General features: G+C 25.8%; 6 protein-coding genes across 6 annotated transcripts; 2 read left to right on the forward strand and 4 right to left on the reverse strand.

Moving 5' to 3' along the window:
• Positions 1-22,385: 22,385 nt before the first annotated feature.
• On the forward strand, positions 22,386-23,288 carry GO595_006617 (uncharacterized protein; the record flags this gene model as incomplete). The annotated part of the gene is made up of 1 exon (XM_067919990.1): positions 22,386-23,288. The coding sequence occupies one exon, from the start codon at positions 22,386-22,388 to the stop codon at positions 23,286-23,288; it is 903 nt and encodes a 300-aa protein (XP_067773180.1).
• A 4,879-nt stretch (positions 23,289-28,167) lies between these two features.
• GO595_006618 (Adenylate and Guanylate cyclase catalytic domain containing protein) lies at positions 28,168-28,644 on the forward strand (the record flags this gene model as incomplete). Its single annotated transcript, XM_067919991.1, has 1 exon — positions 28,168-28,644. One exon carries the CDS (start codon positions 28,168-28,170, stop codon positions 28,642-28,644), a length of 477 nt encoding a protein of 158 aa, XP_067773181.1.
• A 5,894-nt stretch (positions 28,645-34,538) lies between these two features.
• GO595_006619 (uncharacterized protein) lies at positions 34,539-35,033 on the reverse strand (the record flags this gene model as incomplete). The annotated part of the gene is made up of 1 exon (XM_067919992.1): positions 34,539-35,033. The coding sequence occupies one exon, from the start codon at positions 35,031-35,033 to the stop codon at positions 34,539-34,541; it is 495 nt and encodes a 164-aa protein (XP_067773182.1).
• Positions 35,034-36,112: 1,079 nt separating this feature from the next.
• GO595_006620 (regulator of G-protein signaling 1-like) lies at positions 36,113-37,093 on the reverse strand (the record flags this gene model as incomplete). The annotated part of the gene is made up of 1 exon (XM_067919993.1): positions 36,113-37,093. The coding sequence occupies one exon, from the start codon at positions 37,091-37,093 to the stop codon at positions 36,113-36,115; it is 981 nt and encodes a 326-aa protein (XP_067773183.1).
• A 5,251-nt stretch (positions 37,094-42,344) lies between these two features.
• Positions 42,345-43,848, reverse strand: GO595_006621 (uncharacterized protein; the record flags this gene model as incomplete). The annotated part of the gene is made up of 2 exons (XM_067919994.1): positions 42,345-42,353; positions 42,454-43,848. 2 exons carry the CDS (start codon positions 43,846-43,848, stop codon positions 42,345-42,347), a joined length of 1,404 nt encoding a protein of 467 aa, XP_067773184.1.
• A 5,271-nt stretch (positions 43,849-49,119) lies between these two features.
• GO595_006622 (deSI-like protein) lies at positions 49,120-49,746 on the reverse strand (the record flags this gene model as incomplete). Its single annotated transcript, XM_067919995.1, has 1 exon — positions 49,120-49,746. The coding sequence occupies one exon, from the start codon at positions 49,744-49,746 to the stop codon at positions 49,120-49,122; it is 627 nt and encodes a 208-aa protein (XP_067773185.1).
• Positions 49,747-52,279: the final 2,533 nt, after the last annotated feature.

Consider the following 52,279-nt stretch of genomic DNA (forward strand, 5'->3'; position numbering starts at 1 on the left):
AATAAACAGTATGATTATTGGAAAAATAACTTCAATAATTGATAATAATACAGTATCTGTTTTTAAAGGATAAACAAAAATAATATATTTGAAATCTCTTATTTTTAATCATCATTTTCGTCAATATGTTCTGTTTGATGATATATATTTTTATACTCATCCTTTAGAAAGTAACAATAACATAATTCGCTTTCTCTACGGACTCTTTTTCTATAACACTTATCTTTTAATTGAAGTTGAAAAGACCTTTCTTTAATATCATATGGTTTATTATATAATGCATCACTACAAAGCCAACCCTCACATAATTTATTATAATTATCACAAATAAATTGTTCTACAGTATTTCTTGATGCTTCTATTAAATCTTGTTTAGCTTCTGTTACAGGTATAATTCTGGGATTATAATTATTAATATCTCTTTTTATAAAATATGTTAATAAATGATTATAAAACTCAGGAGTAAAACTGTTATATATTTTTGTCCAAAAATCATGATTATTTTTATATTTTCCATTACATAATAATACAACATATCTTCTGTCATCTGATTCAATTTTAATTGGATAACTGTTATTAGTAACAAATATACAATTAGAAACGTTCTCGCTAGTTCTTCTAGGTTGATTTTTTTCATTAATTCTAATAGTTTTATCAGTAATAATTGATTTTAAAGCATCAAAATTAGCAAGTCTGTCTTCACCAACATTTTTTAATTCATTTAATACTAATAACATCTTACTTTCAACAACACTGTTAAAATTACCTGTTAATTCACCTATTTGATTAATATTTTTTTCACTATATCCGCTTAATAATTCACAAATAACGTCAGTAAATGTATTCTTACCAATACCTTGCAATCCTTTTAAAACAATTGCAGTTTCAGTTTTTTTACCGGGATTTTGTATTATATAAGATATCCAATTTAACAAATAGTTATATACATCATTATTATTATCAGCAATTACTTCTTTAATCATATTTAAGAAATCACTTATTAAAGAAATATCAATATTTTCAACAACATTATATTTATAACCTTGAAATATTGAGAACACATCTTTTTCATTATTACTATAGAATTTAACACCTTTAATTGTTAATTTAGATTTATAAGCTAAAAATGCATCATATGCAGTGATAATTCTTTTACCATCTTTCCAAAGTTTAATCATTTTAAGCATTTCTTTCATATTAGTATTTGTCATATAACCAATTACATATTTATTATTGTGTATATCATATGTTTTAATAATAAACATTAAATTATTGCTTTCTACAAATCTAATTACTTTTGATAAATCCTCGATAACTTCATTATAACATTTATATATATGTTTTTCAGCTTTAGAACTGATATTTGTCATAGTAAATTTATCATTAAGATCAATTTTATGTATTATATTTTCATCAGCATTATTTTTAATGAATTTTTTGTAGTAATCTTCATTATAAAGTTTAATTATTTTAATTAATATTCCATAATGAGTTTGTAAATTCATATATCTGGTTTTAGCTTTATCATAATTTGATTTAGCACTTGGAGTTAAATTACAATTATTATATACATAATCATAAGCTTCATCAATAACTTCATCAGGTAAACTGTTAATAGCTTGAAATAGCACATATAACGTAATTTCTTGTGATAAAGGTCTGTTATCTGCATCATTATGTATTTCAAAACCTTCTAATCCATGAATTAATGTTCTAGCAAATTCAACAGTAATATTATCAGAATTATTATACATTTTAACAATATCTTTAATTTCTTGAGGTTGTTCAACAGTAATTTTAACATCTAAATCTTTCAATACATCATTAACAGATCTTATAATTTCATTATCATAATTACCCCTAATAAATTCATATGTAGATATAGGTGATTTATGATCTTTTCTAACTTTAGATCCTGGTAAAACTACTAATGAACGTTTTGTCTCATCAACTTTTGAAAATATAAAATAATCATGATTTTTGGACAAAAATATATAACACAATTTATTTGTGATAATTATAATAAATTATGTGAGGGTTGGCTTTGTAGTGAAGCATTATTTAATAAACCTTATGAGATTAAAATGAGGACTTTTCAACTTCAATTAAAAGATAAGTGTTATAGAAAAAGAGTCCGTAGAGAAAGCGAATTATGTTATTGTTACTTTCTAAAGGATGAGTATAAAAATATATATCATCAAACAGAACATATTGACGAAAATGATGATTAAAAATAAGAGATTTCAAATATATTATTTTTGTTTATCCTTTAAAAACAGATACTGTATTATTATCAATTATTGAAGTTATTTTTCCAATAATCATACTGTTTATTTTTACTGTTATTACGGTATCATCATCAGATAACTTAGACAAAATATTATTACGTATTTTATCTTTAGTATCATTATCTAATTCTTTATTTATATCAATATCTATAACAGATAAATTATTTACTTTATTATTTAATAAAGCAGTACCTGTTTTTCTACCAGATTTTTGTTGATCATGTTTATTATAATTAGTTAAATTAATAGTATTATCACCAATACGTTGTTTTAAAGTTAAGCCACAACCATATTCTTCTGCAATATATTCATCTAAAGCTTTTTCATCAATTTTTAGGATATTTTCATTATTTTCGACATATACTTCTTGTGCCACTTGTTGCTCCATATTATTTATATAATAAAAAAAAAATAAAACAATATTTTAAAAACACTGTCTTTTTCTTGGAAAAAAAGTCATATTATTTTTCAACATCTATTTTTTCAAACAATAATAATAAGCAGTATTATTTTTCAACATCTATTTTTTCAAACAATAATAATAAGCAGTATTATTTTCAAGCAATTTATTTTTTAAACAACTATTTTCAAGCAATTTATTTTTTCAACAACTATTTTCAAGCAATTTATTTTTCAACAACTATTTTTCAAAGCAATTTATTTTTCTAACAATAATTTCTAACAATAATTTCTAACAATAATTTCTAACAATAATAATTTCAAACATATAATTACAAAATCAAATATCTTAAATAACCTCATTTCAAAAAGAAATTATTTTTAAAATCAATGTTCCCTTGTTCTCCCTTGTTCTTAAATGTTCCCGGTTCTACAACTCCAGTTGAGTTTTTAGAGGCACAAAGGCATAAGGGCACAATTCAAAGATTTATTTTTAAAAATCAACTTATAAAGCCTCATTTTTGACGTATATAGCCTTAAAAAAGCCTTATTTTTGTGCCCAGACCGTAAATAATGCTGTTTTTTGAGTTCTTATATTAAGAAATTATTATTTTTAATTAATATTTATGGTCAAAAAGTATGGTAAATCACCTTGAATTTCATAGTATTTTGGATGTTCCCCTTGTTCTTGTTTGTACTCGGGTTCATGATATTACCTTAAAAGTTAGGGGCACAGGGCAATTGGGCACACAATTTTGGCAAATTGGCAACGATAACAGCTTATTTTCGACGTATATTTACAAACATCCCCCTAATAATTCAATATATTATGGTATTGTTCTTTCCTAGTTCTTACATGAGAATATATAATTATAGAAAATTATTTACTAAGCATAAAGCATTTTGCCGTTTGTCTTTGTGCCTTTTTGCCTTGTGCCCTCAACTTTTATAATAATGTTGTTCCCCTCAGAACAAATAGGAACAAGAGAACATCAAAAAAATATAATTTTTCATATAAATTGAATTATCATTATCATGTTAGGAATATATATGTTAAAAATTCAACTTTTAAATACTTATATTTTCAAAACCTTATATTTTCAAAGTATATATTTTCAACATCTATATTTTCAAAAACCTCTATTTTCAACATCTATATTTTCAACATCTATATTTTCAAAGTAATTGAATTATCATTATCATGTTAGGAATATATATGTAAAAATTCAACTTTTAAATACTTATATTTTCAAAACCTTATATTTTCAACAGTTAATTATATATGTTATTTTTTTTTCTCGAAGCGAACGCTAGTGAGCTGAGAGCACACACCGAGCGAAAGCGAAGTGCACACCGAAACGAAGTGGAAGTGTACTGTGTGTGTGTTTATCTGTATTAAGTTCAGTTCCTTATGGAATTATTTTTGATGTTTTCTCATTAACTTCAGGATAATGTGCTCAGATATCATTGAAAACAACCCATTTATAGATAATAAATATATAATTGCTGATGATAATAAGTTAATCAAATTAATACAACTATTGACAGATACTTCATAAGTAGAGCTGTTAAGAGCTATTCATGAGACATATTGCTGCATGAGTGATACTTATGTAAGTAAAATCTATGTTAAAAAAAACGATGACAAATATAACTTATGGTATATTTTTCCAAAAGTTTTGCAATTCCTAGACATCATATGATGAATGATTAATAAGAATGTGAGTTTATCAGTTGATCAATAGCAATATAAAATAAAGCAAGCGGTATATTTAGTAATAATAATATCGATATAATAAGGTCTTTTATAAATACTTGAACGGTTTATTCTGCACGATTCGAAAAAATATCATAATTGATCCACAATTTAGAGATAAGATGAATCATATTAAAAGCTAAATATCTAAAGTATATCATTCAAAAGTTGATTCATTATTGCAGATGATAATATCAAATTGAGAGACATAGTTAGTTTAATAATATTTTCATCAAGTTCATTTTTATGATCACTATCTGATGTGATATTAAAAGTTTTACGATAATTATTGATAGAATTTATATATTATTAAGCTAGTCTGGTGATATGTTCTTTAATTTCTTCGCACGAACAGGAGCCAACTTAACATTGTCAAACTTAATGTAAACAGCACTTAATAATTTGAGGTTTTGATCATAGAACTTCATATTTACTAATATAGTGTGTCTAATATATGGTTCTTTAGTTTTCTTATCAATACCAAGTTTCTCAGAATGCTTAAATTTAATATCTATAGCCTTATAATTAAGACTGTCAAAGTCACTTAACAAATAACCATTGAATGATTCCATATTAATATGATAAAAAATATTAAAACAATCGTTTATTTATAATTATAAATACTATGTTTTTATTTCGAAATAAATAATGCGTAAGTATGAGTCTATATATAGAAAGTTAAAGAAAATAGATAACAACTTCAATAGAATCAGTAATAAGAATGAGGTGTTATTAAATAATGCTTTAATCGTATCTATACATAAGAAGTACTCATTAGCTCAGAATGGTATTCGCGTTCAGTTAAATCGATATCAAAAGATTCGAAAAGAACTATATCTGATATAGGATTGTTCCCAGATATCTTTAAAAAAAATATTTATAGTTTGATTAAATTATCACATGCAAGTTGTTTTGACGTAGATGAGGTATAGAGTGAGTATTTTAAAATTCGAATTCGCACATCCCTTTTTTTAACAGTATGATGATTTTTAATGAAAAATAATATTAGATATTTTGTGACTTTGTAGGAAACTTTTTATTGACATATGTATCATATGTTGTAAGTAATGTAGGTAAAAGTAGCTACAGAAATTTGAATGATAACATCAATATATCAAAAATAATACTTAGAATCGATAACTCTTGTAATAATAATTATCCGATTATTGTTAATAATGCTGACTTTGAAGTATTAAGTAATTATAGTGATTTATCACACTTAGAATCAAAATTAGTAGATGCTAATATGCAAGGATTTCATTTATTATCATCTATGTATATTACAATATTTATATAACCAATACCTGATGAAAAGATTGATGTCGATATTAAAAATGATAATTCATATATAACAGCGCATGATGAGAATGCAGACAAACAATTATAAATATATATATTTTTAACGTAATAAGGTAATAACTTGTTCTACTAATGAATTAGTTATTTCAATTTGTGACCTATAGATTATAATCTGGTTTAATAGAACACAACTTAAAAATAGCATTCTAATAATATACCTAATGGCGAAGCATTAGCACTTGTAGCTAAATTATTATCAGTATTCACACGATTTCCATGCAGTTATATCTATATAGTATATGTTGAAATGCCGCCTAATAAATTATCAGATTTTGCAAATGGTAATCCTATGAAGAAGTTATCTTGATCTTTACCTTGTTATACTTTTAATTGAGTATTAACACCATTAGCGTTATAAGTATTCTTATAATATGGCTGTACAGATGTTTTCAAACCTTTGTTAAGACTACTTAACAAGCTACCATTTAAATTAACACTACTCAGTTACATATTAATATTTTTATCATTATCTACTGTGATATAATTCTTCCCACACATTTTACCATCAATATTAAATCTATAACTTATAGTGGATTCAGAAAACATGTTCTGCTATATTGATTCACAAGGAACACTGCAAATAATGTATCACATTGCCTAACACCAATTGTAGCAGCAGTATCAATCGACTTCTTATCACCATTAAACTTTTGTGTAAAGTCTCTTACTTGACGAATATGTATAGGGAATAATAATAGCACTTGATATATATGAATTATTGTAGACGACCTTCATCACAGGCCTAAATTTGCAAACACATGACAAGGCCAAAAACAAATATACTGTATTGTTTATAGTCCCTGGCGAAAAATTTTATAAAGACATCATTCCAGCAAGCTATTCACGTGGAAATACTACTCAAATAATGAGTGATATTGATAAGCAATATTTTAAAAGCAAATAAGCAGCATGCCGTTAAAATAGAGATTTTTAACAGCTATTATCGACAGTTCAAAAGTACGTTGGAAACTGTCGGAATCTCTTGTTGTCCTCGATGAACTCGTTTGTTTTAGGTCCTAAACCGTGAAGTCATTTATCAAAGACAAAGACGGACAATAAATATATATGCAAATCTGTTAGGAGATATTAATAAGAAATATATTTCAACAGCTATACGTTGACAGCTATGTTTCTAACGATAAATATATATTATTACGTCTACGTCCTTTATGAACAGGTATAATTACAGAAATTGTAAGCAAAAAGCATATGGCAATCATTCTGTTTGGAGATATATTTCAACAGTTACGTCTGTCTACGTAGACAAACGTAATATAAATATATAAATTATAGGGTACGTACCCTATAAATAGGTATAGGTATAATTTCTGGGGTAAGCACACATCATTCAATATGTCAAGAAAACATACGAAAAATGTGCTTTATGACCTTTTTCCCCTGTGCCCCCTACTTCCTAAGCGATGTCTTCGTCCGAGGACATCCAAGGACACGAGGACGAACATAACGCCAAGAGATTTCACTAAAATCATCGTGATTCTAAATCCTTCTAAAAACGCCATATTTCGACAGATATCTGTTTTATCTTTTTAAAAGCTTGATATATCCATTATCACGTTAGGATATATGCTTATAAAAGTTAACCTTTTTTCATTTTCACGAACGCGAGTGAGTGAAAATCACACACCGAGCGAAGCGAGTGCAGGGTGAAAGAGCGAAGCTCTGGAATCCCTGATGTGTGTATGTCAATATCTTCTGGTGACGCATATAATATTTCAATTTCCATTAGTTTCCCTCAAATTGGTTTCACCATTTGGTCTTTGCGTATAATTGTTCCAAGTGTGTTAGAGGATATGGTAATGTTGTACGTCTCATATAACCATTCTGCTAGGGATGAGTTAGTACAAAGAATGTGGTTTTCATAATCCACACCACTCTGCAAAAAATCTGAATCATGAAGAGAACGTTCATCATATTTAATAACTTTACTTAATTGAATTTTCAATTATTATTTAGTCGGAACCACTGTGGGCTTAAACCCAAATTAATCTAACAGAAACTAACTCGAATATGCCACTTTTTACTTATTTTTAGACATATTCAATTGTTTATTTTTATCGTCCGAAAAAATGGATGAAAGGGTACTATTAGATCTAGACCAAGAAATTCAACAATACTATGGTGAAGGAAGAATGGACAACGCATCAACAATTTTTGCTGCATGGCACCATGATCGTAATTATTTTCCTATTGCACAAAAAGTCATTGAATCGCCAATTTTCAGCCCAAACTTCACTCATTTTGCACTTGTTTCATTAGAGTCTCTTATGGAACTGGTTTTTCCAGTTTGGAGTATTGAAAATTTTTTAAATTTTTCAGAATGGTGTTTAAGATTATTATTTGAACAAGTAGATCGGTTCTTTTCTTCACCTCATGTTATCACAGCATATTGTTCTATGTACGCCAATTTAGTTAAATTAGGTTGGCATTTTTCATCACAATTTCAAACTTTTTTCAAATCATTTCAAAACTTTTTTAACGGAACTGTCAAACAGTGGTGCGTTGGAATTATCCTTTGTGAGTCAATTTTTGAAAAAATGATCAAAATTCATAATATTGAAACTGTTCAAATGGATACATTCAAAGAAACCACCATGTTAGACTGCCTTAATTTTGCCATTGAAACTCTCCAGAGGATTTCCAGTATGGATAGAATTCCAATTGGAAGTGCTCCGATGGAAATTGATCGTTTATTAATATCAAGCTTACAACTTATTATTTCATGTTTATCTCTTGATTATTTTGATTTCCAAGATGTTGAGAAATCCGTTTTAGAAGTTGAGAAAGTATCATTACTTCTTCCTGAATCTTGGAAAGCCGTAAATTTCACGAATATTGCTTGTCTGGTTTTTAGCTTTTATGAACAAAAGGCATCACCTGAGATCCAAAGGCTTTGCTTAGAACTTGCGTTCCTTATTTCTGCTATTTCAACCAAATCAAGAATTCAAACCATTCAAAATCAAATTCAATTTTTCAATACACTTTTAACGTCCGTCTCAAAGATCATCACACTTCAAATTAATCTTTCAAGTACTGATAACATACATTTTTTATTAAATATTGTTGTTCGCTTAGTGTCATCAATCCGTGAATGTGATATTGCACCACAATTAGAGACATTTCCACAATTTGTACAATATGTATTTGAATTAACGAAACAACTATTTAACATTGAATTTTTATATAACAATCCAGAATCGATTATAAATCTACTTAAAACATTAGAACAAATATGTAATATTCTTAATCCTATTCGTAATCATGAATATTTTATACAAGTTTTTCCTAATTTTCCACAAACAATTTCGGAGATATTACAAAATTATTTAGGCTTATTAATGAAGTTTATCGATGATAACTTTGAGAATGCTGTTGATTTATTATTTTCTGATTTTTCATCAATTAATCCATTGATTCAATACATCTCAAGGATTGGTAAAGTTAATGGATCCGATTTTTATGAAGCGATATTAGCTGAATATCAACAACATTTAAAGAATTTTCAACAAGATCCGACATCACAAAAACTTGAAATATTTTCATGTTTATATTCGATGATTATTATCTCAGCGATATGTTGTAAAGCACAAATTGATGATAAATCGATTTCTTTATTTGTTCCTTCATTATTATATTTAATTGGATTAACAAGTGAAATAATTAATTCGGGAATAAATTCCACAATTTTCATTGAACGAGTTGTAATATTCATTATATATCAACTTGAGAAATCAAGTTTTCTTCAAATTAATAATCCATCACCACTTTTTAGTGATAATGAAGAACAAATATCAGCGATCACAAAAATTTATATTAATTTTTATCAAAGATTATTTCTAACATTAAAAGTATATTATAATAATACTGATTTAGTTAAATCTTCAATAATAGCGTTTTCATATGGCGTTGATTATAACATCACAAATAAATTAACTATAATCGATCAATTTATGGAATCTTTAGAATTTAATGATGAACAATTTGCTTTTTTAAATTGTTTTAATAATAAAAACAGTCGAATCGAATTTTTAAAGATAATTTCTACTTTAATAATTTCTGGAAAAGGTAATAAAATCACTGAAATAATGTTAAATAGTATTCGCGAAAAACTTCAAAAACTTGAAGAAGAACCTGACGAACCAACATTTTTAGGTGTTAATCTTGATTTACAAGGATTATTTGAAGGTATAACAACTTCTGCAGCATATCAACATTTCTTTGAACTCATTTGTCCATTAATAAATACACCAATGAAATGTGTAAATGCATTTCCACATCTTCATTGTCGTTATCTTAAATTCCTTGTCGAATTTGTTTATAATCGGAATTCGAGGATAATGTTTGAACCACATTCAGCTAATGGTTTACGTCTATTTAAAGTCGTAGCGAATTCATTGTTAATGATATTACCGAATTTACCACGTAATATTAATGAAAGTCGGAAATCAATAACTTATTCAATGCGAATAATGGAAAGTGTTATGAAGAATGATTATATGAATTTAGGAGCATTAGAAGAATATAAAGATCCGACTTTACGACAATTAATTTCCGCTTTTTTACAGTATACTAAAGAAGTGCCATTTCCGAATTTATTAAATTATGGAAAAACTGCAAAGGTAATGATGGAATTTATGGGTTGCTTATTCGAACGATTTATGAATATAATTGTCGAAATTGATGTTGGCTTCCTTGGATTAGCATTAGATATTTGTGCACAAATTAATGCAACTTTAGGACCAACTGATTTGGATAATATGTTTAAAGTGATTTTATTTATAACAAAATATTTGGTGAAACATTTTGATGACCCAAATAGTCAAATGTTATTAGAAAGTACACATGAATTATATAGTCAGATATTACTTATGTTGGAGAAAATGTTATTTAGTTCGAAAAATGAATCAAATATTCGAGTTCTCGAATTAATGAAAGTGGTGTTAAGAATGAAGCCAAGAGTTTGGCCTGAAGTACATCAAAGATTAACATTGTTCTTAAATAGTTGTAAACAAAAAGAATTCAATGATCAAATTGGTATATTATTATCAATAACTTCCTAAAATGATGTATAAATAAAATGTAATTTGTATGTTTTACATTTTGTAAAAGGACAAAGTAAACTTTTTCAAACAAAAACGATGAGATTTCGTTCATACCATACAAATTTGAGTATACTCAATCAGCCTGATGTGTTTTATCAAGCCTTGCTGCATCTTTCACCGGGGCCTATAAGAAAGAATACGTATTGCGTTGGAATGATGTAATGAATAACAAGCTGTTTCAAAAAAACCGTTCGTTACAAATTAAAATGTTTTTAAAACCACTAAATGTTTATTAACCATTTTCATGGATATTTTTCAATTTTAAGGTAGAAATTTTTTAAAATTTATTATGATTTTTTACTGTGGAAAACTATTATAAGCATATTTAACATATTTTTTTGTTATTTAAGGATTAGAAATTAAGAAAAATTATTTCCAACCATGAATAAATTGAAGTTGATGTGGGAATATTTTTGCGTTTGATTTGTTTACCAACAACGACAAGTACTGTTTTAAATAATTTCCAAATATTATTTTGAAATATTAAATTTTTAAAACAAAATTCAAATAAAACAAATAAATATCTTTAGCATTAATATCGATTCCTTTTTGTTTTAAAACGTATTCAACAAGTTCAATATTTCCTGACCCAGATGAAAATACCAATATATCATGAGGATTTGAATGCTCTTTAAGAAAATATTCAACTAAAAAAATATTTACAATATTTGATGCTTCATTAATAATATCATCATTGATTTTCATTCCTTCTTTAAGTAAAAATGAAAATATTTCATAATTATGATATAAAATACAAAGTTTTCCTAATTCTTCTAAATTATTAATTTCTTCAATATTACTTTCATAAATATATTTAAAGATATCATTTCGATGAAATTCAATTGCTGTTTTATATGCACCTTCAAATGATGAACCATTTTGTTCACACAAATGTATGATCTCTGGGTTTCCACCTACAACTGCATATTTACCTGTTTTTTCTACTTTTGCACCATTCAAAAGCAAATATTTAAAACATTTAACTGAAGAAAAAAATGCTGCATAATCAATTAATGAAACATTATCTTGATTAATAAATGAACATCTTTCATAAAGTGATGGTTTAATTGTTTGATTAAAATCGAAATTTGTTTGTGATGATATTTCTTGAAGTTTTTCTATATCATCATTTCTAATTTTTTTCGCAGTTTCATTTGGATTATTTCCTTCTTTAATTAATTTCTTATGAAGCTCCCAATCATTCTTTGATAATTCTTCATAATTTGGTAAGGCATATAAAAATGAATGTTCCCTTAAATAGATTATTAATTTATCTTTAGACATATGATGTACAAAATAATCATTCTGGTTGTTTTTTACGGTGTTTGGTTCAAAAAAATTATGTTCAATCATAGCTTCAAGAAGATAAGATGATTCATCTGTTCGAATATTATTAAGAAATAGCCCAAATATATCAAATATATTTGATTTTATTAATCTCTTCAAATTTTCTTAATTCTTTTATAATATTTAAAAATAAATCTACATTAATATTTTTAATCACAAAGGAATAATATATCATTTGAATAATAATTAAATAATATGATAAAGGATGAATTTCATAAAATTTGTTGACAATTAAACCTAAAGATCTAGAGAAATTTTCTTCATTCATCATCAAATGATCATTTGATTTATTGATAGAAGCGTTTCCAGTCGGAATGTTATCTAAAATTGTACGTTAAGAGACCGTTTATTAGATCCACGGCTGGAAAGTGCCAATATTCAAAGGAGCAGATTTTATATGACAAATCACATGCCTAATGACGGTACCACCCCAAACACAGGAGATAAAAATATGAATAATATGTCAACATGCCTGAAATCCTTAATTGAGCTTGAGAAAACTATATTCAGTTTAAGTGAAGAAAACTCCCAGGTGTCAGCTAAAAAAGCATTGGAATTATTCGATGGAAATTTCCCAAATACTTTTAATACTATTATAAGTAACATAATTTATAATGCATTTTCATCACGAAAGCATGAGTTTGATATTTACATAAATTTTTTAGAAGCATTTGAAATGAAAGAAGAAGAAATTAATCAAAATATCGTTAAACTAATTTCAATTTTTATCAAACGTATATCTACAAATAACACACAAGAATCATATTATTTAATCGAGAAACTAATTGAACAAAATTTAATTGATAAAAATATCACTAAAAATATTCATTCAAAATATTTTGCACATTATAAAACAGAAAAAGAAAACCAAAAACAAACCCGTATGAAATTTAGATCGAATGAAAATGATCCAATAGAAAAATACTTTTTAGATAATTATGAAGAATTATCAAAGAATGATTGGGAGCTTCATAAGAAATTAATTAAAGAAGGAAATAATCCAAATGAAACTGCGAAAAAAATTAGAAATGATGATATAGAAAAACTTCAAGAAATATCATCACAAACAAATTTCGATTTTAATCAAACAATTAAACCATCACTTTATGAAAGATGTTCATTTATTAATCAAGATAATGTTTCATTAATTGATTATGCAGCATTTTTTTCTTCAGTTAAATGTTTTAAATATTTGCTTTTGAATGGTGCAAAAGTAGAAAAAACAGGTAAATATGCAGTTGCAGGTGGAAATGAAGAAATCATTCATTTGTGTGAACAAAATGGTTCATCATTTGAAGGTGCATATAAAACAGCAATTGAATTTCATCGAAATGATATCTTTAAATATATTTATGAAAATAAATTAGAAAAAATACAATCAATACCAAAAATGTCTGAAGATAAAACTAATGATTTGATAAGTTTTTGTATTAAAAAAGATAATTATGAAATTTTAGCATTTTTTGTTGAAAAAGGAATTAATGTTAATGCTTATGATATAAACGAATCAACAAGAAATGGTAATTTATTTCTCTTGAAATATTTCCTTCAAAATAATCAAATTCCAAAAGATATTTTACCATTTGCTTCAGAATCAGGAAATGTTGAACTTGTGAAATTTGTTTTAGATAAAGAAGGAATTGATGTTAATGCAAAAAATATTCATTTCAATAATTTGAAATATGTTTTAATAATTTGGAATATGTTTTGATAATTTGAAACAGCACTTCATACATCAGTCGAAAATAATAATATAGAAATAGTAAAATTACTTTTAGATAAAGAAGGAATTGATGTTAATGCAATAAATATTCATTTTAATAATTTTGGATATATTTTAATAATTTGAAATATATTTTAATAATTTTGGATATAATTTAATAATTTGAAACAGCACTTCATATATCAGTTAGAAATAATAATATAGAAATAGTAAAATTACTTTTAGATAAAGAAGGAATTGATGTTAATGCAATAAATATTCATTTGAATAATTTAATATATGTTTTAATAATTTGAAATATGTTTTAATAATTTAGAATATGCTTTGATAATTTATAATATGTTTTAATAATTTAGAATATGTTTTAATAATTTGAAATATGTTTTAATAATTTATAATATGTTTTAATAATTTGGAATATGTTTTAATAATTTGTAATATGTTTTAATAATTTGAAACAGAACTTCATATATCAGTTAGAAATAATAATATAGAAATAGTAAAATTACTTTTAGATAAAGGAATTGATGTTAATGCAAAATATATTCATTTGAATAATTTGGAATATGTTTTAATAATTTAGAATATGTTTTAATAATTTGAAACAGCACTTCATATAGCAGTTAGAAATAATAATATCGAAATAGTAAAATTACTTTTAGATAAAGGAATTGATGTTAATGCAAAAGATATTCATTTTAATAATTTTATATATGTTTTAATAATTTAATATATGTTTTAATAATTATTTCTATGTTTTAATTATTTGGAATATGTTTCAATAATTTGAAACAGCACTTCATACATCAGTCAGAAATAATAATATAGAAATAGTAAAATTACTTTTAGATAAAGAAGGAATTGATGTTAATGCAATAAATATTCATTTTAATAATTTGGAATGAGTTTTAATAATTTGTAATATGTTTTAATCATTTGAAACATCACTTCATATAGCAGTTAAAAATAATAATATAAAAATAGTAAAATTACTTTTAGATAAAGAAGGAATTGATGTTAATGCAAAATATATTCATTTGAATAATTTAGAATATGTTTTAATAATTTAGAATATGTTTTAATCATTTGAAACATCACTTCATATAGCAGTTAAAAATAATAATATAAAAATAGTAAAATTACTTTTAGATAAAGGAGTTGATGTTAATGAAAAAAATATTCATTTGAATAATTTGGAATATGTTTTAATAATTTAGAATATGTTTTAATCATTTGAAACATCACTTCATATAGCAGTTAAAAATAATAATATAAAAATAGTAAAATTACTTTTAGATAAAGGAGTTGATGTTAATGAAAAAAATATTCATTTGAATAATTTGGAATATGTTTTAATAGTTTGGAATATGTTTTAATCATTTGAAACATCACTTCATATAGCAGTTAAAAATAATAATATAAAAATAGTAAAATTACTTTTAGATAAAGGAGTTGATGTTAATGAAAAAAATATTCATTTGAATAATTTGAAATATGTTTTAATAATTTGAAATATGTTTTAATAATTTGAAATATGTTTTAATAATTTGGAATATGCTTTTATAATTTGGAATATGTTTTAATAATATATGAAAGCACTTCAAATTGCACAACAAAAAGGATACACAGAAATATTAAATTTACTTCGTGAAAAAAGTACTAACGAAAATTCTAATTAAAAAACTTTTTTTATAAACATCAGATCCTCATTTTCAATAAGAAAAGGAAATGAAGCATATATTGCTAATAATTAAAATCAATCCGAAGATCAAGTGTTCGCAGAAAACAATAGAAAGAAAAACTCCAACAAAAGAAGTGTTAGTAACAACATAATAAACGTGAGACAATTTAGTAAGTAATATAAAAAAATTGAAATCAATAAAATTAACATGAAAATATTGAAATAAAAATATTTCTTATTCAGATTTAATGTTTTTGAGGTCTTTTAATAATTTTATAATTTCTACATTGTCATCTTTATTTGCTAATTTAAGTCGTGCTTTAAATTATTAAAACAAATTAAGGATGATTAAAATATAATATTTTGCACTAACAATAATATCTTTACTTTCTAAAAGTAATTTAACGATTTCTGCATTATTCATTCTAACTGCTAAATGAAGAGGTGCTCCAAATAATCGAAATATATGTTAAATTATTGAAATATATTCAAAATTAATAAAACAAATGATAAATGATTAAAACAAATTATAAAAAAACAAAATAAATAAAAAATGATTCAAAAAAAATATTAAATTATTTAATTTTTATATTTTTGATGTTAACATCCTTTTTGTTCTAAAAGTAATTTAACTACTTCCACGTTATTATTTTAACATTTAGCAAAATGAAGTGGTGTTTCATATTATTTAAACAAATTTCGAATTCTTAATAAAAACACCAAATTATTAAAATAAACTAAAAGCTAATGGAATATGTAGTTTATCAACATTAATCTTTTCTATTAAAAATGAATTTCCATTTGATACAATATTTTCGATAATTTTCATACCTTGTTGTATTAAAAATGATAAAATTTCATAATAGGCGTGTTTTAAACATTTTCCACCTAAATAAATAAGATTTTCTTCTGTTAATTCATTTTTATCTTGAATTTCTATTTGATTTCATTTTCTTCTAAAAAACGGATTTGGAAATCGATTTTGTTTAGGTTTATTGGTAACTTTTCCAACATTATTTTCATAAAAATAATGAAAAATATCATTCTTATGAAATCAAATTGCTATTTTATAGGAATCATCAAATAATTAATCATTTTGTTCACACAAATAAATAATTTCAAAATTTCCTCACACATAGATAGAACGTTAAGTTAAAAATTTATTTATATAACTTGAAATTAAATAGATATATTAAAGAATAAACAGGTCTTACTCGTAGGTACTTCGAATGGTAAATATAATTCTAGTATATATTATTGAATGAGAGTTCATCTATTAAATTTCCAAGAAATTTTTAGATAACATTATCGTAAAAGTGTCGAGGAAATTGAATTTTTTGTAAAAAATGTTTTTGATTCCCAAGTTTTTTGAAATAATGTTGAGGGTTTTCTCAATGACAACATTTCAAATGATAAATGGTGAATATTTTTATTCGGTAACATGCAGTTTTCCACAAAAAATGAAAGAAAATATTCAAATTTCTAACATTAACTATCATGAGTTCGAGTGATTTCACAAATTATTATCAAAACGATGCTATACATGTTATCATTTCAAATGAGATAACTTCAATTCCAACCCGTATTATTTATCAATGGATGTCAATGATTACAATTGTGATTGGTGACTCAGTATCTTCAATTGAATCATATGCATTTGGATATTGTAAGAATTTAGAAAATATTTCATTTGGCAAAGGTATTACATATATTCAGCAAGATGCATTTACAAATTGTATTTCATTAAAAAATGTAACAATCAAAAGTCCTCTCACTACAGTTGAACAAAATGCCTTTTATAGTGTTATAGTCTTGAAAGTGTATTTTTATGTGAAGGCGTTAAAACAATGGGATCTCTTATGTTTCAAAATTGCAAGAATCTTAAATATGTTTCAATTCCAACTACACTTTCTTTAATATCATTAAATCCATTTCTTTACTGTAATAGTCTTCCGTTTATAAAAATACCCGAAGAAAATACAAATTTCTCTAATTATGAAAATGATGGAGTTGTATATAATAAAGAAATTTCAAAACTTATTCTTTATCCGTGTGGAAATATTGCTGAAATATTTCAAATTCCAAATTCGATTACTTCAATTGAATCATATGCATTTGATTCATGCTCTAATCTCTTATCAATTTTAATTGGAGCTAATGTAAATTCATTGGGAATATGTGTATTTCGATATTGTACATCACTGAAGTGTATTTATTTTTATAGTGAAACATCACCTACTTTTGGAAGAGATTGTTTTACTGATGTTTTAGTAAAATCAATTATGGTAGGTGTAACATATCAAAATGATACATTTTGTGATTTAAGTGTGACAAAAGGATCAATAATTGATGGGTGCATTCCTCCAACATCAATGTTCACTCCAAGTAATTCATTTACTAAGTCTAATACATTTACTAAATCAAATACATTTACTAAATTAAATTCATTTACACAAAGTAATTCATTTACTAAATCAAATCCATTTACAAAAACATATTCATCATATATAACGTTAACACATTCGTATTAATTGACATATATTTTATCATTCACACAAACATTAAGTATTTATAGTTCTTATCTCAATTCAATTGTTCTCACAAATATTAATTCAACATTTACATATCTTCCAACACAAATTATATTTTATGATTATACAATTGTTCTTTATTCTAAACATTTTACATATTATTCTGATTTTTATATTTTTTTTGACCAGAATGAACCAAATGATATTGATAAAACATATATTTATATTATTATTGGGCTTTTGATTGGAGTCATTGTTATTGTTTCATTACTTGTTATAGTATTAATTCAACTGAGAAGAAAACAATTAAAAAGTGATAAAGAATTTAATTTTAGTGAAGTACAAGAAAACGAAAATGAAGCGAACATTTTATCAGTTAATTTTCCGAAAAATAATATTGAAGAAGATCCATTTGCAAAAGATTTTAAAGAAGATAATCATGTTGTTCACATATGAGATAGTTCATATTTAGTTAATAAAACATTAAAATTATATCGTTTCTATTATTATAGTTTTAAAAATATTGAAGAATTTGCAAATTAGATCTACTTCATTAAAAATATTTTTAAAAATTAATCTCACTACATTTGAACAAAATATTTTCGTTGTCTGTACTCGGCTTGAAAGTTTTAATCAATATCGGAATATTTCAATATTTTATGTATATATATATATATATATATATATATAAAACTGCAGTTGTTATTTGCTTTTGTATATCATTTGGTGCATTTTTTATTCTAGTTGAAACAATTGTTATCATGCCAAATTATCTGTTTTTTTAATTATTAACTCACCCGATGTTAACGTCTTTAAGTGAATAATTTTACTTTCACGATTCAAGTTTATTTTAGAAAAACCATTAAAAGCCAATGGAAATGTGATTATTGATATTAATGGTGAAACCCAATTCAATGATATTGTATTTCTATCAAATGAATCTCAATTTAAAATTAAATCAATGAATCTAAATAAATAGAACAATAGAATTAACGCAAATGATATAATTATTAAAATTATAACTATAATTAAAGATAAAATTAATACAAATAATATTTATAATTATAATTAATAATTTTTTTTCTTTTTCATTCAAAGCAAGTGAGTAAAAAAATAAATTTATACCAATAATAAGAAAATTAGTCAATCAAAAAAACATTTTATTCTATATATTTAATAAAGACGCATTAATTTCAGGGGAAGATGCTGCGTTCATAGAAAAAGAGAATTCAGTTTTACGTTTAAACATATTATATTTTAATAAATATGTTCGTTTCGATTCAGCATCTGAACCTGAAATTTCATTTTTTGAAATTCATTACTTATTTGATTCAATAATTGAAAACAGTTATTTTCATCAAATTGTTTTGATATAAGCGAAGAAAATGTTTGATTTAGAAGAACTATAAATTGTTGTTTAATTGTTTGTATTTCATTTTGTGATTCCTGTAATTTTGATTTATATGTTGTTTCCAATGATAAAATTTTTGCATTCATTTGTGTTTCAAATGACTTTTTATTTTGATTTTCTTCAGCGATAATTACATTAATTTGTGTCTTAAGTTTTTGACATCTAAGGTTTAACTCAATAATAGTTGATTCAAGTTTCTCTATTTCTTCTTTTTGTGATGAAATGATTTGATTTCTTTGCTGCATTGCTTCACAATATTCTGAATTTTTAGTTTTCATTTCATTTAATATTTTATTATAATGAGTTTTGTTTTCATTTCGTTCATTATTAATTTTAGCTTTATAATGTTTTCTTATTTCATCAATTTCTTTTTGGCTTTGTTTTAATTGCATTTGAAGTGAATCATTTTGTTCATATAATATTTCCAATTTTTGCTTTAAATTTTGATTATTTTGTTTTTCATCAGAAATATCTTTCATGTGTTTTTCCAAATCAATTTTTAATTGTTTAAGTTGTTTTTGAAGTTCATTTATTTGGTTCATATTATTCTTAACGAAAACAATTAATTTTTTATTATCTTGTGATAGATCATTGTTTTTTCTTTGTAATTCACCATATTTTTCTTCATTTTCTTTAGAATTATTAATAAGATTTCGATTTTGAATTTGCATTTTTTGGTATTTTTTTGTTAAAACTTGTATCGTATGATTCATATCCACAATTGCATTTTTTACTTCTGGAAAAGAATTAACTTTTAATATTGAAATGAGATCCAATATTTTTTCATCAATATCGTTTTTGACATCAACATTATTTTTTATTTCATTGAATAATTTTTTTATATATTCATAAAATTTGATTCGAATATTTTCTTCTTCAAGGATTGAATCAAAATCTATTTTTACTTCTGGGAAAGATTGCTTAAGTAAATTAATCAATGATTTAATTTTAGTATTTAAAATTAGTATTTGTTCATTTTTCGCATTAACTTCTTTCTCATATTGATCTAATTTAGCTTTAAACCATTTATATATTGATGTTATTACATTTTGAATTTTTGATGGAAGTTGAATAGTTTTATTTGTAACAATATTTTCAATTATTTTAGATAATTCCAATGGTAATTCTGATATTAACCATGATGAAGTAGGAATAAATTTTGATAAATCAATTGGCTTTGAAGCAATTTCAAATTTATTTTTTACATCTTTAAGTTCAGTTTCTAATAACTTAATTCTTTCGTTTTTTTGTTGAACATCAATTTTTTGTTTATTTATATAATTTGTTAATTTTTGTATATCTTCATTTAGTTCTTCATTTTCTTGTTTAATCAATAAATTTTCATCTTTTACTGAGTTAAACAAGTTTTGTTGAATCATTATTTCTTGTATTTTTGTTTCAAGTTCATTACATTTTTGATTTAATTCAGTTATTATTGATTCTTTTTGATCTATTTCATTATTCATTTCGCTTTTTAAACTTTCATTAGTTTGAATTTGATTATTTAAATTTGTTTGGATTATTTTAAACTTTGCTAGGAGTTTTGTAATTGTATTTTTGTATTTTGAATTTTTTTCTTGTGCTTCTTTAAGTAGTGAGGAAATTTTATTGATTTGGGCTGTGAGTTTAATTGTTTCTTCTGCTTTTGATTCATTTGTTTGTATTTGTTTCAGCTTTAAATTTGTTTTAAGCTGAATATTTTCATTTTCAACTCGTTCGCATTTCTCAGCAAATACATTCTTTTCATGTTTATGATTTAAAAGTTGTCTGTTTAATGTGTTGTTTTGATTTTGTAATTCAGTAATTTTTTGTTTGCCTTCGCTAATTTGTTGGTAATAATCAGAATTAAGATCTTTTTCTTTTGATAAAGATGATTTGAGTTTACGAATTTGTTTGGTTAGTTTTGATATATATTTTTGATTTTTTTGTTCATTAATTTCATATTTGAAATCCGAAAAAGCATTAACAAATTGAGAAATATTATGGATTTCCTGGTTGAGGTATTGAGATGAAATTTTAAAAACTTGTTCTAAATCTGTTTCCATTTGTGTTTTTTCTAATAAAAGATTTTTGTAAGAATTTTGAGTTTTAGTTATTTGTGATTGTAGTTTCTGTATTAAAGTTGAATTTTCTTTTTTATTATTTGGTGAATTTTTATTATTTAATTCATCAATTGTTTGAAGACTTATTTTAAGGCGCTTTTCGAGTTCGTCTTTTTCAGATTGAAGAAGTTTATTTTTTTGAAGCATCAAATTATTTTCATTGTAAACATTTTCAATATTTGTTGAGACTTCAAGAGCTTGTAAAAATTGTGATTTCAAATTTTCATTCTGACTTTGAAGTTCTTGGATTCTTAATTCGAGAGATGAATTTTGTTTCTTTAGAACAAGTATTTGGTCTCTTTCATTCATATGTTAACGTACAGATGATGGAGAACGTTAATCTCAGAATGTCAGAAATCATAGCAACAGAATCCAACGCAAATCCATTCGTTTCAATTGGTATTGCATCATTTGATATGACAAGTGGAATTAAAATATGTTACTGTTGGCTTTTCACAAAAAATGATATTTCAAGAAAAATTGAAGATTGTTTTAAAATAACATTTAGTAATGTCCATCGTCAAAACGAAAGTTCATTTACAGATTGTGCTGTTTCATGTGCTGAAATACAAAGCGCAAAATGGCTAAATTTGAATTCAACATTTATCTACCAAAAAACACCTCATAATATCTACTATAACATTGGGTTTATTTTTAACTCTGATAAAATGAAAGTAAACTTGCAACTTCTCAATTTTTTCAAATTCTGGATAAAAATATTTACATATGCCACCAAAACTATCATACAAAAAAATGAATCTTTCTCAACACTCAAGCCCCTCATTCTCAAAATCAGTAACGAATTTACACGTATTGTTTCTTCGTTAATTCCTAAAATTCCAGATTTTGAATCATTTGCATTTGATCAACAACTTTTATCAGTACTTCTTACATCTCACTTCAAGACACAGATGACAACTGTTATAGAATCAACGACAAAACAAGAGTCGATCCGTTATGCGCAATTTTTATCACATTTTATTCTTCCATACCAACTTGAACTTTCGTCACTTGATTATTCTCCAAACGTTACAACAGGTCTATACTTACAATGTGTTAAAAGACAAAATGGTCATCCAGCTGATTATATGATGCAATTTCCCAGACCTGTTACATGGCTACGTCTTCCAGAGCGTCAAATTTTTTGTACCAATTCCGAGAGCGGGACATTTGATGTAAAATCAAAAGCCGATTTTATACTTGCAAATATTTTAGAAAACAAAGATCCTGAAGTAAAAAAGACAATTTCGAGATTCAAAGCTATTCACAGAGTTGAAGAAGTAACAATACCAGCCCCTTGGGTTGTTGCTGTTGTTGCAACGATTATTCAAACACCAAAAATTTCACGTAACTTAGTTTGTGAACAATTCTTGGGAAATTTGATAAGAATGGCTGTTGTTCTTGTGGCTTATGTCAAAGAAAAAATGATTACAAATAATACATTGTCAAAAGAACACACAAATGAAATCCAGAAAATGTTGAAACTTGTCGGAAGTGAAGACTTTTCGTTAGTAATCGCTGTGGCAAATTTGTTTGATGAGGATATTTTCAAGAAATTTAAGCGCAATTAAAAAAAATTCTTGAACTTATGGGAAATGCAATAAATGTTAGTTACAATGAGAATATTTGTTTTAGAATCATGTTTTAAAAATGGATATTTTTGATATGACGCTAATTGTAGAGAATACTCTCCTCAGAAAAAATTATCGTTTTGTTTCGAAAGTCCTGAATTAATTCAAATTTTCTTAGCATAATTTATACTTTTTCAATTGTTTATATTTTTCTAAAAAACACGAATATATCATTTTCTATTGATTTGAAAAATATACAAAAAAGGAAAAAATATTTACATTAAATGCTTAAAAATTCTTCATTAAATAACATTAATGTATTAAAGGAGATATTGCAATTAGATTGGAAATTTTACCGAACGTTTTCATTCAAATTTTGAAACAGAAACTTTTTCAGAGAGTTTATTGCGGTGTTGTCAAAAAAATATTGAATACATATCCAAATTTTTGTTTACAACATTGGAAGTTATATTCGGTGAATTCATTGAATTTTGAGCCTAAATTAAAACGTGTATTTTATCTCATGAGTGGAAATACCTTTAATGTCCAAGGAAATTCAAGTTCATTCATCTCTCGGCAAAGGAAATACAAAGGACTACTCGTGAGGCCTTTCCGTAAGAATTTTCGCGATGATTTATTTCGATTTGTTGATCATGTTAATACAATGTCACCCATTTTCACGTTTCCAATGAAAGTTTTACAAGCAATAATATCAATGCAAATCATATCTATATCACTTATGCCATATTTAACTTCATTTTGGCCCAAAGATTCATTTTTATCTCATCTCGTTATAAATATCGGTGGTATTATTTCATCAATTGTGCCAGGTGGAGTCAGCGATTTTGCGTTTAATATTGTTGAACTTGTTATCGAAGTGTTAATATTAATTATACTTATTATTTTCATTGTTGAGTATTATCGTTTTAAGCATGGTCTTAAATCATCCAGCGCAACCACTTCGTTTACATCTTTTGTTATTAATGGCCTTTTAAAGTATTTTACCATTTTACTTGGAGTTTATTTTGGGAAATCCATAACATGTATTATCTTTCGATCAGAAATAGTACTTGCTAGTATTGTTTTAGTATTTTCTGTTCTATATTTTATAATTTTTTTCCTCATACAATTATACTTAATATCACCAAATTTATCATTTAGACCACAACCATTTCTTTCAACGTTTACATTTACTACATGTATTCATTACATTTTATCTTTTTTTGCAAGCGCCTTTCAAGTCATAGGTTCAACTATTCCAGGCGTCACAGGCAAAATCCTATGTTTGGTCAGTTCACTTTTCTTACTTCCTATCGGCCTTATCTTTTTTTTCCTTCCATATGTATCAGCTAATGCAATTATTCATCGTTCCTTTGTTACTATGTATTTTTCAGCTTTTCTTAATTCTTTAATTGTATCCATTCTCTATTTAGCGGGTATAGAAGGTCGAGAATTTATGGTTTTTGTATTTATTGGATGTGATATTTTAATATATATATTTGTACATTTTTATTGTAAACGAGTATTAAATGATATTCATAAAATAATGGAAGAAATTGAACATAATGAAAATTATTTTGAAACGTTATCATTTGTTAAAGCAGCATTAGTCTGTAAAACTTCATTTGAAGAAGGACATCCAATCGCACATCGATGGGTATTATTCCATAAAGCATTAGATTTATTTCCGAAGAGTAAAGAAATCCGAATTCTTTATGCGCGTTATGCAGTTATATATCCAGATGAAGTTGGGGAATTAGAAATTGCTTGTCAAGAATTAGCAAAACATAAAAAACATTCGATTGTTATCAAACATTGTCTATTCCAAATACATTCTATTCTTCAACAACGTGAAGTAGCATTATCAGTCTCAATTAAAAAATCATTATCAAAGTTATCTAAAAAAGTTGATAAATGTCGAGGTCAAAATCGTTATATATGGGAATGTATTATTCGAGGGAATTTAGAAGAATTAGAAACATTAGGTGCACGACTTAAATTATTACAAGAAAATATCGAACGAGATTATGAACAACTTCGTTTAATATATCCGAATAATTCATATATCGCACAAGGTTATTTTGCTTATTTAAAAGAATTCGTTCGAGATCAAACACGTGTAGCAGAAATGGGTTATGTATATCAACGACTTAGACAAGGCTCACGGATTATGATTGAAAAGAGATATGTATTTGCATCGAAATATTTCCCAAATATACCTAATGAAGAACAACATATTACATTAAAGAACTTATTACAAAAGAAAGAATCAAAACATAAATTACTTGAAGAGAAAACACATGAAAGTTCAGTTAAATCTTCAACAAGTTCATCAGCTTTAGGTTCATCTGATTCATCTAATTCGAATGAAATTACTTCAAGTTTTATGAATGAAAGTGAAGAATTTTTACAATATCGTTATATTGAATCGATGGTAAATAGTGTACAAATACCATCAATGAAATATGGTCCTTTAATTATAGCGTTATTTATTATCATTATATGTGGTTGTATTATAGGAATTTTTGTATTTATATTTTCAGAAATTGGTAATATAACTGAAGTTATTACTATAATTAATAAAATTTCAGAATTAACTTTTACCATATCAGAATTACCAATCTTTACTTATCATGCAATATATTTTAATACAAATAAAACAACAATGATATCACTTAAAGATAGATGGGATATAATTTATGGTACTAATAAACAAATTCCAGATTATTGGTCTACAGATACTAATGCAGCATTACAAAAAGTGAAAGAAATTTCTTCTTTGTTAAGTGATATTAATACAAGAATTCAAAGTTTTTCAACAAATGAACATTTCCAAGATGCAATTGATTTACTTTATTCGAATATATTAGAAATGAATATTTATACAAGTCATGAAGATTATACAATAGAAAATTATTCATTACAATATATGATTACATATTTAATGAATATAGCTATAACTGCAGTGAATACAGAGACACCTGAAACAATTTTAGATGATTTTGAGTTTTGGACAATGATAAAAAACATAAAAAATTTAATTGGTTATTGTGAATCATTTGAAATTAAATCAATTAATGGGATATTTGATGAATTAGAATCTGCAAAACAACAAATATATATATTTACTTTATGTTTAATCTTATTAATATATGTAGCATTTATAAGTTATATTATATATTTAATTATATCATTAAATTCTGAAAAGAATATGATATATGAATCATTTAAATCATTACCTAAATCTGTTATTTCTACAATAGTAAATAAATTAAATAAAAAGAAACAAAATAAGGAAGAAGATGATAATGATATTAATGGTTCTAATAGTAAAGTACAATCAGATTTAGAAGATAATGCTTATCGAATATTATCAACATCTGTTAATAATGAATCAGGTTTTACTGGTAAGTTTTGGAGAGTATTAATATTAATTATAATATTTTCATTATGTATAATATGTATAGTATTATTATTCTTATTACAAACTTCATCTGCAATTGAACGATTTAAACAAATAATTCCACTTTATGCAGAAATACCTCGAACAGGATTAACATTTAATCAAATGTTATTTAATGCATTACGTTTATCATCAGAATCTGAATTTAATGGGGATGAATCCGAATGGAAATTACCTAAAAATGCAAAAGAAAATTATCAATATATTACTGAAGATTTACGATTAATTTTAGATAATGCTGTAGAAATAGTAAATTATTTACGATTAGGTTCAACTGATTTTCAATCACAAGGATTACAAATTGGTGGTTATGATATGATTAGTATATTAACAGAAAATCCATGTGTACGAGATACGTATTTAATTACACAAGATTATCAAGTCTTTGAATGTACAAGTTATGAAAATGTTATCTCTTATATTTGGTTTCAATTTATAGAAGAATTTGCATTAAATGAATATAATATTAATTCATTATCATTTGCAGATGATAAACTTAACTTTATGATAGTATGGTTATTAGGATGTTCTAAAGATGAATATATTATACCAATATTTGAAGTATTACAAGTAGTTTCTGATTCTTATTCAGGTTCTTGGACTATAGTTAATATGGTAATTCCAATAATAGTATTAACATTAATAGTAATAATTTGTTGTTCAATATTAATACCTCGATTTATGTCTACTGCTAATGTCGCTTGTTGGATCTTACGATTATTATTATTTTGTGATCCTAATGTTGTATTGCAATCTAAACCTATAATGAGAATTATAATGAATAACTTTACAAAGAACAAAGATGTAAATAATTTACAAGAAACTTCAAACTTTTATGAAACAGTTGTCTCGAATTTACTTGATGGAGTAATCTTTTTAACAAATACTTTTGATATTATAAGTTGTAATCGATCAATAGAAAATGTTATAGGGAAAGAACCTCAATCATTAATTGGTAAAAATATTAATGAAATATTTACGGATCCTTATGGTAAAGATAGTTCATTATCTGCATTTTATTTAGCAATTTCTGGAATATCTAAAAGTCAAAGAACTCCTTCATTAGTAATACAAATTGAAGTAATGAATAAACAAAAAGAAGTTACATTAGAATTATCATTAACAGCAGTATCATCAAATGGTTACGTATTAAACAAAACTACAAACATTGATTCGATTGCTTTCTTTGCATTATTAATTAAAGATATGACAATGACAATTGCACAAAATAAATTATTATTAGAAGAAAGTATTAAAAGTGAAAAACTTTTGTCAATGATTTTACCACCTTTAATAGTCACCAAATTACAAAATGGAGAGAAAAATATTTCATTCTCTGTTAAATCTGCTTCGATAATGTTTGTAGATATAGTTAGTTTTACTCCTTGGTGTGGTTCACATCCAGCAGCTTATGTAATGAAAACTTTAAATCGATTGTTTTTAGAATTCGATCGAATCCTTAAGAAATATGAACGAATGATGAAGATCAAATGTATTGGCGATTGTTATATGTGTGCTGGAGGTATATTCGATGAAATTAATCAACCTGCAGAACATACAAAACAAACAATTTCATTCGGTATTGATATAATTAAAGCAATACAATTGTTGGATATCGAATTAAATGAATCATTAAGAATTAGAGTCGGTGTAAACACTGGTGGTCCAATTGTTGCTGGAGTTTTAGGTATCGAAAAGCCAACGTTCGATATTTTGGGTTCTGCAATTTGTTTGGCAGCAATGATGGAACATCACGGAGTACCAATGAATGTGCATATTCCTCAACATTGTTATGATTTGGTGTTCGGTACAATATTTAGAATTAAGGAAAGAGGAGACGTGGAAGTTAAAGGGAAAATGTATCATACGTATGTAGTGACTGGTTATGAATGATGTTATAATGTAAAAATATTTTTTGATTTTATTTGTGTATGAAATTGTTACTGTTTTCGTATTTTGTTTTATCTTGTGTAACATTTGGGTTTTGAGTGTTTTAATCGAAATTGAAAATAGTTTCTTGTCAATGAAAATGAGTGATTTAAATACGTTAGAAAGTTACCAAAAATTCATCTTCATAAATATAAAAAATTCATTTTCAATTGATATCAATTCCAACAATTATTATTAATATTATTATTTTGATATTGAATTCACTTTTCGTATGTATAAAATCATTGTGCATTTGTTGAAAGTAAGGACAAATAAAATAAAACTCTTGCTGAACAATTTCAATAATTAATTAGAAATTTGAACGTTTCAACTTACGGTATATGATCACATAACCATGTGCTTGTATAATTTTATTATTAAATTATCTTATAAGAGATATCGAACTCTCTGTCTCTAAAAAACACAAATCTTACATCAGTGTAGACTGTGTAAACATAATAAATGACACTTATATTTCTATATAACTGGAATTTCATTGTAAAATAAAACAGTATTACTTGTATAAGTAATATTATGGGTAATATTCCACGTAATATCAGCTTTTTACGATTTTGTACTACGGCCACAATTTTCCTTATTGAGTTTTATTCCGTTGTTATGATATATTAAATGAGCAAATATGTAAATAAATATCATCAGATATCGCATTATTAAAATTTAAGATATCTCAATCATTTTCAAAGTATGGTATCTCATTAGCATCCCAGCCGCTGTAATGCCCGAAATTCAATTATATAGGGCGCGTGGAAAGTTCGTATAAAAATAATACGTGATAAAGATATAAATAAAATTTATATTAATATAGTATTAGTACATGTAGTATTTTTTTTTCTCTATGAATTTTGTTTTATTATCTTAAACACATGAAAAGTTATTTTTAATTATGTACGTTAAAAATGGAGGTTTAACATTTTTTTATGGAGGAACAAAGAGTAATTATAAAGTTCTTCACAAAAGAAGGGAAGAACGCACAAGAGATCCAAGAGATATTAGAAAAACATTATGGGGAAGAAGCATACAAACTTCCCACAATATACAAATGGATCCAAAGATTTCGTACAGGGCATGAAAGTGTCGAAGATGAAGAAAGGTCAGGAAGACCAAACGATGATCAAATTGTAAATTCTATTCAAAAATTATTAGAAGAAGATCCTTTATGTTCTGCTCGTTCAATAGCACGACAACTAAATGTATCAGATTGGTTGGTTAGGGATCGATTGAGAAACAATTTGGGATATAGAAACCTAAGATCAAAACTGGTGCCGCATTTTTTAACATCAGAGCAAAAAAGTGCCAGAGTAAGATATGCAAAATCGATGCTAAAAGAACTTGAAAAGCATATTGAAACAAATTTTAAATATGTTCTTACAGGAGACGAGTCCTGGTTTAATTTTTATTATGACGCCAGAACTCAATGGGTTATTGAACCTGAAGAATTAATACAGAGAGAATCTCCAAGCCATTTTAAGAGAAAAATCATGATTGCTTTATTCCTCTCTGAAGAAGGAGTCAAATTAATCATATTTAAGGATGAAAAGGAATCTATTAATGCTGACTACTTCATTAACAATATACTGAGCAATTTAGAAATACATGTGAGCAAGAAAAGCCTCCCAATAATCTAAAATGAATTGTGCATTATGATAATGCACGACCTCATACTGCTAAAAAAGTGAGAGAGTTCTTATTAACTACAAACTTCTTAAAACTCGATCATCCAGCCTATTCGCCCGATCTTGCACCTTGCGACTTTGGGATCTTTGGTACAGTTAAAGGACGAATGGTAGGGATCGAGTGTTTAGACATTAACGATCTTGAAATTGAGATATTGACAATTTTGAATCAATTCACGCAAGACGAAATAAATTCAATATATCACTCTTGGATAAGAAGATTGAAACAATGTATCCATATAAATGGAGAGTATATTGAGTAAAGAATCCATATATTTAATTAATTATTAAAAACATTTAAAATTGGAGAATAATTATAAGAACTTTCCACGCACGATAGGGAATTCGATATAACGATACGAGGTTTTGTGTTCAAAATCACGGTTTCCGAAAAGTCATGTTGTGAGAAAAGTGGTACTTTTTCATACCAAAAGTCATCAATACTTTTATATAAACATATCAAATATAATGTGGTTCAAAATTGACGAACGTTAATGTTGTTAAGCCATTGCACAAAATGTTAATTTTATAAAAGCTCAGATGCTTTCACTTACGAAAACATTATATCTCTAAATTAATTTTATGTTTCATCATGATGCCCATGGGCTAGTTAAACATTAAAAATAAATTATACATAATTATAACACAATTTTTCTCTTGTTAAAAAATAATTTCTTGTATTTTAATACAAATTGTTGTTTAATACACCTAATTTAAAACATCAGATTTAAATACAACTAAATTAACCTTGAAGATTTTTGTCTTCATAATTAATTAATATCAATTTCTTTTTGTTCAAGAAGTAATTTAACAATTTCTGTATGATCATTTTCAGATGCTAACATAAGTGTCGTTTCAAATAATTTAAATAATTTCCAAATATTATTTTGAAATATTCCAAAATTACTAAAATAAACATCAAATAAAACAAATAAATATTTTTAGCATTAACATCAATTCCTTCTTGTTCAAGAAGTAATTTAACGATTTCTGTATGACCTTTCCAAGATGCCAAAATAAGTGCTGTTTGAAATAATTTAAATAATTTCCAAATATTATTTTAAAATATTCCAAAATTACTAAAATAAACATCAAATAAAACAAATAAATATTTTTAGAATTAATATCAATTCCTTTTTGTTCAAGAAGTAATTTAACTATTTTTGTATGACCATTTGAAGATGCATAAATAAGTGCTGTTTTAAATAATTTAAATAATTTCCAAATATTATTTTGTAATATCAAATTATTCATATAAATTTTATCTTTAGCATTAATATCAATTCCTTTTTGTTCAAGAAGTAATTTTACTATTTCTATTTTATCATTTGAAGATGCTAATATAAGTGCTGTTCTAAATAATTTATATAATTTCCAAATATTATTTTGAAATATAAAATTATTAAAATAAATTTTAAATAAAACATATAAATATCTTTAGCATTAACATCAATTCCTTTTTGTTCAAGTAGTAATTTAACTATTTCAATATGACCATTTTCAGATGCTCTAATAAGTGCTGTTTTAAATAATATAAATAATTTCCAAATTTTATTTTGAAACATTAAATTATTAAAACAAATATTAAAGAAATCAGATAAATATCTTTAGCATCAATATCAAATATTTTTTGCTTTAAAAGAAATTGGAAAAGTTCGACATTTTCTGATTTTGTCATGAGTAATATGTTTTGTGGAATTTTGTTATCTTTTATAAAATGTTTGGTTAGATACAAATTTTCAGTATCTACTGCAGCTTCAAAAAGATCAAGATTGATTTTCAATCCATTTTCTTTAAGTAAAAATCTTAATATTTCATAGTTATGATTTAAAATGCATATCTTTCCTAATTCTTCGATTTTGTTAATTTCACCTATTTTATTCTCATAAAGATAACGAAAGATATCATTTCGATGGAATTCAATTGCTGTTTCATATGCTTTGTAAAATGATGAATGATTTTGTTCACATAAATGTATGATCTCTGGGTTTCCACCTACAACTGCATATTTACCTGTGTTTTCTACTTTTGAACCATTCATAAGTAAATATTTAAAACATTTAACTGAAGAAAAAAATGCTGCATAATCAATTAATGTAACATTTTTATGATTAATAAATGAACATCTTTCATAAAGTGATGGCTCAATTGTTTGATTAAAATCAAAATTACTTTGTGATGATATTTCTTGAAGTTTCTCTATTTCATCATTTCGAATTATTTGTGCAATTTCATTTGGATTATGTCCTTCTTTAATCAATTGCTTATGAAGTGCAAAATCATTCTTCGAAAGTTTATCTATATCTGGATAATTCATTCTATTGATTTCATCAGATGTCATATATTGCCAAAAATTTCTACTCTTGTTTATTATGGCTTTTACTTCATTCATATATGCTAAAAGATAATTTGACTCAGAAGTATTCAAATCATAAAGTAATTTTTCAAACATATCAAATATTTTATATTTATATTGTTTGCTTTCTTCAAAAGTTTCTATAATTTTTAAAAAATCAAAATATAGTTTAACATCATTTGTTGATATTGCAAATGATTGATAAATCATTTTCAGTATAATTATGTTAAATGAATATGAATAGTTATTATTAAATAAATCAGTGATTACTTGTGCTGAATGTACAATATTTGCTTCATTTAAACGGAAAATTGTTTTTTCCATTAATTTAAGTTTTTTCCATTCATTATTATCTATTTCTGTTTCTTCTTCTTCTTGTTCTTCTGTTTCTGTTATTGATCCAAGTTTAATCATTTTTACAATCAAGAAAATGAATGCAGAAACAATTACAAATCCAATAATCAAATTTCTAATTAAATTAAACCAAAATTTTGGCTTTTTTGATTGTATCTTTAAATTATATATAAAACCATCAAATCATGCTCCTGGACCTAATGGTATTTCTTTATTATTCATAACATTATCTATCCACAACATAATGTCATTTGAATTATATTCTCCTTCATAATGATAATAAACACTTTTAGTAGGATATACAATCGTTAATTGATTTCCTTCATTAAAACGAACTCCAAATGTATGACACATTCGTGGAACTTCAGAACAATTTATCACACCTGTTTTAAGATATTTTGGAAATGTTTTTGCCATTTCGATTAAGTCTTTAGTGAAAAATATTCCATTTTCATAATATAGCATAAATGGTGTTGATTTATTTAGATGTTCTTTAAAGAAAAAAGTGGTTGCTTTATAAATAGGTGGAAATGAATGTAATTCAACAAAATCTTCGATTAACTTATCACTATTAGCTTCAAGATATAGTGTATCTGTAACATTAGTAATTGGTGATAAATATATTACAATAGGTTTTGTCTCATTATCAAATTCTTTATATTCAAGTTTATAGAATTTGGTTGGTGCGTTTTTATATTTTTTGAGAATATTTTCAAAAATTTGTTCATTTAAATCTGAATTAATATCTTGAAGGAAGAATAAAGATGAGTTCTCATCAGATTTTATGATTTCTTTGAATTGCATATGATCTGAGATTTTGGATATTGTCATCTCAGTTATTCTCTTTTCGATAAAAGAAATAAATTCATTTAACGAATACGTGTTATAATAAAATTCATTAGATTCTATACCTGATTTAACCAAAAAAAGCCGAGGTGTTCCTGAATGTGGAAACTTATTACAAATAGATAATTCACTATCACATGACATAGACGCTATGATAACTCTTTCATCATTTTTATAATGTTCTTCTAATTGTTTCCAAGTGGGTTCTAATTCTTTGCAATGAGAACACCATTGAGAATATAATTTTAAAAAAACAGGAATCCTTTGTGTCTCAGATATAAAATCACTAATATTCCTCGAAGATATTTCTATTATTGTTGAAAAAGAAGAATAAAGAAACAAAATGAACATATGGACAATACTCAAAAATTAAAACGATTAATTAAAATTCAAAAAAAGCATTCAAGCTTGAATGAACGTTAATGAAAAAAGAACGTTAAAAATTCCTGGATGAATTCTTCAAAGTTTTGCTAAAGCTTCAGCATTACTTAGATTCTGTTCATCCTGATAATATTGATAATTTGACAAACAAAATGATGATATCAAATTTTTTCGATGATAACCAAAATGATATAAATTTTTTCGCAAAAAAAAGTAAATTTATTTCATTAAAAATCCAGATTTTCTTCTTCTTCAAACCAATCATCCTTTCTATCTGGTATAAGATCTTCTGAGATCCCTATTTCAAGCGCTTTTTGCCGTAATATTTCATATCGTGCTGTGATATCTGATGCTATTTTGATAAGATCCTTGAGATCTTTTGGATCGTCAATTAAATCTTGTATATTTTTTTCATGCATTTCAAATTGGCGATAGAATGATTTAACTTCTTCAAGAACTTCGGCTTTATTTTGTGGAGGTTTTGGAAATGATTTCGCTTCTTCTTCATACTTTGTAATAAGTGTATCAAATAAGGCATATTTTTCCTCAGCATTATTAAGTATATCTTCAATAATTGATAACTGATGATTTTTAATTTCGAGTTGGTTTTCAAGATAGTCGAGTTCCCCTTCTGCTTTGTCCAATTCAACGTTTTTTTGGTTGATCATTTCATCTATTTCTTTTAAACTTGCAATCTGCTGGTCTTCTCGGGTTTGGAGCATCTGGTTCTTATTCAAAAAAACGATCATAACTGACAACGAATATTTCACTTTTAAATTCAAACAGTTTACAAAAAATTGCATATCAATAATTTATACTTTTCTCCTCCAATGAATCATAAAATAAAAAAAGGTCAACGAAAAATTTTGTGAAATAAACATAAAAATTTATTTTTTTTTCTAGAATTTAACATAATATTTAGGAATTAAAAAATTGTAAAATTTGAAAAATTTTTCTTCCTCCAATCCAATATTTGGGTGCATCAACAATTTTATTAGGATTTTCATTTAAAAATGCGGCCCACCAAGAATATGTACTATATGTCATAACGTTATGTACAATGTCTCATTAATTCGAAATTGAATTTTGGTTTTTACATTCTATATCTTTTTTTTTTTTTTTCCTTCCATATGTATCAGCTAATGCAATTATCCACGTTCCTTTGTTGCTATCTATTTTTCAGCTTTTCTTAATTCTTTAATTGTATCCATTCTCCATTTAGCGGTATAGAAGGTCGAGAAATAAATTCCAAATATTATTTTGAAATATTAATAAATTAATTTAATAAACACCAAATAAAACAAATAAATATTTTTAGCATTAACATCGATTTCTTTTCCTTCAAGAAGTAACTGACTATATCTGTGTGGCCTTTTTTAGATGCCATTATTTGTGCTGTGTAAAAAACACTTGAAGTAATTTCCAAATATTAAATTGAAACCCAAAATTCTTTAAATAAATATTAAATAAAACTAACAATCATTTTTAGCATTAACATCGATTCTTCATATTCAAGAAGTAATTTCACAATTTCTATATCATTATTTTTAGATGTTATAATAAGTGCTGTCCAAAATAATATATTCATTTGTTAACCATAGAGAGTATCAAAAAATTTCTAATAATAAACATATTCCTTTGAAAGTAAAATACATTTTTCCAATCAACGAAATCATTAAATTATTTCATAATGTAATTCTTTTGAAACATTTTTTTGTTTTCCAATTAAAATTTTACTAAAATATTTTCCAAAAGTAAAGCAAACATTATGACTAGTCAGTCAAAAAATATTTTTCTTTTGTTATATAATCAAATCACCTTTAGCCCTAAGTTTCTTTGCGTAATCCTTTAATTGCTTTGAGCATTTAAATTGCGGGAACAAATCTGTTTTCATCAATCGTAAGTTATCAATAAATGCGTCATTAAACACATCAGCAGTTGGGGTTTTCACTTTTCCAATTTCCTTCACAATATGATCTGCGATATTTACTCGCATTGTTGCATTTTGTTCAATATATGTTTTCTTAATTCTTGCAAACGCTTCATTTAATTCCTCTTGACTCGAAATTTTCCTGAACTTTTCGATCTCCCGATAAAAGAGGTACCCCTCGGGGCACCCCCGCTTGTTAACGAACTCAATGAACATTTTGCTCGCTTCTTTGTCCTTAAGGAGCTCTTCAAGTTTATCTAATCGTTCCATACCAAGCTTAACTTCAGGCGGTTTAACATATGCTAATTGTATTGGCATACCAAATGATAATAACATTGAAATTATACAAAGAACATTAGCAAATATCGGTGGTACAATTGTGGACTTGTTTTGTGAGCCTTCAACCCAACCTAAGACAATATAAAGACCAATAAGAACAAGCCAACATATTCCGATTGATGTAAGCTCAATGTTGTATTTAAGCTCATCATGGATCTTTCGGATGAAATAAACTGCAATCCAGAGTAAAACTTGAACAATTACCCAAAAGATTAAAATCGTAATCCAATAAATGTTTTGGCTAGTCTGAGAAGCGACGCCCCAATGATTAGCAGGAAGCTTTATGCAACGATAAAGGCCAGCAAGAAAAGCAATACCAATAATTATCCAAAGAAGTATTAAAAATGCAGTATCAGATATAATTTTGTTATGCGCTTTTAGCCATGCTATCAGCTTTGAAGCACAATTTTCTTGGCCTTTTTCTCCTTCAGTAACCTCAGATTTGTTGATCTGATATATTATGATGAAACGAAGTGATCGAACTGGATATGGGAAAAAATGGAGTGGCAACATAAACCACATGAACCAGTGATCAAAGAAATTGTAAAATTCACCGCCACCTGATAACACGATAGATTTTAATACTAGAGTAGAAGTCATTAAATATTGACCAATGGCAGAAGAAAAAATTAGCCACGGTGATCGAGACCTGATGTAAAATGAATTTCTGAGACGGAAGAATAGAACAACATTGAATATGAAAAATAATGTCCAAAATATCCAAAACGAAAAGAAAAATGCACCGCATGGATTTGTTTGTAAGTTAATACTTGAGAAGATTGGTGCCGCATATGAGAAATTCTGTGAGCTCATTGGAACAACTGTAGTTTCATCACTTTTTCTGTTTAACAGTTTACTTTCAACCAATGAACTTTTTAAATTATTTTTGAGCTCAAAAATGCTTGTCAATTTTATTAACGGTCGCTATCTTACGATAAAGTGTCTCAATTTTTGTGCAGCTCTAAGCACATGAAATTCATGAAAAAAAATAATTCGTAAACACTAATTTTAAGCCAATATAGGCAAAGCAATTATACTTTATTCATTTTGTTCTCCATTATAATGAATTTTATCAGAATGTTAAACATTTCATATCTGAAGAGGAATTCCAAAGTTTCATAAAGCAAAAGTTCTTTGTTTGTGATATAAAAAATTCCAAAATTTTTTTGCCGTATTTTTTAGTTATTTAATTTTCATATGATCATATGTAAGAACATATTTCAAAAACCATTATAAAACTCGACGTGTCTCTCTTTTTCATTATTACCTATTTCTTGGTTTCCTTCCATTTTCACCAATTCTTTCGAAGGTGCAAATTCGAGATCTTCTGCAACAGATTTATCTTCGATATTATTTATCTTTTTATTAATTGCAGATAAATTATCTGTTGACTCTTCATTAATTGTTAATTCTTTTACATATCTTTCGATTTCATCCATTTTTTCACATTTATAACTTTCAGCTTTAAATTTCGATGTTTCAATATTTTTCATTAATTTCTCCCAACTTGTAAATGGGTCAATATCTATTTGTAATGATACACACATATTACCTGCAACTGAAGGACAAAAATGAAATGCAGGATCTATTAACCACATTGGCAAAAACTCGTTAATTTTTTCGAGTCGCGTCATTTTTTGTATAACGTTGTCAATTCTCTTTAACGGTTCCAAATTCAAAAACTGTGTTTTTTTCTGTGGATTATTATCGGCTTTGTCAGTTTTGTTTACATTTTCTTTATTTCTTTGGTTCCATTTTGTAATAAAGTTATGTATAGCAAATGAATTACCTGGAGTTTTATCATCGGTTGCAATGTTTACTAAGTTATCGAATATATTACTATTTAAAGTTTCATTATTTAAAAGCTTAGTAGCTAATTCATAAATATAAGCACTATTTGTACTTTTGTTAATGTTTTGCATTTTTAATAAAATGTTTAAAATTGTTTTAACTTCAGTTGAATCGATCATTTTCGATAAACGTAAATATAAATCCGTTTCGGGCACTTTTTCATTTAATTGCTCACAAATTAATTTATCGTCAAATTTTTCACTTAATTTGAAAATAATTTTACGTGAATTAATTAAATCATTAAATATATATTTCATTGTTAACAACAATAAACAAGTCACAGGTAATGATTTTTCATTATTCATTAAGAAGTTTAAGTTATTAGTAATAATTGATTGACATATTATATCATAAATAATTTTCGGGTTTTTAATTTGAGTATTATTATGTTCAAGAATTTGATAAAAACCAGTGATTGAAGAGTTTTGTAATGTATTACTTATATAATTATTTTGTAACAAATTATTTAATAAGATTAATGAGTTAATTACTATTTCTTGATTAACATAAGAAATGAATTGTAATGTTAACTTCACTATTTCGATTGAAGGTTTTTCAAGTTTTTTAACTAATTCACTTAACGCTGATATACATATTGAAATATATTCATATGATATATCAATGATATCCTTAATTTCAACTGTTTGTCGTAATTCATATATAGCTTGAGACACGTCTATAATCGAATTCATTATAGCTATTTCAACATCATTATTATAAGGGATTAATATATGTGAATAAATTTTCATTGCAATTTTTGCTATGTTTAAGTCACCACACATTGTACCCCATGATAATATTTCAAACCCAAATTCTTCTTTTTGTTTTTCATCAAATGTATTAATAAATCCAATGATCGAATCAATATCGACGCCAATATCTTTCTTATAATTTGGTATGAATTTAGTTAATATATTTAATGCTTTAGGAAATGTATTCATCATTGTAATAGAAAATGATAATAATATTTGCGCTTGTGATTGAATTTGTTCTTTACAAAGTTGATCATAAATAATTGGTAAAATAAAATTAATAATTGACGTATAAGTCTTTGAAAATAAAAGTCCATTCTCTAATTCATAATCTCTGTTTTCACTTTCACTTGAGCCTTTACGTTTTGATTTCTTGATTGTTATTTCTTCTTGACTTTGATTCTTAGTTTTATAAAGAAATGATCCTCGACTATTACGATCACGTGAAACATGTTTTGTGTTTTTCATGATGATATTTGTATTAATCGATGTATCTCTTTCTTTAGCTACTAAATTATGATAATTTAACCATGAACTAAACTTTAAAAAGTTAAATAATATTTGTACAGTTTCTTTACGTTTTGCTGAGAATAAATAACTTAAAAATGTTTTGCCGACACGATGTGAACGTGATAAATTATATACACAATTTAATAAATAAATTTTAAATGATGAAATTTGATCAGTTTTAACTTGATATTCAATAACTTGATCAATTAAACTTCGAAATTCTGTTGGTGGTGATAAAGAAGTTTTAACTTTAGTTTGTATTTTATTATTATTATTATTTTTATTATCATCATTTTCACTTTGACTTAATCGCATTTTTTGTTGGATTTTTGCATTAGTTATAATGATCATTATAATATTTGATAAAATTGATATGTTTGATTCGATAAATGAATATAAACTAAATGATGAAAAATATTTCGAAGTTTTTTGTAATACATTTTTCGAATTTAAATCAAAACTAATGGATCGAATCCAAGGTATAACATATAAAAGTAATTTACGTAATAATTGTAAATCTTTAATTTTAATAATAATTTGAAACATTTGATATACAAATTGTTCACCACAAAATGAATGTGTAAGACTTAATAATGTACTTAATTCTAAAATTACATCAGAAAATAATTCGGAAAATTCACTATATTGAATGATACCTATTTTATCAAATTCTTCAATTAATAAATTAGTTAAAGTTTTATCATTATTAATTAAAGAAGAAGAAAATATTATATTTGTTAAAAATGAATAAGTTTGTGATAAATTATGAGCTAATGCTAAATAATAAAATGATAAAGCTAATAATGAACCAGTTTTCATAAAATAAATTTGAGTAAATTCTTCTTCTTCTTTCTTTTGTTGATTAACATTTCTTTGTTTTAATTTCTTAAAGAAATCTTTTTTAGATTCGATTTGTATAAATTGATTTGCAATTGAATCGAAATAATTTGATTTAAATTCTGCAGAATGATTTATATATTTATCTAAAAGTTTTGGTGATTTATTTAATACTATATCTAATATATTCCAAGATACAAATTCGGATTCTTTAAGTTTAGTTGATAATTCTTCTCCTTGTGATTTAGTAATTGATAATAAATAATGTAATGTTTTATTAGCTATAGGAATTAATGAACAATCTTCTAATATAAATGTTAACCATTTATCTTTTTGGAAGTTTTCGATTTGATCTAATAAAAATATTGGAGTTCTTAAATATGGTCCATTAGGATAAGCATTATTTTTATTATATATTAATTGGAAAAATGTTTTTGATGTAATTATTAAATTGTTATTAATTTCTTTCTTGAATAATTCCGATGTTTCATCTTCTTTATTAAATTGGAATGAAATAAAATCAAAGAATTTCCAAAATGATTTAAAGATTGGATCATTATAATCTAAATTAATAAATTCTTCTTGATAAAGTTCATTTCGAATTCCAATTAATAATGTTAAATAATATGTTGGTTTTAGTATAGTATAATCAAATAATTGTAATAAAGCTTTTAATTCTAATGATGAAATCATTGCTTCACAAGTATTAATTAAATTAATTTCATCATTATTTAATAATTCACAAATATTATTATGATAATTCATAAATTTTGTTTGATCAATTGTTTCAATATGAGCATTTGACCAAAATATTAATAAATTACCATAAAATAATGGATCAATGAATTTCATTTTTGTTAAATCATTATTTAATATTTCTTCTAACATATTAAATAATTCATTTTTACCTAATTCTTCATTATTTTCATATTTAATATATTCATTTGCAAATACAGCTAAATAATATTGATAAAATGAATTACATTGTGATGATGCTACATCTTTAAAACTTATGTTAATACAAGTTTGAATAATTTCTTCTGATTGAATATAACCTCTTAATATATTTTCTTTAGCAATTTTTGATATCTTTTCATCATTTTGTTCAATGAAATCATTTAAATTTATTTTATTTTGTGGTATAACTTGTTTAATTTGTTCAATTATATTTAATGCTAATATTCGTACTTGATAATAAGAACAACATAAAGAAATCATTAAAATCACTTCAATTAATTTATATTGTTCATCATCAATAATACGATTTAATGAAGCAGATATTTCTATTTGTTGTTGAATAACACTTAAATATCTAAATAAATTTGCTACTACTAAACTCATATGATTGACTAAATTTAATACGATTTGTTTTGTTATTAATTTTCCATTATTTTCATTTTGATAATGTATTGATTCTAATATTCGTGATGCTAATAATGATAAATATATATCAGTAGAACAAATAATTTCACATACAGGTATAATAATTTCTTCATCAATTGTAACTAATGGTACTATTTCTAACGCTTGTAATGAATTCTTAGGAATAATTTGTGCTTGATTAACAAATTCAATATTAGCTTCATATCGATTAATAGTTAAAGGTAAATCTGCTCGTTTAGCCCATTTTTGGAATTGTGTCGAAACAATTTTAGCAGATAATAAAGGAGCTTTAACAATTTGAATCATTGATAGGTTTTCATCTAAAACTTTATAAATATCATCATGATTCATCTTTAATGATTGTAATATTGTATAAGTTTTACATAACTTCATATTGTTTTCTGTGTTTTGTTGTTTGCTTTCATCATTAATTAATGGCACTATTGTCGAATGTGCTAAATCTGCTAATTGATCTTGAAATCCTAAGTTTTGAGGATAACCACTTCGAGGTGATAACATTCTTTTGATTGTAATTAATACTGATCGCATATTATTCTTTTTAAATGATTCTAACATTAACTTAGGGAATATATCTCGAGCAAAACCTGAACTTGGATCAGATGAATATTGCAAGAAGAAATCAGATAATTCTGTTTGATAATCTACAAAACATGCTGAGTTATTCGATGAGAAGATACTTGATACCATAAATTGTCGTGTATCAGAACCAAAGAATTCTTTTTTAGTTCTCCAATTAAAGTTTTCACCTGTTAATTTTAATAATGAATTTTGTTTATAATTCTTTCCACGTAATAATATAATAATCGATTGTAAGAAACAACCAGCAAATTCTGGTTTGCCTACAAGTGGCTTCAAATATTTATTAATATATTTCATGATTGGCATTGTTATGTTTTTATTATCATCTGCAAAGACATAAATTAATGTATGTAATGCATGCGCAGGTCCTTTATAATAACTATTCTTAATTAATGATAACGTGAAATCATAAATTTCAGATATAATTTTGGATGTAGAAAAAGTACGATCATTAATAAATAATAAGCCAACTACATTATACATACATGCTAAGACGGCATAATGAAGCGATGAATCATAATCTTTAACTTTGTTACCAACACATCGAATCTTTTCGAGAAGTTTATGCGCATTTGATAATAAATCATTTGAAATAGTGGAACCAAAATTAACTTGTGAAAAGAAATATAGATAAACTTCAAGCATAGGTGATGATAAGGCTTCAGATGCTTTGATTTTATGTGTTTTGTCTTCAACACCAAATATTTGGTCAAACGTATTGATGGTAAATTTGGTGTCAAGATTAAGTGTGAACTTACATATCGTTGGGGCAATGAACTTGGCTGGCTTATGATAGGCTGTGCTATAAAATTCATTGGTATCTTTGGGAAATAGGTTAAAGATGCGGAAGAAAAGTTTGATAAATGAACTATTGAAAAGTTTATCTTCTAATTTGACTTGTGATATGATCAGATCAAAAAAGTAACAAAGAACCATAAGATTTAAAGATAAACCACAAAGTCGATTTTTTGGTTGATCCCAATCAATGTCGTTTAATAAATCTGTATAAAAGGTTTTGCCTCCAGTGCCCTTTTTTGGCGCTGTGTTTTGATTGATTTCTGGTAAATTGGAAGAGAATTGGTCAAAACAATCAAATGGGTTGACATCTGCAAGTGCAAGACATGGAAGAATAATAGAAATGAGAGACCGATCTGTTATCCAAAAATCTTCTAAAGCATCTTGAATTTGTTGGAAATTAGATTGTTGTTTTTTTGTTGGAAAAATTGGATCTGGGATTTTTTCAAGCATTTGTCTAAATACAGAGCTAGCTGTGTGATTAAATGATGACTTCGATAATATACGAGAAACATGAATGTCAATTATGTTTTCACTCATTCCAATTCGTTTGTCAATTTTTCATTGATTCAAAATTGAGGTTACAACGGCATTTGATTTGTTATAGAGTTGGACGGTTTTCGTTCAATTTTAAGCATGAAAAATCACCATCTTTACAAGGACGTATCAAAGTCAAGTGACTTAACGTCTTTTTTGGACTTGGCAAATGTTATAATGGTCGTTGAAAGCATTCTAACATATGAATGATAGAATCTTTTGCGAAATAGATCAATGTATTAAATCGTAAGGATTTGATTCTAATTAGCTTTGATTTTCAATAAAATTTCTTTTTCCTATTTCGAGATCAAATCAAAATCAAAAGATGTAAATGAAAATTTGATTAATTTCTAAAAATTATAATTATTTCATGAAATTTTAATTTAGTTTTATGATATGAGTAACAATATAATGCATTTCATTATCTATTTAAATATGGTGTGATTTCATGAGGTTATTTTTGGAGAAAACTGGGATTTTTCCAAAAATTTTAATGAACGATTAAATATTTCAGAAAAACTTCATGAAATCATTCGACACAAAAAGTGACAATTGTTATACAAAACGTCAACGATACGGTTTTTTGAATAAATTTCAACAAGAAAATAAAAATTCTACCAGAAAGGTTTGAACGTTAATTACTGTAAAAAAACTTTGTGATAACTGTACAGTTAAACCATGTTTTTGAATATTTTATACCAAAAGTGATATGAAAAAGCAGTTAATTTACCGTAAAAACAGTCCGGGAGTTATTGTACGTTAAAAAAATGAGCTCGTTGGCTGAGCTCTTCCCAAGCGAAAGCGATTCTGAAGAACCAGAATATCCATTGGTAGAATGGAGAAATATTTCTGTTAGGCTTCTAAATACTCACCATTCTTTGTGGGGCGATAAACTTGCAGAAGCAGGCAAAATAACTGCATCAATCATAACAGATAAATTATATGGAATAAATGTTGAAGGGAAAACAGTGTTGGAACTTGGAGCTGGAGCTGGGCTTCCTTCAATGTGTTGTTGTATTCAAAAATCAAAAAATGTTGTAACAACTGATTATCCTGATAAAAACCTTATTGACAATATTAGATTCAATTTAAATAATTTCGAAAACGCCAAGGTTACAGGATTTAAATGGGGCGATGATCCAACTCCTCTTTTAGCTTTGAATAATAATGAAAAATTTGACATTCTCATTTTATCAGATGTAATTTTTAATACCACAGAACACCGTAAGCTTCTTAAATCAGTTAATGATTTGATGAAACCTGATGGTTATGCATTGATTATTTACACTCATCATCGGCCATATAAAATGAAAGAAGAATTTAATTTTTTTATTATCGCAAAAGAAGAGTTCCCTTTTGATTGGAAAGAAATTGCAAAAATTAAACATCCACCAATGTTCTCAATTGTTGAGGATATGGAAATATGCACCACATCACATGTTGTGATTCTTAAATTTAAAACAGCCAATTGAATAGATAAATAAATATATCACTTTTTTAATCAAATACCATTATATTATCTTTATTTACTTTTTGTTTTTGTTTTGATTAAGTTGCAAAAAAATGATTGTGAATCTAATTTATCATTCTTTGATTAAAATCTTTTTATGGAATATGAATTAATATTAAATCTATAATTAAATACACTTAGAAGTAATGCAGAAAATATGATTAAGCATAAATTACATTTTAATATCTGAAACTTTCATCACAGATTGGTATACTCATTCAGTAACATTGGATCCAGTGCTTTGTTTTATGTTCCGTCGAATCATCATTTTAGCTTTGTGTTTAAGTAGTTACTTTTATATTTCATCAATTATTATTATAATTGAAGAAGCAGAAACACCAATTGACGATTCTACTGATCAGTACGAAAAAAAATTTTAAAACATAACAAAATTTGTATAGTTTATTATTAATAAAATCGCATATTAACTCCTATGTCAATCTTATTGACATTGAAGCAATAGTATTTGATAGTCCTTCAGCAATTAAAGTTTTCTCATCGCCGATTTCCTTCTCTATATTTTCATTCGGTTCTACGAATCCAGGGATTTGTTCGAAAGCTTTTCTAACTTCTTTTCTCATTTCCTCTTTTTCCAAATTATATTGTTCGGGATCATACGGAATATTCTTTTTAATTAATACCAAGAAATCGCTTAAAGTGTTTTTAATTTCTATTTGATTTTGACTCGAAAGTAAAGCTTGTATAAACAAAGTTGCTTCCATAGGTTGCAAAGAAGTAAACAATTGACATATTATATCATAAGCGATTTCAGGTTTATTTCTAAAGTAATTAAAAGAGAAAATTGTTATTATGAAACATGAAATTTGTTGTAACGCAAATTTAAATCGTAAATCAACCAAAACATTAAAAATAAAAATTAACAAAGAATTTGCATAACATTCGAAAAATGAATCAAATTCATCTTTCATTTCATTATGAAAATATTTTAATAAATCTGTTAAAGAAGTTATACAAAGGTCAGTTAGATTTCGTTGAGGAGATAAAATTCCCCATTTAATAGTCTCGATTAATACGTCCATATTATTACGATCCAAAGTTATTAAATTCTTTGGATATAAATGAATTACGCAATGTATTAAAGAATAAAAAGTGTTCCGTAATTCAATATTATCATTTTGATTATTCGATATCATTGGTAATGTTACATTAAATAATTGTAAAAATATCTCTAAAATTTTATCCGAAAAAAACATCGAACAACGATTTAATAATGCAATAAAAAACTTTAATGACATTTGAACACGTGTTAATTCATTATTACTAATATAATCATTAAAGATTAAATCCATATAATTCGGTATAATAAAGTCAATGATTATTTCTTGCTTGAAACAACAATAGACAAATCGAAATATTAAATATATTATTGTGCTTTTAGCTGCTTTTAATGATAGAAATTGTTCTTTATTATCAATTACATTTGGTAATGTTTGAGATATTATTAAAAATGTTTTAATTAAATCAGGTGTAAATTGTCGAAAATATGTTAAATACGTCGTAGGAAGTGATAATACTATTATCGAATGACATTTTAATATCATTATTAATGCTAATATCGAATTCTTATTGTTAGGATCAAATGGTAATATTGAACTTAATATTGGATGAAAATATGAGAGAATTTGATTCAAATAATTCGTGCGTGAAATTTCATCTGAAAAGGTTCGAACTAATAACGAATAACATTTAATGATTTCCGTTATTTCATTCTCTGTTAAGTTATTGATAAAATTGGGTAAATATTCAATCATTATCTCTAATAACGTCTTCTGTTCACCTTCTTGTAAAGCAGTGAATTTGGATTTACATCGTTGAGTTATCGTCTTGAGACCGTTTATCGAAACGTATTTTAATTCAATTGAACCTTCTAAAATGAATTTAAGTAATGTTCCAATTATTACTTTAAGCAAATTAAAGAATCGATTTAAAAACATATGTTGCATTGAACATACATATACTACACCACATGCAATTTGTGAACAAACATTTTTATCTGTTATTTGATCACAAATTGAAAATAATTGTCGAATTATTTTTGGATACGCATCATTCTGTATTTCAGTGGGTACTGTTGAAGATATAATTCCAATGCTCCAACAAACACTATTAATTTGTTCACAACTTAAGTTTTGCAAATTATCAAATTGCTCGAAAATTGATTGAATCGTATCAATAGTATCAACACTACATAAAAATATTAAGCAATCTCGAGCAGCTGATAAAAGACTGTCATTTTGGATTGTCGTTTGATATTCTTTAGTTTCTTGATTAAACTCATCAAATGTCGAAATGATTTGATAAGGCTTTGGCATCTTTAAAATAAGGATTCTACGTAATGTTGGATATGTTGGTTCAAGTAAACCTTGTTGGCTTTCGACAATAAGACTGTTATGAAACACATTCAGCCAAATTGAACAGCATTGTTCAAATAACAACGGTTCATTCAAAATTGTCATAATATTTATACAAATTTTCAATGCGACTGTTAATTGCTGGAAGACGTTTTGGTTATAAAATAAAGTCGAATATGAATAAACACACGTTTCAATTGCTGATAAAAATGAAATAAGGTTTTTTGTCGGCAACGATAAGATTTCCTCATCTGATAAATGAGAAAACCCATTGATAATCATTGAAAACAATCGTAAAATATAATGTTCAAAATCTGAAATTCGATGAAAAGTGGAAGCAAATTCTGTAAATACTTCTAAAGTTGGAATAATAAGTTCGTTACTGTTGTTGATACATGAACATATGTTATCAAGTAAATTTGATTCAATGATATCTTTAGGATTAACCCACTTAACAAAAACAGAAATGACATTTAGCGTTGCTTTAATGAGCTCCAAATCATTTGGAGCTTGAAAAATATGATTAAAAAATGATAAAAGTCGATTGAGCTCTTTTTCCATAGAAAGCATTATCTCTGAGGCTTTGGTCGATAACATATTATTTGCTTCAATTATAACATCTCGTGTGAAATAATCTAGAAATTGAATACAACATAATGCAGAAATACTGGAAAAACCAGAGGCATTATAAAATTCGTCGAAAAAATTCGCCCATGCATTAGGATAATCATATTTTAAAATTTCTGTGAGTGATTTGGAAACTTGTATTATAAATCGTTGATCATAATTTTGTGGAAGGTGTTGTGTCAAATAATAAAATAAAAAAGATCGTATACCTAGCCGGTAATCTTCGGGAATATTGAGCCAATTTTCAGATATGTATTTAGGTATCATATCGAGAAAAAGAAATTTGGATTCAGGTGAAGCTGGAGATGAAAGGATACCACGTATATATAAGAAAAGATCTGATCTTTGTGAAAATTGAATTAATATATCATGCGCTTTTTGTGGAGTAATTTGAAAATTCGAAAGTTGTGAAAGAAATATATGTGACACACAATCAAAAGCTTGGATGTCAACAGGTGTGCCATCGCTGCAAAGTTGCTCCATTAAGCGTGTAAAGTATTTAAAAAGAGGGATTCCCACAAAGTTAAATGGTCAACAACCACCGATTGAAATTTAGGTATCAAAGACCTTATAGAATATTTTCTGAACATTTTGCTCATAAAATTATTCACGATAAACAACGATAGAAAAGTGAGCCTTAATTGCATCTTTTTTGGAGATTTTCTTATTTGAATCTTTGTTCATTGTTTTAATTTCGAATTCATCTTTTAAAATTTACGAAAAAAGATACCAAATAGAGAGAGAGACAAGTTTATTAATAGCAATCTATAATGTAGAATGTGATTCAGAAACAGTTTCGATTTCGGTAGCAGATTTTGTTGGAGTACTTTCTTCTGTCACAGCTTTTCCAACATTTTGAATCTCTTCTTCTGTTTCAGAAAACTCTTCTGGAGGTGTTCCAAAACCAGGAATTGGGTGTGAAGACAATCCTAAGATGTAAGAGATAGAAGTAGAAAAAATAAACCTTCCTAAATACATACCACGCTTAACCCAGAATGGGAATTTTTTTATTTGTTCTTTTTCGAGAAGAACAGAACATAACTCATATGAAAAATCGTTGCAGTTGTGATAAAGAATGTTATAATGGTCACTGAGCCAGCGAGAGGAAGATGTAAAAATGTTGATTATTTCTTCACATTCTTCGGCTGTATATTTTGATTCGCCCATTTCAACCTTCGTATAAAATTCCCCTGTCATTGAGGATGGTAAAGACCCTACAATTTCAGGTATATCAATTCCTGTATATGAATATGCTTTGAACCCAAAATAATATTCATACAAATTATCTATAACAACAGCTGTATGATATACACCTAGCTTAGCAAATCTAAAGAGCTTGTTTAGCTTAGTCAAATCATAAACGTTTACAACAATGAAAGCTTTTGCTTTCATTTTTTACAACTAAAATTCAGATGTTTATGAAATATTTGTTAACGAACGATGTATTTAATTCTGAAAAATTGCTGATTTCTCTGTTTTTGCTTTTTAAGCTTCCACATCCAATTTAATCATGTTTTACATATGCGAAAAGTCATTTACCCTAATAAGAGAAATATTTTATCATTTTTATTATTTTGTTCTGCTAAATTTATGTTTATGTGATCAGTTCTTTGATTTTTTTTCCTATCTTGATTTTCATTAAACATGGTTTTTACAATGAAATTTTTACATACTATTCTCTTTTCGTTTATGTATATTCTCTTAAATAGATTCAATTATCACAAACATATATTTATGTTATTGAATGAATTAAAATGATTTCGGACTTAGATAAGATTTAGCATTCAAATTAAAACATATTTAAAGATTGAGTCCAACCAAACATTATGCAAAAACAAATTTTTAAAATGTATATTAAAAAAAGAAAATGATCGCTTTTTATTCTATAAAAAATTTGAAAGAAATTAATTCTTATAAAATTTTATCCATTGATAATTAATAATGAATAATTTAATTTCGTTTTCTACACTTTCATTTGAAATTCTTCTTTTTGTTTATAGCACTTTCACTAGATTGATGTTTTACTGTATTCGTGTGGCGAATAACAAATATAACAATTCCTCAATTAACAAAAATGAATTTTGAAATTAATTGCAAGAAATACTGGTAGAAAAGTTATTTTTTAGCTGAAATGTTGTATAGAAAGCAGAACAAATGTGGTAATATGTTGAATAAAATGGCAAAGAGTAATTATCATAAATAAATAAGGAATCTTGGTTATTATATGAAAATGTAACATGCGAAATGAATTACTTTATAAATATGTATTATTAAAAAATAGAGTTAAAATAAAACGAAAATGTTTTTGCTTTTATCTCTAAATAAAGTAATGAATGATTTTATACAAAAGAGATAACATTTAGGGAATGAAAATATATATAAAATCTATTTTTTTTAGTAGGGATATAATTAATGATTGGAAATAAAACAATTTATATAAATCTCTTTTTTATTATATAAATAAACAAATACAACATCATGAAAATCATGTCGACGACAGCGATCCAAAACAATGCCTTTTGCACAATTTTTCTAATTTTCACTTCGTCAGGTTCATACAGCTGACTTGCAAGTCGATAATATCTTGTAGCCAACTTGTAATTCTTTCTTACTCCGATACCCTTTTGTAACATTTGTGCATATTTAAATTGCGCTTTAGTCATTTCGAAATTATCTGCAGACATTTTATAATATCTCGCAGCAATTTTTAAATCTTTTTTAGTTCCTTCTCCTTTTTCAACCATTTTTGCATAACTATACTGTGCAAATTTATTTTTATTATCCGCAGCTTTCTTTAAATAAAAGGCTGCACTTTGTAAATCTTGTTTAACACCGCGCCCATGTTTCAATAGTTTACCGTACAAAAGCATCGCGTTAACGTTCGTTTTAGATGCCATTTTATAATATTTTGCTGCTTCCTCGAAATTTCGAGGGATTCCATCACCATTCTCAAGCATGTTCCCATAAAATAATTGCGATTGAACAACGCCTTGGTCAGCTGACATTTTATAATATTTCGCAGCTTCAACAAAATTATTTTCAGATTCAATTACTCCATTATCAAGCATAATTGCATAATGTAATTGCGCTTGTGGATGGTTTTGATCGGCGGCCATTTTATAGTATTTAGCAGCTTCTTTAAACTGTTTATTTTGTTCAAGATATAATGCATATTGATTTTGTGATAAAATATCACCTTTTTCAGCAGCCTTCTTGAAGTATTTCATTGATTCTTTTATGTCTTTAGGGAAAATTTGTCCTTTTAAAAGCATTATTGCATATTTTTGTTGACCATCAGTACAATTTTGTTCAGCTGACATTCTAATCAAACGAGCAGATTCTTGTTTCATTTGAAGAATCGATTCATCATAAGCATGTCTTAAAAAGTTCAATTGAATATGTTCGTTATCGAATATCACAAGATTAAAATAATGGACTGCAAGTGGGACATTTCTAGGGATTGATTGTCCTAAGAACAGCATTACGCCATATTTATATTGAGCAACAATTGAATGTTCGTCAGCAGCCTTTTTAAAATATTTAGCTGCTTCTTTTTTATTTCTATTTATACCTCTTCCACTATATAACATAAAAGCGTAATTCACAATTGAATTAATTTCATTATTGTCAGCAGCTAATTTATAATATTTTGCTGCTTCTCTCAAATTTTGGGACACCCCAAAACCGTCATCCAATAAAATTGCATAAGACAATTGAGCGAATTTATGGCCATTATCAGCAGCCACTTTATAATATTTAATTGCTTCCAAAATATTTGAGTCAACACCTTCACCATAATGTAACATTAAAGCATAAAAATATTGAGCCTCAATTAATCCATTATCGGCAGCATTTTTAATAAAGTTTTTTGCCTTTAAAATTTTCTTTAATGAAATTCCTTTAAAGTGAATATAAAGTAAAGGCC

Source organism: Histomonas meleagridis (genome assembly GCF_020186115.1).
Source record: "Histomonas meleagridis strain 2922-C6/04-10x chromosome Unknown contig_45, whole genome shotgun sequence".
Classification (NCBI taxonomy): Eukaryota; Parabasalia; order Tritrichomonadida; family Dientamoebidae; genus Histomonas; species Histomonas meleagridis.